We start from the raw sequence: 72,089 nt of genomic DNA, 5'->3' as shown, positions 1-72,089 counted from the left end.
ATCTTCCAACCGATTTCGTTCATGCTTTTATTCCGGTTTCATAATGCTTCTTCTATCTTCTACCATAGGGTGCTGGTTCAATAATTCTTTGACCCGCCTCATGTTTAAAGTGCTCATGAATGCCTTGAAAAGCATTGCGTTAAGCTCAACCTCACGTGGAGTGAGGATTCGCAAGGGAACGTGAGAGCAGTGTAACGAAAGGCACCGAACACAAAATGTACCTGCTGCAGAAGATCAAGGGGTTAATGCGTTTGACTACTGAAGCTTAGGGACATCTGAACTGCGTTGTTTCCGAGCAGAATGTTTTATAAAATGGCATGGTATTGGACGTCAGCCACAGCCAGGCTTGTAGTCTGTCACCTTTTCTGGCCTGCACTTTTACAGATGGGAAATGTTGAATTCTCAGAGTCGTTGCTGCCTAGCATTCTCGAGATGCCTTCTTTTGAATCTCTAGCTGTGCAATGATGTCAAGCCAACCCCCACCTGCTCTTGCGTTCGGAAGGAAAGATGGGCCTTGTCAGCAACGTTCCACTGGTGAAGTCGGTAGGCATCGGATTCGGACACAAGGCAGTACCTCATGCCCTCCTGTACCGCCTGAGTATGACGCAGTTCTACCAGACCTTCAGCAAGGGAAGCAATGCCAGCCTTCCCGGCCACAAGCATCCAGGACTGCAGGAGGCCAAAACTGTGCTCAGCCTGCTGGCCAAAAGTAAGGGCTCTCCTTAATATTCAATAAAAATGAGTCCCTCAAATAGAAAGTCATATTTGAGCTAGCAGAGAGATTATGGGTACGTGTCTTCATGGATTCCTCTTTCTTCTTTCTTTTTCTTTGTTGTGTCTTTTTTTCTTTCTTTTTTTCTTTCTTTCTTTCTTTCTTTCTTTCTTTCTTTCTTTCTTTCTTTCTTTCTTTCTTTCTTTCTTTCTTTCTTTCTTTCTTTCTCCCCTTAACTGTCAATCCAAAATGTGTTTTTTTAAAAAAGTTTGTGCCACTGTGCTGTCACAATATTCTCTTGTTGTCTATTTTGACTGGTGTGGCTTATTCATGTAGCTTGCAGCCAGGGGTTTACATTTAGAATGTCTTTGATTTTGCAAAGACATGTGATTTGAGTTCAACAGGGCCATGCTTTGATGCAATTTGCTTTACAAAGTGGTAGCAAGGTGTATGGGTGTGGTGCAAAGAAGGAGAGCGCTTTTTGGTCTCTGTTTTGACAGTCCCCTTTTCCAGTCGCTCTAAAACTTTGATTTGCTATTTTGCCCTCCCTCATTTAGTTGCACTCGGTAAAATAAACAGATTTGGGCCTGTGGGTTGTTTGTGTGCAGGTCGCCTATTCATCGCTTTCACTAAGTCACACTTCAAAAGACACCAGTCCCGTCTGTATCTTAAAGGTATGGTCCGCAGTGTGTGCACCCTGTGTCTTAATGTGGACGCATGAATAAAGGGTATATGCCCCTTCTTCTCAATGTCATGTCTGGATGCATGCCCATTCCTTTCACTGTCCCTTCTGCCTCCTCTATGAGCTCACATCAATTATCAATCATTCTGCTCCCAGTCACACTGCCTTCCTGCGGCTTCTGTGTTCATTGCTCAATCACCCTCAGAACTGACCTGCTGTCAGGACCAATCGCATCATTTTCCTATCTCCCGGAGAATACCTGCCCCTTTATCTTCTTGGTCCTGTACCCCTGTGTTTACCCTTTTCGTCTCCTAGGTGTCCTCTGTGGATGCATGCCTCTATTTCAAGTTATCTCCCTGTGGGTACATGGCACTTCCTCAGCCTGTCACCCCGTCATGCTGTTACTGTCCCACTCTCTCCCATCACAGCAGGGGTGGACAGGCCTTCCACTAGGCCTCTGCACCATGGGCCTCTTTTGTGTGGTATCCCAAGTTTGTCATAGGAGAAGGGTTTGCGCTTGGTGAAAATGTGAAAATGGGATCACTGTGAAAATGATTTCCAGGGCCTCTTTTGTTTCCCAGTCCACTCCTGTCCAGACCACAATTGTTTCTCCCACAAGGCACTATCATAATTCTATGGTGAGGTTATAGCTATCATGGGGAGGGTACTACAGCAGTTCATGTCCGAACAAATATACCTCACCACGGACATGCATACCAGCGATCTGAGCATTTTCTACATAGCCATAACAGCTCACAGTATGACATTTCCTTCTTCTATCAGCAAGGAAAGATCCCAGACTAATGCAAGTGGCACTAGGTTTATTCAGTTCTGAACCAGTCATCTTTGTGTTTGCAATAATTCCCCAGCAGATGCAGCAGCGGAGTTGACTTCCCGAAAAAAGTGGAGGAGGAGAATGTTTGTGGCTAACGCCCCATAATTTGCAGTCAGGCTTTTTGTAGTCAACAATGGGTTATATGTCCTTGCTGCCTTATAAATTGACAAAACAATGCACATCCACTGATTTGCGTCAGTAAGTTACTTCATGGTTGCATGCTTTATCATCAAATACCAGCCTTTGAAAGAATGTGTGGCTGTTTACCAGATAATCAGCTTATACTTCAGCTTTGGTTACCATGCCAACCTGTTGGAAGTCTACTATGCACGTGTTAGACAACCTATGTTCTTAGTGCAAAGTTATAACAGATTACTGCAACATTCACAGCAACATTTTAAAGTATGATCTTTCTAGGAGGCCACCAAGTTTGCGAGCTATCAGAATGTGCCCTTCCTTAAGGGTCTGCTTCTGGTCCTACATCAAATAGATTTGGTTGAACATGGCAAGGGACAATGTCTTGCACCACACTTGGCAAGAGATCTGCATTGAAATATTCGTGTAGCTCTATGGGTAGTATTATTTAAATAATACATTGAGAACCTGCTGGGTCATTTGCACATGTGCGAAGATGCTTTGCAGCAGCACCTGAAACATCATGTGACAAAATAACATAAGCAGCAGAAGAACATTAACACGTTCACACCTTGCCAACTTCTCTGGGAATGTCAAGCTCAACCAGGGCTCAAGCCGAGGGTACACGCTGGGGGGCGGAGTCCAGCCACTTTATTCAGAGGGTCCTTGCTAAAAGAGAAACATTGGATGTCATCGTTGAATTTATGAATTAAAGCCGCCCTCAGGGATTAAACTGCAGTCGGCAGATTTGTAGGCCGGACCCTTCACGGCTGCACTATATAACCTGATGAAAAATAACAAACTTCTAAAGGTGAAATATATCATTCCGGTACTGCAAGTCCCAGGGAAAACATTTGTATTGGTTCTTGGAGTTTAAAACATGCACACCTTTTAACGTTTTCAAAAACTCTATTAGACGAAAATATCCTGTCTTGGTTTTGTGTTTGTGTTGATTTTATGGAAAGCAAACACTATTCGTCCTGTTTTATTTGGGTGGTCATGCAAAGCCAATTTAATGAAATGTGCATATTTCGCCTTGATATGCAAATATCTGATGACGTCACATCCTATTGCATTTGTTGATGAGTCCCCACACTATACTTTTTAGGACTTGACCCCTGCAACATTGATGACATCAACAGACAGTGCATCACTGTCACTTTTTGAAGATACAGCCTTAATGGTGGGAGAAGATGCTGTGGGACACCCCACTCAGTGATGTAGGATTCTTACATATAAAGGGGTCTTCAACAGGAGCAAACCGCGAAACATAAGCTGCACAGTCTGTTGATGCCTATCTACTGGACATCTTCCAAATGCCAATGGATTATAATCCATTATGGTATTGGTACAAGTGGGCCATATGGCCAGCTGCGCGTATGCCAGTTCCTATAGATTTGCTAATCTGAACCCCCATGCCCTGTATATGCATTTGGAGAGAGATGTTAGTGATGATGAGGCTACTGTCTCTTACTGCAAGATGAGCCAATCAGTTTCACTTTTTGAACAATTGACACTCATAAAAATGAATAGTCACTTCATTGCAGAAGACTATAGAGGAACATCTACACGCAGCAAATGCACCAGCTACTATACATTTCAGACACCAAGTCAAGTTGGGTTTTCCCGTGCTGCATGAGGTTGGGAAAAAGATAGCTATCATAATGGCTGAAAAGATCTGACGAGTTGCTTACTTGCTGAAAACAAGTTACTGGCTTGCTGATGCCAGCATGGCAATGCCTTTTGTGTCAGAACTGCTCTTGTCTCTTACGGGGAGCAAGGGCGTGGGAAGTCTGTCACCCTCCCTGCTGGTGCTGGATTCAGGCCCTGCACCCCCACAAACAAAACGCTCCAGGCTTCACCCGCAAGGTTGTAAGTCTGCGGGGAGCAAGGGCGCATGTGTTTGCTCCTGCCTGTGGAGCATTACAGGAAAAGGAAAACGCTGCAGTCCTCAGAATACCCACAGAGCACCCATTGGACCTGGATTCTGTAAGCTGAGAAAAGCTGCTGCTCTCCCTCACATCAGAGACTTGAGTTACCCGCATTGTTGAAGGAATGGCTGGTACTGCAAAAGTGGAGGATCTCTACCCCTTTCCACCTCTTCCTTTCAAGATCGGGCAATGTGTCCAACCTGCTACCCCCCGTACCTAAAGTGGACCATAAGATCAAAGTGGGCCGAAGAATAGGGGGGGTCAAATTAGTAAATCAACAGGGGAGGGTCAGGGAAGCGGAGCCTACCCTATGGGCGCCAGTGCAGGTAGGGCATTTGTCTCTGCGATTACTGACTACATACAAGCTATGGGGGCCAGGTTCTGAACATTCAAGCAACCTTAGCCAAAGCTTCAATGGGGAGACTCTCCCACGACACAGGCCCACTCAAGACCATGCTCTGAATCACTTGTTTGCCCATACTACAATTGAACATGTGTCCAATGTTAACCTGTTAAGCCCCGGAGGAGGTTTCAACTGTATTGCCACTTCCGTTCTCCTCAACACTCTGGGCAATGGATGCGAGAGGATAGCCAAGCTCATTGGGGTCTGTGAACCATCGGCTCCACCGTTGGTACTGGCCGTGCCCATAACATCTCCTGTGCTGTCCCTAAGGCCCGGCTTTGATACCACTTGCTTAGCCCCCAACCAATGGACGGCCCTGCCTGCTGAAGCTGCTTCCCCCCGTCATTCCCTACCCACCCGGCAGTGGACCCAATGGACCTGGGCTATGAAGGACCCTGTGAGGGAAAGCGTTCTTTGAGCCCCCCCGCAGCACTTGACGCAAGTTCACATCAGCTGCATCTTCTGGGGCTAGCCCCTTCCTAAGCTTAACTCCACTGAGGGCCCCTAAGCCACCTATTCAAGGGAATCAGTCCCCGCCAGCCTCATCACACAAAGAACCAACTATTGACCTTGACGGCAGCTTTGACTGCATTCTCTCTGAATTGACTGTCATTAAAATACTACTAGTGGCTCTGCTTAGGGGCATGACAGAGGCCGGGGGGGAAGGAGGGGTGTGCAGGGCTGGAGACGGTTTACTAGCCTGTCAAGTGGCACAGCGAGTAGACCGCTCGCTTTGACACCCGTGCAGAGCCTGCTCACGCAGGCGCGAATCCCAGCAGGGTCAAACTCAGCCTTTCATCCTTCCGAGGTCGATAAATGAGCACCACACACTGTGGGTAATAATAAGCAGCGCTCAGATACCTGAGGGTTCGTAGCGCTATATAAATGCCAAATTATTATTATTATTATGTGCATGGGGCCTTGGGCCCAAATGATGGTGTAGGATCATTTCCCCAGGTCCCCCCATCTCCCCTTTTCTGTTGGTGCCCTGAACACTCACAGTTTGTAGAGACAACCAGAGGCTGTTCAACCTCCAACCCCAAATGTATTGAGAGAGTCTCCAAAGGCCCACACCCCAGCGCCTGAGTCTTCACTTAAGGAGACCCATGCCCCAAAGATCCTGGGCAATAAACATTTTGTGGGGAGGGCAAACAATGTACATAACCCCGGCTCTGGGAGACCTTTACCCAGACATAATGTCCATTAAGGACCTATAAGAACCATTGTGTTTCTTCATGGGCTACCAAAACTACCCGCCAATAGAAGAGAACCAAATGATGCATTCAGAAAAATTGCCTCCATTGGTTACACCATGTAGGGGATTGTGCTTTTGTGACTAAGGATGCCATGGTGGAGTGTACCAGACTGCCCAATGACATGTCTCTAGACTCTGTCAAATTGTTTTTTGGGGATGTTTTTATGGCAAGCAATGTCTTGATCATGGGTGGTCACGAAGAAGCAGAATTTCAGTGAGAACCTTCAATAACACCTTCAACACTTCTGGTCCTGCCGTCCTCTTTGGCGACTCTAGTAGCAAGGGTCCTCTCTCTGGGGCAAATTGTTCTGTTCTCGGGCCGTATGGTTATGGGAGCACAATTATGGGGTTGGGACTGGGAGCACTGAATCGCAGCTAGAGATTTGCCTTGTAGTATTCAAGGAGGATGATGCTTTTCCTTTTGTTGTTTTTTCTCTTTATAAATATGTTCTGGATTTTTTTTAGAAATGTATTGATAGGATGTACTCTGATCATCTTTGGCCGAATAAAGTTATTGATGATGATGACTCTTACTATTGTCAATATATAATTATTTGCCTCGAAAACATGTGTGTTTAGATGCATTACAAATAACCAATAAATAAATATAACAAACACCAAGTGTTAACATTTTCCACGCTCTTACACAGCAAACCCCTAACGTTTACAGGCTCTCCTAGAGACTACTATCATCCTGAAATGTTCACAGGCTCTCTCACAAAGCACATGCACCACATCATTTTCATAGGCTCTGCCACTGCCAAGACTAGAGAGTTTACCTGAGAGGATAGTTTATATTCCATGACGTACTTATTCCTTCCCCCACATAGCTAACTACAGGCAAGAAGTATGGTGCTGGAGCAAATCCCTCTCCCTAGCAGCCTCAGCTGCTATGGAGTTCAGTACATCCATCTAAGAAGCACCGGGTAATGGAAGCTATAGATGTCTGCATACGTCTTCACTTGTTGGGTATTTTCATCGGACTGCTGCCTCCAACAGCTTGCTAGAGTGGCAAAAGCACTAGGGTCTTACTGCTGCCCAGAGTCACTGTTGCCTCTGTTTGGGCAGGCCTAGTAGATGCAAGAGTGGCTTGCTGCTTCTCACAGCATGTCTAACAATTGTATACAATACCATAGCAGTCGGAAGTAGTAGCACCTCCATCTTAACCACCACTGAAGGGGGTTATGCTGGTAGCTGGGTGGGATGGGAATAATGTGTATTCATACCAATTGCAAATCTGATTGCATATGACATTATGCTCATCATGCTCACCATTCCCCCGGCTCTCTGCCCTGCCACTCTTTCCTGCCACAATCCTCCACATTACATAATAATTTACACTTATCACAGTGATGGTCTTCCCCTATGGCAGGTCGAAATATTGCCAGATCCAAGTTATTGAGGGCTGTGTGAAGGGAGGGCCATGCCTTTGCTCGTTGTTTTTTTTTTTAAAAAAACACATTTTTTTTATTTTATTTTTTTTGTTTTTTTGTTTTTTTTTACATTTTTATTTTCAAAAATGTAAACAATAACAAGATACCCCTCTTTAACCCCCACGGATTCACAACATATCCAAAAGATCCAGTTCAGTACAATAAAAGAAATTTACTCCAAATAGCGCTGTATAAAACACTTTTCTTCCCCCTATGATACAACACTCTCTCTATTTCTGCCAGATCATGCATTTCGGCCACCCACATCTCAATTGTAACAGGAGCAGATGTTTTCCAGTTTCTCAAAATCAGTTTTTTCCCCACCAACACTCCCCAGAAAACCCATTTTCTCTGGGAAGTACTCATCACTACCCAGCACAACAGTCTTAAAATCCAAATGTATCCTCATATCAAGAACTTTCTCACAAATCCGGTCAAATTCAAACCACATACCCCTCACCTTTGAACATTCCCACAACATATGTTCCATGGTCCCAATTTCATGTACACATGCCCAGCATTCAGTGTTGTCACTCATCCCCCTCTTCATCATTTGATCGTTGTGACTCCTGGGCCTGCCTTTCTCCTTATTCCAGTGAAAGATACGTCTTCCCTCCTCTAACTTGTTTGTAAAATAGACATGTAGGACTTATGAAACAAACAGCTGTAGAAAAACTGTTAACTGAATTGTTCTTAGATGACAGTCATTCACAAGAACCATTTAACAAACATGGTCCACTTCTAGATGGGATTTTAAACAGACAAGTCTTCAACATTAAAGCTGATGGAATGGCCATAGCTATATGTTGTTCCATGTGTGCAGCTCACCATATGGAGTATGTACTGAACAAGTACTGTATTTTTTTTCATTTTTCATTTATAACATACTTAATACCAGAGAGTTATTTCTAAGCGCGGTATCAGGATTCAAACTTGTGTTGCGCTGTGTTGTGTTGCTTCCAAGACAGGCGCGTTGCCCCTGAGCTATCCTTCATCCCCTGTAGTGGATCTTCATTGCTGCTGGTGCGAGAAATGCAGAATAGATAAATATTCACTTTACAAACTGTGAAATGTCCTCTCTTTTTTTCCTGTAGAGCATTCCACTATGAGGATTGATAAGTGTGATGGATCTTTTTCTGCTAGGGGAAATTTTTCTGATTTGTTTCTCATTTTAAGAGCTCTAGTAAATACATTCTGCAATGAAAGTCTTAAATGCTCAACAGCCTTACTTTCAGACAGCACTCAGTAATTTTAAAGTCAATATTAGTGGATTTGTACCCAGACGGCACTGCTGGCTTTTGTATGTTTACTACAAGTTACGCTGCACATCAGTGATTGTCATGCCAACACTATTTTAATAGCAATGTGGTTACACGCTTAGAAAGTGCTCCAGTGGATTTTTACACTAGTCAGTGTAATCACATTTTAGGTTGGCAATTGACACACGTAAACTAGCTGTCTACTATTTAGAAGGTGCATTCCTAACTATATCAGGATAGTGGCCTAAAAGATTTTCTAGAAGCAAAGATATTATCATTTTTGCTTTGTTCTTTTTTTTGGAAAGATTATGGGAAACCCTTTTAAGTTAAACAAAGATATTTCAATTTATAACTTGACATCTACAAGGTATGGTGGTTTGGGTAAATATAAAAAATAAAGCTATATCTGGTTTGAAATAGTGGCCTATAGTCATATTCCCTTATAAATGCCCAATGCCCGTTTGTTTTGTTTTCATTCAACTTGCAGAGCTTTTAGAGCTTTGTGCATCAATGTCTGGGGTTCATCAAAAAAAAAATATATAAAGGACCAGCCCTAGAGTCTGCTTTTGTTCTCTTCAAATACATATGTGAAGTGTCCTGCAGTTGAAAAAGACTACCCCTGTTGTTTGGAAACTAGTAACCAGGACTCTCCTAGCTGAAGTTACAAACCCTACACGCGTCCATGGAAATATTCCTGGCTGGGAAGGGGAGCAGAATGACTCACCTTTTCTCAAAGGCCCTGGACAGGGCCTCACCATCCACCAAACACCTGCTTCTGGAAAAGTCCTGCCTGCTGCTTTAAGACTAGACCCCAGTACTCTGCCTCCTAAAGTAGCAAACCCTCTGAATGTCCCTCACAACTTTCCTGACTGGAGAGGGCAGAAGAAGGACTCCCCTTTCATCAGAGACCATGGGCAAAGCCACTTTGTACCCCAGGAATAATGAAAGCTGCCTGTGGCTCTCTATGCAATTTCAAACAGTTTCAAACACTTGAAAGCTACAACAACGCAAAATCATCTGCCTGTCACAAACTTCATCGAGCCAAGTGCTTTTGCCACTTGGTAAATTGCATTAAATATCACTTAATCACATCACACCAGCTTGACCACCTTGAATCCAATTCAATGTAACCAAAAGTGACCAGAATCTGAGCTTTACACTGTCAAGCCACAGAAAGAACATGTTAGGGTGTCTACAGTGGTCTGTCACTCAAGCCTTGTTCTATGGGCCCTCGTGACAATTAGAACCCTGCTCCATATCTTTTTAAAATATACATACTTAAAAGTTGAACATTTCTGCAAAGACCTGTACACCCCTGTTCTTCAAACCCAGTGTGCCCCTTTGATCCAAAAGTCTGCCAATTCAGTATGCATTTTTTTATTTAAAACTAAACTGTGTTTAGAGAGAAAATAAGAATAACACTAAAATCGAATTAACATCTCAGCATATATACAGTAAATAACAAACAAATCAAAAACATACAACATGCTGTCTCGTTACATATTCATTCAGATTCCCTACACAAACTCTAGCTTTGCTTTGCCATGAGGAATTACGTCATATTCCAGCCTGTTACCGTGTCCTTAGTCAGAATGTATGAGACAACAGTCAGTTCATGGAGAGCAACGTAGGAGGGTGATTATTCTCCCCATTTCTCTCTCCAATAAGCTTCCCCCTGCATCATTTTCTAATTCAATTCCTCAAATATTTGTTCGAGGAATGATGGAAAGGCTAAAATGAGACCCTCATTTGTGGTCACCATAATCCTTGCCCACAGATTTTCTGACAAAACCCAGGAGATAGAATGGATGAGCTTTCCTAGTAAGGAAATTATCTGGTCCCTAAAGACAGGACATTTAAAGACTAGACGAGACAGAGTTTCCCATTGCTTTATTTCGTTTGGTATTGTGAAGGCATTGTCTGCACTACGCACTTGAATCAATTTCGAATAGGTCTTACAATTATTGTGAAATTCTTTGGGGAAAAATGTAGACTTTAGAACAGTGCACATACGTTCTTGTACAGATGAGCTCAGGGAGAGTTTTTCACCTTCTCCTATTTGGGACAATAGAGATAGGGATCTTTATATGTATTGGGCCTACCATGAGATCAGGCCCATTCCAATCTAATTGCACTGATCGGGGTGCATTTTGGCAGGCTCAACACAGTTTTCAGAATTAGCTTTCTAACCAATCAAGGAAAGCTCTGTTTCCAAACAGTACTAGCTCACATCTGTGTAATATTGTTGCTGTTATTTTTAATTTATATAATTCAATTAGGGGGAGTTGGCAGTATGTGTGGAGCTTGTTTCTCAGGACCTTCATTAGAGTAATAGATAACCTAATGTTTGCTTCCATTCTCCCCTTTTGTATGGTCAGGTGTTGCTTTGTGGTAATCGGGAAGTCGAGATAAATTGTGCTATCTACTTGTTTAATCATGATACTTTCCACAAGTACCTACGACCTATGTGTTTTGTTGTAAAGGTTGTTGCGTAGGATTTAAGGGTATTGATTTTCAAATGATTGCTTGTCAGGAAGGTTTGGATCCCATCGAGAAACCTCTGAAGGCCAGTAGGGATTTAGTCCAATAATATCAGATCATCAGCATAGGAAATGATGTTCACACGTAAGTCTTGGTATTTGTGCCCATAGCATCCCCATCCCAAACTTTCTTTCAATAAATCGGCTAGATATAGATTAGATTAAAGATTAAAGATTGTAGGTGCCACTACACATCCTTGTCTCACCCCTTTGGTGATTGGAATAGACTTTGTCAGTGCCCCCTGACTTTTCAACCATATCTTTACTGAATTATCCCTATATAATCGTTAGATCATTCTTAGCAGGCACTCTGCAATGCTCCATCATCTGAGTTTTTCCCAAAGAATGTGTGTGCTAACGTTATCAAAAGCAAAGCTCAAATCTGCCACATATACTGATTTCCCAGAACTGCCACTTATGTCTGCGGTGCAGCCCAAGAAAGCTACGGCACTCCTCAGGGTGCTGACGCCCTTCCTAAACCCGGTCTGAAGTGGGCTAAATATCCTCTCCTTCTCTGCCCAATTAGTTAGGTATTTCAACACCAATATGGCAAAGATCTTATCTGCAGACTCGATCAATGCAATTGGCTTGTAGTTTGCCAGATTTGATCTCTCGCCACATTTGTAAATCGGGATGACTGTAGCTGATCGCCACAAGCCAGGGCAGTCTGTGCCTTTGGCAATCTGTTGGAATAGATGGAATAGGATGTCAGACCAAAGCTTAGGATTTCCCTTATAGAATTGATTTGACACCCCATCCGTACCACTTTCTCTAGAAGTATATTTCTTTACAGGTATGGGTTGTGAGTGGGTTTATTAGTTTGTTATTTGATTCAAATCTTGTATTTTTATTGATTGATTGAACAGTGCTTTTCTTTTTGTACCACAATGCTATTGTTGTTTTGAATGCTTACTTGATGGCTCAGACCCTTCTTGAAAAATATATTCTACCCTCTGCCCGTTCTACTTCAATGAGGCAAATGAGGTGTACCAGGCTTGTAGTGTCTTTTTAAATGTATGAATTCAATCATTGCTGGTTTTCTAGCAGTGAGGGGATGTGTATGTGTTAATAAACCACTTCTGATCCCCGAACTCATGAAGATGAGTAGTCAGTTTGTCAAAACAATTGATTGAGGAGTGCAAACCGCAGGCTGTGATTCCAGACCCTCTTTAATAGAAGTGTTCCCAGAAGATAGGTCTGGTTGTGAAGGTGACAAGAGGAATGCATTCCTTGATGATGAAGAAGGCAATGTTCGTGAGATCGCTGGTAGTGTACTGAGTCCAAGGATTGTTACATTTTATTCCTGGCTCTATCGCGTAACTCCTTTTTTTCCCACCCACTGCAGAAGAGAATCAGTCCACATCATAACTGTTCTCATGCAACCAAAAGTCAGCCATTCTAATATTGAAATATGGGTTGAAGAATTAAACTAAGAGTTAATCAGTGTTCTCATTCATTAAGGTAATGTGTGGTCTCTCACAAAAGGATGGAACATTGCTCGTTAGCAGTGCTGTATACACCACCCCACCAAAATCATGGAACAATGTCAAGTTGAACAGGTTTAGCTCTAGATGATACACCAATGGCAATGACTGACTAAGAGATGCACATTTCTGGCTAGCTTTATTGGAGGCTTCCTTAAAAGTAGGCATACACAATGCTACATCTAATGCTTCAATATGAGTGTTTCAATAATCTGTGATGGCATTGTATTTGTCACATAGTCAAAGTCGAAAACAAGTGGATAGCGATTGCAGTCTTCAGGATCTGTGGTGGCAAAATGTGTAACACCTTTAATTTGTATCTTGCTGTCAAGTTCTGGATGTAGTGTGATGTTATCTCCTTGCCTTCAACAGTAATTTTATGTATAGCCTGCCAATTTCCAAAGAAAAATATCACCAAAAGGTGAAAGGAATTTGGAAAGCAAGAAACATGAACAATCATGCTAATTCACAGGCAGCTAGGATATGAGACCTTTGCCATTGGAACAAATCCTGCTATAGATGTTGAGGGTTTAGACATGAGCTGTTTGCACCTTTTAATTTTCTCTTGCATTTCAACCACCCTGTAGCCTCTTCCTTTCAATCCTTCCAGTGGCCTTGTATACAACATAATGCGCCTGCCAACCCCATTGGTTATTTCAAGATCAAGACCACTCAACTGCCAAGGTAAGGAAGATGGGGTAGATCACAAAAAGTGTGGTAAAAGCAATGTAGTGAACTCTCTGTCCACTATGCCACCTGTTCATGCGGAATTGAAACAAGTATAGTGCATGCACCTGTGTGGAGAAAAATGTCATTAGGCAATTCTGTTACAGCTTTATAGGAGAATTTCTGTGGTTTTCGGTTTTACTTGTAACCATAATATGGATTGGTTGTAATTAGTGCAAAGTAACTATAACGCCCCTTTAACAAAGTTTTTGTAGTGAATTTGATAGGTTTTTATTACCGCAACTTAACCATGACGTCCCTTTAACAAAGTCCTTCCACTGATTTTCTTAGTTTTTTACCAGGATGCCCTTAATTTGTATAGATGTACCATACAACACACTGAACCCCCAGGCCCCATGCTGATAACTTCAGGGTCCACGACTGTTTGCGGATATCGGGCAGCATCAACACTGCCCAATAGAATGGGGGTTGTTTCCGATTATGGTAGCATGCAGCAAAGAAACTGAACATCTTTGAAGACGAACACATATGTGAATTGTAAGAAAAAATTAAATCGGTCTACAAACTCTGTACTTTTAAAAGCAGCAATGCAATTGCATAGAGTGTGCAACATAGTGGAATATAACAAGCAGGAAAATAACCTCTGCTTCCAACAGTATTACCTCATCGCTGCCTTACATACAAACTGAGAAGCAACTGTCAGCATGACATGTACAAAGTAGTGACATCAGAACCGTACTACAAAGTGGGAAGTACACTACATATTTTTTTTGTCTATAACTGTGCAGTTTGTTCTGTGTACAATACTAGTAAAAATGATTTCTCTTTTTTTTATACAGAAATAGCAAGCACCCTGGAGTGGCTTGAGGGGAATTTCCCTTGTGATGAAATGAGTGAAGACAGTAACTCCAATGGAACACAGTGCAGTTTGAAAAGTAAGAGAATTAATACACATTGCTTTCCATGTACCTGAGTATGTTTTTTTGTCCGCGGAGCGAACTGGGAAATGGGTCCGCAGAGCGGAGCAAGAAAACACAATTATTTTTACCTACATTTTGCCTGTTATAAAAAAAAAAACTACTGGATGGATTTCCACCAAATGTACAAATGCATGCTTTCGGGACCAAGCCGCCAATCCTGGAAAAGCCACCATTCTATGGAAAAAATAAACATTTTGGGACCCCCCTAAAACTTTTCCCTCCTTGACAAAACCTCACCAAACTTACCAAAAGAATTCAGAGTGGGCCATATACTATTTTTACAAAGTTTGGTGAGGATTCATCCAGGGGGAGTGAAATTATAAGCCACCCAAAAGGTGGTATTCCTATTGGTTTAGCAACTTAACCATAACTACAAATCCTCTACCGCAGGCTGTGTTTATATATATATATATATATATATATATATATATATATATATAAAGGAAAAACAGAGGAAAAATTAACCTCACTCTCCGCGGCGGATTAGAAGGCCATAGTCATGAAAAAGAAAACACAGCTCACAACAAAGAAAGGTCCAAAAAGGATTTAATATGTCATACAAAATGCAGAGACATAATTAAAAAATACGGCTGGAAGGCAGTAGAAGAAAAACAGAGGCAGGACTCCCGTAAGCGCGACCCACACACAACGGGTTTCACACTCGACTGAGTGCTTGATCACGTGATGAAACAACAGACCTGAGGACATTAGTAGTTGGATAGAGGCAGTCCTTTTACAGTTTCAAACAAGCCAAATGGGTGCTTGGAAAAGTGGAAAGGGTGGCGGCCATGATGAGAAAGGCTAGAATGCCCAGCAATGTGAAAAATAAAACACAAAGGTAGAAAAGGAAAAAAAAAGGGGGGACCAGTAAGGACAAAGTGTCCAAACCATATTGACCTGAGCACCCATTCCATAGCACCAAGACCCAAGGCTTCATAATGCCACCAATGTTATATCTATACACAGTTTAATGAATGTTATTAATCCCCACAACAGACAAAATCCATCTATGACGATTGACCAGATCATAGCATAACCCCATATTCCAGGGATTCCATATTGAAATCTGAAAGCCATGGCTAGACATGGTGAAGATAGTCTAATACGAACAGGACATAGTAAAGTGCAAGTGCAAGCGAATGTAAAGGCAAAGTAATGTGCAAAAATGCATGAACAAATTGACAATGTCGATATATGCAAAAATTGCAAAGATACAACATTCTGATAAATGCAGAAATGCAAAAATACGACATTCTGATAGATTAAATAAAGTGCAAATGCAAGTAATAATAGCAGCAACATAGTGGAGCACAATGGAGCACGATGTGCAAAGGGAAGGTTGCAATATATACATATAAAAGATAACAAATAACATGATACAACATTCTGGCCGCATTAAAAAATGGAATAAAGTGCAAGTGCATAGCAGTATAATAATGTGCAAATGTACCAGGCCGGAACGTTAAAAGTATTAGGAGCAAAATTGCAAAGTATCATCGTTATAAAAACAATATATAGCAACCTCAGAATGTGCATATATATATATATATATATATTACAAAAACGAGGAAAGGGGCGCACTCCAGTTCCTTGCACAACCTTCCAAGCCACTGGTGTTCTCCTCCGACCGGTTTCTGTGCCAATACGCGTCATCAGGGAGGCTGTTTAACTTGCAGCTCACCGCAGGTGCAGGTGATGATAATTAGCTGCAAGGGCTTCTGGTATATGTAGTCATCTGGTTAGCAGGGAAAAAGCTCCCGCCCAATCTCACAATGGAGAAAGGGGGGGGGTGTAGCTTCCAGTGAGGCACTCCAAAGCCGGGCATATATCGCCCTGGTGCAGCACCCTGTCAGGATTTGAAGCTTCCACCCTTCAAAGTCCAGAAAAAATGACAAAAACGAGGAAAGGGGCGCACTCCAGTTCCCTGCACAACCTTCCAAGCCACTGGTGTTCTCCTCCGACCGGTTTCTGTGCCAATACACATCATCAGGGAGGCTGTGTTAACTTGCAGTTCACCGCAGGTGAAGGTGATGATAATTAGCTGCAAGGGCTTCTGGTAGATGTAGTCATCTGGTTAGCAAGGAAAAAGGCTCCCGCCCATTCTCACAATGGAGAAAGGGGGGGGGGGTAGCTTCCAGTGAGGCACTCCAAAGCCGGGCATATATCGCCCTGGTGCAGCACCCTTTCAGGATTTGAAGCTTCCACCCTTCAAAGTCCAGAAAAAATGACAAAAACGAGGAAAGGGGCGCACTCCAGTTCCCTGCACAAACTTCCAAGCCACTGGTGTTCTCCTCGACCGGTTTCTGTGCCAATACACGTCATCAGGGAGGCTGTGTTAACTTGCAGCTCACCGCAGGTGCAGGTGTTGATAATTAGCTGCAAGGGCTTCTGGTAGATGTAGTCGTCTGGTTAGCAGGGAAAAAGCTCCCGCCCAATCTCACAATGGAGAAAGGGGGGGGGGAGTAGCTTCCAGTGAGGCACTCCAAAGCCGGGCATATATCGCCCTGGTGCAGCACCCTGTCAGGATTTGAAGCTTCCACCCTTCAAAGTCCAGAAAAAATGACAAAAACGAGGAAAGGGGCGCACTCCAGTTCCCTGCACAACCTTCCAATGCACTGGTGTTCTCCTCGACCGGTTTCTGTGCCAATACACGTCATCAGGGAGGCTGTGTTAACTTGCAGCTCACCGCAGGTGCAGGTGTTGATAATTAGCTGCAAGGGCTTCTGGTAGATGTAGTCATCTGGTTAGCAGGGAAAAAGCTCCCGCCCAATCTCATAATGGAGAAAGGGGGGGGGAGTAGCTTCCAGTGAGGCACTCCAAAGCTGGGCATATATCGCCCTGGTGCAGCACCCTGTCAGGATTTGAAGCTTCCACCCTTCAAAGTCCAGAAAAAATGACAAAAATGAGGAAAGGGGCGCACTCCAGTTCCCTGCACAACCTTCCAAGCCACTGGTGTTCTCCGACCGGTTTCTGTGACAATACACGTCATCAGGGAGGCTGTGTTAACTTGCAGCTCACCGCAGGTGCAGGTGTTAATAATTAGCTGCAAGGGCTTCTGGTAGATGTAGTCATCTGGTTAGCAGGGGAAAAAGCTCCCGGCCAATCTCACAATGGAGAAAGGGGGGGGTGTAGCTTCCAGTGAGGCACTCCAAAGCCGGGCATATATCGGCCTGGTGCAGCACCCTGTCAGGATTTGAAGCTTCCACCCTTCAAAGTCCAGAAAAAATGACAAAAACGAGGAAAGGGGCGCACTCCAGTTCCCTGCACAACCTTCCAAGCCACTGGTGTTCTCCTCCGACCGGTTTCTGTGCCAATACACGTCATCAGGGAGGCTGTGTTAACTTGCAGCTCACAGCAGGTGCAGGTGATGATAATTAGCTGCAAGGGCTTCTGGTAGATGTAGTCATCTGGTTAGCAGGGAAAAAGCTCCCGCCCAATCTCACAATGGAGAAAGGGGGGGGGGGGTAGCTTCCAGTGAGGCACTCCAAAGCCGGGCATATATCGCCCTGGTGCAGCACCCTGTCAGGATTTGAAGCTTCCACCCTTCAAAGTCCAGAAAAAATGACAAAAACGAGGAAAGGGGCGCACTCCAGTTCCCTGCACAACCTTCCAAGCCACTGGTGTTCTCCGACCGGTTTCTGTGACAATACACATCATCAGGGAGGCTGTATTAACTTGCAGCTCACCGAAGGTGCAGGTGATGATAATTAGCTGCAAGGGCTTCTGGTAGATGTAGTCATCTGGTTAGCAGGGAAAAAGCTCCCGCCCAATCTCACAATGGAGAAAGGGGGGGGAGTAGCTTCCAGTGAGGCACTCCAAAGCCGGGCATATATCGCCCTGGTGCAGCACCCTGTCAGGATTTGAAGCTTCCACTCTTGAAAGTCCAGAAAAAATGACAAAAACGAGGATAGGGGCGCACTCCAGTTCCCTGCACAACCTTCCAAGCCACTGGTGTTCTCCTCGACCGGTTTCTGTGCCAATACACGTCATCAGGGAGGCTGTGTTAACTTGCAGCTCACCGCAGGTGCAGGTGTTAATAATCAGCTGCAAGGGCTTCTGGTAGATGTAGTCATCTGGTTAGCAGGGAAAAAGCTCCCGCCCAATCTCACAATGGAGAAAGGGGGGGGGAGTAGCTTCCAGTGAGGCACTCCAAAGCCGGGCATATATCGCCCTGGTGCAGCACCCTGTCTGGATTTGAAGCTTCCACCCTTCAAAGTCCAGAAAAAATTACAAAAACGAGGAAAGGGGCGCACTCCAGTTCCCTGCACAACCTTCCAAGCCACTGGTGTTCTCCGACCGGTTTCTGTGACAATACACATCATCAGGGAGGCTGTATTAACTTGCTGCTCACCGAAGGTGCAGGTGATGATAATTAGCTGCAAGGGCTTCTGGTAGATGTAGTCATCTGGTTAGCAGGGAAAAAGCTCCCGCCCAATCTCACAATGGAGAAAGGGGGGGGTAGTAGCTTCCAGTGAGGCACTCCAAAGCCGGGCATATATCGCCCTGGTGCAGCACCCTGTCAGGATTTGAAGCTTCCAACCTTGAAAGTCCAGAAAAAATGACAAAAACGAGGAAAGGGGCGCACTCCAGTTCCCTGCACAACCTTCCAAGCCACCGGTGTTCTCCTCGACCGGTTTCTGTGCCAATACACGTCATCAGGGAGGCTGTGTTAACTTGCAGCTCACCGCAGGTGCAGGTGTTGATAATTAGCTGCAAGGGCTTCTGGTAGATGTAGTCATCTGGTTAGCAGGGGAAAAAGCTCCCGGCCAATCTCACAATGGAGAAAGGGGGGGGTGTAGCTTCCAGTGAGGCACTCCAAAGCCGGGCATATATCGGCCTGGTGCAGCACCCTGTCAGGATTTGAAGCTTCCACCCTTCAAAGTCCAGAAAAAATGACAAAAACGAGGAAAGGGGCGCACTCCAGTTCCCTGCACAACCTTCCAAGCCACTGGTGTTCTCCTCCGACCGGTTTCTGTGCCAATACACGTCATCAGGGAGGCTGTGTTAACTTGCAGCTCACAGCAGGTGCAGGTGATGATAATTAGCTGCAAGGGCTTCTGGTAGATGTAGTCATCTGGTTAGCAGGGAAAAAGCTCCCGCCCAATCTCACAATGGAGAAAGGGGGGGGGAGTAGCTTCCAGTGAGGCACTCCAAAGCCGGGCATATATCGCCCTGGTGCAGCACCCTGTCAGGATTTGAAGCTTCCACCCTTCAAAGTCCAGAAAAAATGACAAAAACGAGGAAAGGGGCGCACTCCAGTTCCCTGCACAACCTTCCAAGCCACTGGTGTTCTCCGACCGGTTTCTGTGACAATACACATCATCAGGGAGGCTGTATTAACTTGCAGCTCACCGAAGGTGCAGGTGATGATAATTAGCTGCAAGGGCTTCTGGTAGATGTAGTCATCTGGTTAGCAGGGAAAAAGCTCCCGCCCAATCTCACAATGGAGAAAGGGGGGGGAGTAGCTTCCAGTGAGGCACTCCAAAGCCGGGCATATATCGCCCTGGTGCAGCACCCTGTCAGGATTTGAAGCTTCCACTCTTGAAAGTCCAGAAAAAATGACAAAAACGAGGATAGGGGCGCACTCCAGTTCCCTGCACAACCTTCCAAGCCACTGGTGTTCTCCTCGACCGGTTTCTGTGCCAATACACGTCATCAGGGAGGCTGTGTTAACTTGCAGCTCACCGCAGGTGCAGGTGTTAATAATCAGCTGCAAGGGCTTCTGGTAGATGTAGTCATCTGGTTAGCAGGGAAAAAGCTCCCGCCCAATCTCACAATGGAGAAAGGGGGGGGGAGTAGCTTCCAGTGAGGCACTCCAAAGCCGGGCATATATCGCCCTGGTGCAGCACCCTGTCTGGATTTGAAGCTTCCACCCTTCAAAGTCCAGAAAAAATTACAAAAACGAGGAAAGGGGCGCACTCCAGTTCCCTGCACAACCTTCCAAGCCACTGGTGTTCTCCGACCGGTTTCTGTGACAATACACATCATCAGGGAGGCTGTATTAACTTGCTGTTCACCGAAGGTGCAGGTGATGATAATTAGCTGCAAGGGCTTCTGGTAGATGTAGTCATCTGGTTAGCAGGGAAAAAGCTCCCGCCCAATCTCACAATGGAGAAAGGGGGGGGTAGTAGCTTCCAGTGAGGCACTCCAAAGCCGGGCATATATCGCCCTGGTGCAGCACCCTGTCAGGATTTGAAGCTTCCAACCTTGAAAGTCCAGAAAAAATGACAAAAACGAGGAAAGGGGCGCACTCCAGTTCCCTGCACAACCTTCCAAGCCACCGGTGTTCTCCTCGACCGGTTTCTGTGCCAATACACGTCATCAGGGAGGCTGTGTTAACTTGCAGCTCACCGCAGGTGCAGGTGTTGATAATCAGCTGCAAGGGCTTCTGGTAGATGTAGTCATCTGGTTAGCAGGGAAAAAGCTCCCGCCCAATCTCACAATGGAGAAAGGGGGGGGGAGTAGCTTCCAGTGAGGCACTCCAAAGCCGGGCATATATCGCCCTGGTGCAGCACCCTGTCTGGATTTGAAGCTTCCACCCTTCAAAGTCCAGAAAAAATGAAAAAAACGAGGAAAGGGGCGCACTCCAGTTCCCTGCACAACCTTCCAAGCCACTGGTGTTCTCCTCGGACCGGTTTCTGTGCCAATACACGTCATCAGGGAGGCTGTGTTAACTTGCAGCTCACCGCAGGTGCAGGTGATGATAATTAGCTGCAAGGGCTTCTGGTAGATGTAGTCATCTGGTTGGCAGGGAAAAAGCTCCCGCCCATTCTCACAATGGAGAAAGGGGGGGGGGAGTAGCTTCCAGTGAGGCACTCCAAAGCCGGGCATATATCGCCCTGGTGCAGCACCCTGTCAGGATTTGAAGCTTCCACCCTTCAAAGTCCAGAAAAAATGACGAAAATGAGGAAAGGGGCGCACTCCAGTTCCCTGTACAACCTTCCAAGCCACTGGTGTTCTCCTCCGACCGGTTTCTGTGCCAATACACGTCATCAGGGAGGCTGTGTTAACTTGCAGCTCACCGCAGGTGCAGGTGATGATAATTAGCTGCAAGGGCTTCTGGTAAATGTATTCATCTGGTTAGCAGGGAAAAAGCTCCCGCCCAATCACGCAATGGAGAAAGGGGGCGGGGAGTAGCTTCCAGTGAGGCTCTCCAAAGCCGGGCATATATCGCCCTGGTGCAGCACCCTGTCAGGATTTGAAGCTTCCACCCTTCAAAGTCCAGACAAAATGACAAAAACGAGGAAAGGGGCGCACTCCAGTTCCCTGCACAACCTTCCAAGCCACTGGAGTTCTCCGACCGATTTCTGTGCCAATACACGTCATCAGGGAGGCTGTGTTAACTTGCAGCTCACCACAGGTGCAGGTGATGATAATTAGCTGCAAGGGCTTCTGGTAGATGTAGTCATCTGGTTAGCAGGGAAAAAGCTCCCGCCCAATCTCACAATGGAGAAGGGGGGGGGGGAGTAGCTTCCAGTGAGGCACTCCAAAGCCGGGCATATATCGCCCTTGTGCAGCACCCTGTCAGGATTTGAAGCTTCCACCCTTCAAAGTCCAGAAAAAATGAAAAAAAACGAGGAAAGGGGCGGACTCCAGTTCCCTGCACAACCTTCCAAGCCACTGGTGTTCTCCTCCGACCAGTTTCTGTGCCAATACACGTCATCAGGGAGGCTGTGTTAACTTGCAGCTCACCGCAGGTGCAGGTGATGATAATTAGCTGCAAAGGCTTCTGGTAGATGTAGTCATCTGGTTAGCAGGGAAAAAGCTCCCGCCCAATATCACAATGGAAAAAGGGGGGGGGGGAGTAGCTTCCAGTGAGGCACTCCAAAGCCGGGCATATATCGCCCTGGTGCAGCACCCTGTCAGGATTTGAAGCTTCCACCCTTCAAAGTCCAGAAAAAATGACAAAAACGAGATAAAGGGGCGCACTCCAGTTCCCTGCACAACCTTCCAAGCCACTGGTGTTCTCCGACCAGTTTCTGTGCAATACACGTCATCAGGGAGGCTGTGTTAACTTGCAGCTCAACGCAGGTGCAGGTGATGATAATTAGCTGCAAGGGCTTCTGGTAGATGTAGTCATCTGGTTAGCAGGGAAAAAGCTCCCGCCCAATCTCACAATAGAGAAAGGGGGGGGTAGCTTCCAGTGAGGCACTCCAAAGCCGGGCATATATCGCCCTTGTGCAGCACTCTGTCAGGATTTGAAGCTTCCACCCTTCAAAGTCCAGAAAAAATGACAGAAACGAGGAAAGGGGCACACTCCAGTTCCCTGCACAACCTTCCAAGCCACTGGTGTTCTCCTCCGACCGGTTTCTGTGCCAATACGCGTCATCAGAGAGGCTGTGTTAACTTGCAGCTCACCGCAGGTGCAGGTGATGATAATTAGCTACAAGGGCTTCTGGTAGATGTAGTCATCTGGTTAGCAGGGAAAAAGCTCCCGCCCAATCTCACAATGGAGAAAGGGGGGGGAGTAGCTTCCAGTGAGGCACTCCAAAGCCGGGTATATATCGCCCTGGTGCAGCACCCTGTCAGGATTTGAAGCTTCCACCCTTCAAAGTCCAGAAAAAATGACAAACATGAGGAAAGGGGCGCACTCCAGTTCCCTGCACAACCTTCCAAGCCACTGGTGTTCTCCTCCGACCGGTTTCTGTGCCAATACACGTCATCAGGGAGGCTGTGTCAACTTGCAGCTCACCGCAGGTGCAGGTGATGATAATTAGCTGCAAGGGCTTCTGGTAAATGTATTCATCTGGTTAGCAGGGAAAAAGCTCCCGCCCAATCACGCAATGGAGAAAGGGGGCGGGGAGTAGCTTCCAGTGAGGCACTCCAAAGCCGGGCATATATCGCCCTGGTGCAGCACCCTGTCAGGATTTCAAGCTTCCACCCTTCAAAGTCCAGAAAAAATGACAAAAATGAGGAAAGGGGCGCACTCCAGTTCCCTGCACAACCTTCCAAGCCACTGGTGTTCTCCTCCGACCGGTTTCTCTGCCAATACACGTCATCAGGGAGGCTGTGTTAACTTGCAGCTCACCGCAGGTGCAGGTGATGATAATTAGCTGCAAGGGCTTCTGGTAGATGTAGTCATCTGGTTAGCAGGGAAAAAGCTCCCGCCCAATCTCACAATGGAGAAAGGGGGGGGGAGTAGCTTCCAGTGAGGCACTCCAAAGCCGGGCATATATCGCCCTGGTGCAGCACCCTGTCAGGATTTGAAGCTTCCACCCTTCAAAGTCCAGAAAAAATGACAAAAACAAGGAAAGGGGCGCACTCCAGTTCCCTGCACAACCTTCCAAGCCACTGGAGTTCTCCGACCGATTTCTGTGCCAATACACGTCATCAGGGAGGCTGTGTTAACTTGCAGCTCACCGCAGGTGCAGGTGATGATAATTAGCTGCAAGGGCTTCTGGTAGATGTAGTCATCTGGTTAGCAGGGAAAAAGCTCCCGCCCAATCTCACAATGGAGAAAGGGGGGGGGAGTAGCTTCCAGTGAGGCACTCCAAAGCCGGGCATATATCGCCCTGGTGCATCACCCTGTCCGGATTTGAAGCTTCCACCCTTCAAAGTCCAGAAAAAATGAAAAAAAACGAGGAAAGGGGCGGACTCCAGTTCCCTGCACAACCTTCCAAGCCACTGGTGTTCTCCTCCGACCAGTTTCTGTGCCAATACACGTCATCAGGGAGGCTGTGTTAACTTGCAGCTCACCGCAGGTGATGATAATTAGCTGCAAAGGCTTCTGGTAGATGTAGTCATCTGGTTAGCAGGGAAAAAGCTCCCGCCCAATATCACAATGGAAAAAGGGGGGGGGGGGTAGCTTCCAGTGAGGCACTCCAAAGCCGGGCATATATCGCCCTTGTGCAGCACCCTGTCAGGATTTGAAGCTTCCACCCTTCAAAGTCCAGAAAAAATGACAAAAACGAGGAAAGGGGCACACTCCAGTTCCCTGCACAACCTTCCAAGCCACTGGTGTTCTCCTCCGACCGGTTTCTGTGCCAATACGCGTCATCAGAGAGGCTGTGTTAACTTGCAGCTCACCGCAGGTGCAGGTGATGATAATTAGCTACAAGGGCTTCTGGTAGATGTAGTCATCTGGTTAGCAGGGAAAAAGCTCCCGCCCAATCTCACAATGGAGAAAGGGGGGGAGTAGCTTCCAGTGAGGCACTCCAAAGCCGGGTATATATCGCCCTGGTGCAGCACCCTGTCAGGATTTGAAGCTTCCACCCTTCAAAGTCCAGAAAAAATGACAAAAACGAGGAAAGGGGTGCACTCCAGTTCCCTGTACAACCTTCCAAGCCACTGGTGTTCTCCTCGACCGGTTTCTGTGCCAATACACGTCATCAGGGAGGCTGTGTTAACTTGCAGCTCACCGCAGGTGCAGGTGTTGATAATTAGCTGCAAAGGCTTCTGGTAGATGTAGTCATCTGGTTAGCAGGGAAAAAGCTCCCGCCCAATCTCACAATGGAGAAAGGGGGGGGGAGTAGCTTCCAGTGAGGCACTCCAAAGCCGGGCATATATCGCCCTGGTGCAGCACCCTGTCAGGATTTGAAGCTTCCACCCTTCAAAGTCCAGAAAAAATGAAAAAAAACGAGGAAAGGGGCGCACTCCAGTTCCCTGCACAACCTTCCAAGCCACTGGTCTTCTCCTCCGACCAGTTTCTGTGCCAATACACGTCATCAGGGAGGCTGTGTTAACTTGCAGCTCACCGCAGGTGCAGGTGATGATAATTAGCTGCAAAGGCTTCTGGTAGATGTAGTCATCTGGTTAGCAGGGAAAAAGCTCCCGCCCAATATCACAATGGAAAAAGAGGGGGGGGTAGCTTCCAGTGAGGCACTCCAAAGCCGGGCATATATCGCCCTGGTGCAGCACCCTGTCAGGATTTGAAGCTTCCACCCTTCAAAGTCCAGAAAAAATGACAAAAACGAGATAAAGGGGCGCACTCCAGTTCCCTGCACAACCTTCCAAGCCACTGGTGTTCTCCTCCGACCAGTTTCTGTGCAATACACGTCATCAGGGAGGCTGTGTTAACTTGCAGCTCACCGCAGGTGCAGGTGATGATAATTAGCTGCAAGGGCTTCTGGTAGATGTAGTCATCTGGTTAGCAGGGAAAAAGCTCCCGCCCAATCTCACAATGGAGAAAGGGGGGGTAGCTTCCAGTGAGGCACTCCAAAGCCTGGCATATATCGCCCTTGTGCAGCACCCTGTCAGGATTTGAAGCTTCCACCCTTCAAAGTCCAGAAAAAATGACAAAAACGAGGAAAGGGGCGCACTCCAGTTCCCTGCACAACCTTCCAAGCCACTGGTGTTCTCCTCCGACCGGTTTCTGTGCCAATACGCGTCATCAGAGAGGCTGTGTTAACTTGCAGCTCACCGCAGGTGCAGGTGATGATAATTAGCTACAAGGGCTTCTGGTAGATGTAGTCATCTGGTTAGCAGGGAAAAAGCTCCCGCCCAATCTCACAATGGAGAAAGGGGGGGGGAGTAGCTTCCAGTGAGGCACTCCAAAGCCGGGTATATATCGCCCTGGTGCAGCACCCTGTCAGGATTTGAAGCTTCCACCCTTCAAAGTCCAGAAAAAATGACAAAAACGAGGAAAGGGGTGCACTCCAGTTCCCTGTACAACCTTCCAAGCCACTGGTGTTCTCCTCCGACCGGTTTCTGTGCCAATACACGTCATCAGGGAGGCTGTGTTAACTTGCAGCTCACCGCAGGTGCATGTGATGATAATTAGCTGCAAGGGCTTCTGGTAGATGTAGTCATCTGGTTAGCAGGGAAGAAGCTCCCGCCCAATCTCACAATGGAGAAAAAGGTGGGGGGAGTAGCTTCCAGTGAGGCACTCCAAAGCCGGGCATATATCGCCCTGGTGCAGCACCCTGTCAGGATTTGAAGCTTCCACCCTTCAAAGTCCAGAAAAAATGACAAAAACGAGGAAAGGGGTGCACTCCAGTTCCCTGTACAACCTTCCAAGCCACTGGTGTTCTCCTCCGACCGGTTTCTGTGCCAATACACGTCATCAGGGAGGCTGTGTTAACTTGCAGCTCACCGCAGGTGCAGGTGATGATAATTAGCTGCAAGGGCTTCTGGTAGATGTAGTCATCTGGTTAGCAGGGAAGAAGCTCCCGCCCAATCTCACAATGGAGAAAAAGGTGGGGGGAGTAGCTTCCAGTGAGGCACTCCAAAGCCGGGCATATATCGCCCTGGTGCAGCACCCTGTCAGGATTTGAAGCTTCCACCCTTCAAAGTCCAGAAAAAATGACAAAAACGAGGAAAGGGGTACATTAGAAATTCTTGTGGATCTTCCTGTGAGTTTATAGTGAATTTCACCATTCCAGCACAGTAGTCCAATTGTTGTCTTATTCCATAAACACAATACATGTTGTCAGGATTGTTTGCTGCATTTCTGTGAAGTACTACAATTTGCATACACAATGGGTCTGTACTGTGTAAGTAAATGTTGTCCACAATTGGTGGTAATTGAAATAGAATATTCATTGCTACATTTGCGTAGCAACTTACACCAACTGTATTTGAGAGTTTAAATGGACCAGGTAGTTCTGTATCTGACTGCTTTTTTTGGAGTTTGTCTTCTTTCTTTGAAGAAGTAGCTGGTTTACTTTCCCTAATTGATTCATTTTTCTTGTGGTACTTGATGAAGTATTACTTTCTTTTACTCTCTTTGGAGGATTTGCAGTGACCTCCTGTTGCTTTTCTGTTTGATTTATTTTTCTTTTGTAACGTTTTACTTTTTATGGAACAGAATATGTGTTTAGATGGGGAGTGTATAGTGAGCGAAGTCTATTGTATTCTAAAATGCAAGGAATATCAGAGTTTATTTTACTTGCATCAAAGTTGATTAGAAATAGACCGCCAAGTGTACGTAAGCGTGATAGTGCTACATAGCTCATGCCTTCTTTAAAGACTGTGTTACCAATATCTATCATTGCTTTGTCTACAGTAAGACCTTGTGATTTATGAATCATGACTGCGTATGCAAGAGTTAGAGAAAATTGTTCTGTGCATTCATGCATGTCTTTGAAGAGAAGGAATAGATCTGTTGAGCGTCCTATCCTTTTAACTTCTGAAAGTTTGTCAAAGAGTATATTGACAAACTGAATTTTGTTGTCACGTGGGTATGTTTGAAAGCCAACAACTGTACCCAGTGCTCCATTTACTAGTCCTTGGTCCACGTCAAGGTTACGTTTAAGCATTACTCTGCAATTTAAGGATAATTTTAATATCTTTTCTAATCCTGCTGTGTTTGAGATTGATTTTTCTAAACTATTTAGTCTTGTGGCTTGGTCACACATAGGTAGTGTCATACCATATACATCTAGTTTGTGGCTCTAACTTCCATTATTGCATTTCTTTACTTAACATTATTTCATTGAATTTGAAACAGCTTGCAAGAGTTGGCATTAAGGCCATACAATTGACATTTGTGTGGGCTAATTGTTGTATAACATCTGTAGCACATGCATTATCACCGTAAAGTCCATTATTTGCCGGGTTTTCAAAATTGTTTCTGCTTCTTTAGAGAGTATACCAATTCTGATACTTTTTAAGATGTTGGCATAAGTGAGATCTGCAGATTGCTGCATGTTTTCTTTTAATTCTCTGTATTGGAAATGTTGCCAAAGGTTGACATTTCCAATGCTGCCAACAGTTTTATGGCAGAGTTTGTGTCCTAATGTTTTAGAAATTGGCTCACCTTTTGCTGGTGTTAATTGAAGAAGATCTCCGAAAACAATAATGTGTTTTCCTACAAAGAGCTCTTCATAGTTTGTTTTCATTACTTCTTGTAATCTGAGGTGAATCAAAGCCAACATTAGGTTGGAGACCATGCTCACTTCATCTATTAGTAGCATTTTCATTTGTTTCTGACAGTTTGTTGTTTGTCAATTGTTGAAAGAATTTACTGATGATTATGATTAGGAATGTAAAGCCAGAACCAGCTTCACCACTGACGTACAGTAGTATAGGTTTATAATTATGGCAGGAACATTCTTTATTTTCATGTTGTACACCATGTGCAATTTGTTTTGTTACTTCGTCTAAAATGCTACGTTGTTTGCTGTTTAGTTTTGATTGTAGTATAGTTAAGTCTTCTTTATCTTCATACTGACACATAGTGTTTTCTACTTGTATCATAGCTAATTCTGCCTCATTTATTGTTAGTGGTTCTCCAAGTGGTTCTTGGCTTGCTGTTACAGAAGGTTCACTACTGTCAGGAGAGTCTTTATCTAGTTGGGCCTGGAGTTCTTCTTCATGCTGCTGTTCATTGTGCAACATTGTTTTGTACTGTGTAAAGTTTACATCAGTTATAGTGCTTTCATTTGCTTTGAAAGCATCTTCATATGAGTCATAGTTTTCTAGTATTTCTTCTTCTTTTCTCCATGGTTTAAAGAGTTGTAGCAGGGACATGTAATATATTTCTTTATGTTGAGGAGTCTTCAATGACAATTTGATATGCCTAATTACATTTGGTTTAGTGAGTTTAACTAAGCTGCCTTCACAGTTTGTCACTCTGTATTCACCTTTTTTTTCATCAGGTTTTATATTATTTTTGTATGTGTAGTTTTGGGCTATGTGGTAAAGACACATGGTTTCCAAAGTATTACTTCTGTTTGGGTTGTATGTGTCCAATAAATTGTTTTTTAAAATGTCTTGGCTGTTGGGATCATGTTTGGCTATTGTTTCTATATCTTCGAATGATTTTAGAACTCTTTTTCTATATTTAGCTGGACCAAGACTTAGCCATACTATATTTTCAGATTTACCATACAATACAGTACCAGTTAAACAATCAGCTTCTTCATATGATCCACATTCTCTATGGGAGAGCATTTTTATGCCCACGCTGTATAATTTCTGAGACACTGTTTTATCTGACGACAGGTCATTCCAGAGGTCTTGGAGCTCTGTCTTTTCTGCTTTGGTTAAGTATGCTGTAACATATTGTGCAACTGCAGTGGAATTGTCTCCAATGTACTGCACATCTATGTTTGCATTCCATAAGTAGGCAATAATTGCATTGTAATCATTGATATATTTTTGTTCTTCTTTTCTTTTTATGTAATATGTATTTTTAGGTGACTTACCTTTAACACTATGGCCCTCATTACGAACCCGGCGGTAAGTAATGGACATTACCGGCATGGCGCAACTAACGTGTCCATGCTGGCCTGAAACCGTTAAAAGCGGTAAATTACGACCTCTCGGGCACGAGCATTGCGCCATGCCGGTAATGTAATCTGCGGCATGCCGTTAACGTCCCAAAAACGTCACCTACCGGCATCGTATGCCGTGCAAGCTACACCACCACCACCCTACCCCTCGATATTAGCGATCACTGCAAATAGCGGTGACTGCTATTAGCGGTGACCGTAAAGAAGCGGATCCGGAAGTTACGCCATCGCACCGGAACGGGAAAGAGCACGGCGGCCATCTTTAAAAACACAATCCATTGCAATCCTCCACAACCAGTGAACATCTGACCCCGAGACCCACCACAAACCTTCACCCACATCCACCCATCCTCATAATGCCGAAAGTAGTCAAAAGATCTTGCGATCGGCTGCGGCAGGAGCGCTTCAGTAGGGAAGAGCTCACCATGTTGGCGGAAACCCTACAGGAAAACGCGGACATCGTATTGTCCATTGAAATGACCAGACCGGCAATAGCATGGAAGAAGGCCATATGGGACCTAGTCGCACATCGGGTCAGTGCAGTAGGAACAACACCCTGCACCACAAAATAGTGCCGGAAAAGGTGGGACGACCTCCAGCTCCGTGTAAGGGAGAACAGAAACCTGGGCATAGCAGCTGGTGGAGGAGCAGACTCACCAATTAAAATGGAGCCGTGGGAGGAGATATGTGCCACAACCATTGGCATCGAGACCATCGAGGGGGTCGGTGAAATGGAGAGAGGAGCCCCGACATCAGGTAGGTGCCTCAAATTAAGCCATGCTAAACTTCCTGAAGTCCAGTTTCATGGGAAGCACAATGTTGCCTAATAGGGTTAACGCAACACATCAGCAGAAGACTGTCAACAGGCATCATTGACCTACACATGCAGTATGCACACTCTCACTGTAGGCACCCACATTCCTGCTTGCTTCTCCCACCCAAAAGGGAGACAACCTGTATGTCACTGCCTCCAAAGTGCACCATCTAGAAATCAAAATCATGGCAGACATCACAATCCCTGCTCAATGTCCGCAGACCCATCAATAACACTTTCCCTCCTTTGCTCCACCACAGGCTCCCATTCGGACCCAGGCGAGGACGAGACTGGCACCACACCTGCCAAGAAGGCCAGGCCCGAGGCAACACCACACCAACCCTCCACCTCTGCTGGACCAAAAAAAAACACAGCAGCCAAAGTTGACTGCCACAACACAGGTCAGGGCAATGATAAGCACCAAGGCAAGCAGCATGGTACCACCAGTAACAGACATTCAACAACTGGTGGCCACTGACGGGACTGTGTCTGCAGGAAGCAGTACAATTGGGGAGACTGCTGCCATTGCAGCTTGCTCTGATAGTGATGTGGGGAATGATGAGGATGTCATAGAATGTCCCCCCACTGCCCACCTTCATTCCCCCTACCTGTCCCCATGTAGCCTGCATGCTGATAACATACAGGGGCTATCCCCTGATAACTCATGGCCAGCCACTCCATGCCCAGTGGAAGGTGTGGAGGAGGGGAGTAGCCCAATGAATGCGCCAATGGCATCATCCAATGCCCAAAAATACCAACAGTCGCTGGACCAAATTTTAACAAGGCAACACCAACTGTCCTCACTCCTCACTCAGCATATAGCCGATTGTGGAGGTGCAAGTGCTGAAATGCAAAAATGTGCCGACACTGTGAAGGCAGCTATACAATCCTCCACCAAGGACATCTGTGCCGAACTTGCCGCGGTGCGGCACCTGCTCTCGGAGCTTGTACAGACAATGAGGGTCATGCGTCCTACTGAGCAGCCGAGTACCTCCTCTGCTGCCAGTTCTGCCCCAAGCAGCCCCATCCGCAGGTCAACCAGGAACCTGCGGAGTACAGGCCGGGGTGCCCCGGGGGCCGGCAGAGGGGGCTGCCAAATAGAGGCCACCCAGTGGATCAATTCCACATTAGGCCCTTCAACACAGGCATCCACGCACCCTTTGCGGGGAGTTGAGGGGGGAGGGGGGAGTGGGTTTGTTGGGGAGTTGAGGGGGAAGTGGGTGTGTTGGGGAGTTGAGGGGGGAGGGGGAAGTGGGTGTGTTAATTGAATTCACATTTACAATACAATTTTTGCTTGATCACAAATCACATGTGTGGACATTGCTCATTGCGCATGTGTGATTTATTGGTGAACAGTCCACAGTGTGCATATCTCAGACACACACAGTGCCCCCATTGCCATCTCCATGTGACACCCCCCATCCGTGTGTGCTAGAAACATTGGTTGATCAGAGTCCGACGCATGTCACACCCCTCCTGTGCATCGCTGCCTCCCTGAGGTGCTGCCCCATCCCCACCCTCCTCATCCTCATCGTCAGGTGGTTTCAGTTCAGTGTCAGGGGGCAGGGACACATTCCGTCTGATGCACATATTGTGTAGCATGACACATGCCATGACGATCTTTGCCACCTTCTCATGGCGGTACAGGAGTGCCCCACCAGATCTGCTGAGGCAGCGAAACCGTGCCTTCAATAGGCCAAATGCCTGCCCAATCACCACCCGGGTTCGTGTATGTGCATGATTGAAGTCATCCTCGTGCTGGTTCTGTGGGTTCCAGACTGGTGTAAGGAGCCACCTCTTCAGGGGATAGCCTGCATCACCTGTATGTGGGCAACAATGTATGTGTCAGTCATGACATCAAATCTCAAATAATAACGTGCCACCATGGCATGCATTCAACTGTTACTTTGTACCACTTTTACATGCACAAATGGATTCACACTATGTGACCGGTATTTGTGTATTTCTCTCATGGACTGTTTTGCATGCATCAGCCAATGTATGCAGGGGGGTCAAGTGCCTTGTGAGTGCCCATCCACTGTGTCCGTTCATGGCATTTGTTTTGGTGACCTGGCAGGTGTCCTGTGATATCAACGCTCTCATCATGGCAACATTACTGTCAGCCTCATGATGACCCCACTGAGCACTACTAATGTTGATAGGCACATTTTTGGCCTGTGTGCTTGAGGAGGGCATCGAGCACTTGGATCAGTGTACGTGAGAATAATGGTTGTGAAATGCCATGCAAGTGCCCCACTGTGTGCTGGTAGGTGCCTGTGGCCAGGAAGTGGAGCACGGACACTACCTTCAGTAGGGGGGGGTGGCGGTGGGTGTTTCTATCATGCAGACAATGTCGTTGTGTATCATGTCAACGATGGTGGTGATGAAGTCCCGGTCCAAACGGTACAAGGTATGGTTCTGCTCAGCGGTGAGGTTGAATGGACTGGCTCGAATGCATGGGATTGGGGGCTGCCTGCGTGGTGGCACTGGCTGTGGTGGTGGGGCTTGCTGGCCCTGCCTTGCCCTCCTTCTCCTCCTGCGTCTCCTCTGTGCTGCCTGTTGTTGTTGTTGTTGTAGTTGTAGTTGTAGTTGTAGCACTTGCATTGCAATCAGGTCCTCCAGCCCCAACATTGCTAGTCGTATTGGAATCATTGTGGAGTGTGACTGGGTGTGGGAAGGGGTGTGCTCTTTTTCTACTTGGTGAGTCTGTATTGCCTCCACCTGTGCTGATTCTGTGCACCTGTGGCAGCTGGGAACACTGCACATGGCCATTTATGGTTGGTTCGCGATGGCGGAATTAGCACCATGGCGGTAATGTACTTTACGGCCTTCGCAATGGCGTTAAGAGCATGTCTGCTTGGTTCGTGATTTGCCTACTTTTGCGCGATGCCGGTGCTTACGGCATGGAAGGTCACGTGTGCGCGAGCTTGGTGCTGTTAGCGGCACCGTTAACTACGATGCCGCTAATAGCACTTTCACGGGTCATGATCAGACCTATTGGTAAACGATGCCGGTAATCATTTACCGGCATCGTTTTTCACTTACCACCGGGGTCGTAATGAGGGCCTATGTCTAACTGAAGACATGAGGTTGTTCACTTGACCTGTATTTGTAACTGGTCTAGGGAAACCAAATCGGCATTTGGTGTTGTATTTCCCTTTGTTTTTGTATTTGTGATGACAATATTTGCCACATTTATGTCTTTGAAATTGTAAAATGTGTGCATGAAGATCAATATTTGTGGATTCTGATGGAATTTCACAAGTGACATATTTTTCAATAAACTGTAAAACAGTGGCATCACTGTCTTGACCACATTTAGGAGCATCTTTAATCCATAAAAGCATGTGGATATGTGGTGCTCCTCTGGCTTGGTATTCTTTTCTCGAAAAGAAGTGTTGCACTTCTCCAAGGGGAGGAACAATTTTATCACAAATAAAATGTAGCATAGCAATGAAGCGATGGTGAAAATATCTTGAAACATTAACAGGATCCAGAGAACAAAGTTCTCCAGGTGTTAGTATATCTATATTTGTTTTGTTTTTGTTTGCTATGCGTAGGATATCATGTAAATCTTCCCATGCATATTCTGCACAACTTAATGTAACAAACCAAGTGGGTGGGCCAAGGTTTCTGATCATTCAACGTACATCTCCATGACGTTGAAACAAGTACTCTTTAGTACCAGGCATATTTGCTAAAAGATTTGTAATATTTGATTGTAAAACCTCATCTTTTTTTGCACTTTTTGTAATAATTGTGTAGCTGTCATATTTTGAAAGTGCGATCCTGATTTTAATATGTGTGCAACTCCGTAACATAAAGTTGCTAGTTCACTTTGAAAGAGTAGGTGGAATATGTATTCCACATTTTGTCTAAATCTGGGATCTTCAGAATACATCCGTAATGAGCGGTATTCTGATGCTGATATTTGTGTAGGTCAATCATCATACCTTCCTCCTTTGCCAGTAGGAAAGAGTATAGGAAAAGCACGTGCTTCTATACTTTTTTCCCATATGCTGATTGGTCATCCTTTTTATTAGACGCATTTGGTATGTTTCCAGTGCATCTTCTATGGTGTCAATAGAGTGCAAAGGATGAATTGTATAATGGTCTAAAGTATTTGATATTGTAGCAGGATCTAGTAGCTCAAATTTACCAGCTTCTTGTGTTTCTTGAATTATTTCAGTTGTATCTTTCACGTTTTCTTCAATATTAATTTCTTTGTAATATTCATTATTCTCTTTAAGATATTGTAAGGCTTGTCTAACTTTATGTAAATCTACCAGCTGTTGCCATATTTGTTTGTCTTTTGTAGGTACTCCATTTACTTAGATCATAAAAGATTGCTGCATTGGACGTTGCACTCCTAGAGTATGCACATTTTATTTTAGATCTAATGGTAAATAAAATAACTTTTCCACGAATGCGTTTTACCAATTCAGAGGGAGGTAATTTTGCTTTTTTTGGTTGAAGGCATATTATTGCTTGAAATGGGTGCACTGTTTGAATTATGATGCTCTTATATAAATTAAGTTGTTCTAGGGGTATAATTCCAAATTATTTGTGATAGCACGTGAGGAGTTTGGTTGTTGTCAAGATTTGTAGTGCAGTAACTGCAAAGTATTAAGGGGTCACTTATTTTGTATTTGTTTTCTGCTACAAGGTAGAGACCTAATTCAAAGCATTTAGAATCTTCATTGTCTTCTATTTTATATGATAGGTCTACAGTTTTCGTGTTACTTTTATAAAAAGTTCTGCAGCAACATAAACATACATGGTTTGGTACTTCAGCTGATGTACTTTTAAATTTTAGTATTTCTTTTTTGTATGTGTTTAGCAAAAGGTTGACATGTGTAGAATTGTTGCTAATTTGGTTTAAAGCTATTTCATTCTGTAAATGGCTTTCACTTCCAAAATATTTTTTCTGGATATAGTCAATTTCTTGAAGTAGGTCTTTCCCTGTACCATGTAGAAGAATGTTATTTACATTTCCTAGTGCTAAAGCAGAACTTTTAGCATAGTACAGTTTATAGACTAGATTTCTTATAGTTGAATGATATTCTTTTGATATCATGGAAGTGGTTTTACAAGTAGGTCCTGTAATGCAGGCCAATGAATGTCCTTGTAGTTCTGTGTATTTGTGCACTGGACAGGTATCCATATTTTGCAGTAGTTTAATTTTGATTTTGTCTTTGCTTTTTACATATTGATTGAGGAATTGGCATAAAGACTTGAAAAATTGTTTGGGAATGTTACATATTGACGTGCATGGCCATTTGTATACTAGACGTTCTGATTCAGTTGAGTGGAGGGGTAATTCTAAGTTTTCAGGCCATTTCTTTGTAAGGAGTACTTCTTGTTCCATTATGGTATTATTAACTTTTTCATAACCTCGACCACTGCTATGTATGGCAATTGTAGTTGTTTGCTTTTGTTTGTATGCTTCTTCATTAAAGTATGGGTCTGTGCTTGTAGTGTGACTCCATTCACCTCCGCAGATACTTAAGAAGTTCTTTCTGTTGACATTTCGTTTATTGAGAAGTCTTTTTTGTAATTTAGTTATTAGCTTTGTTAGTGGTTTCATTTTGTTTAACACTAAAGAATTACACTATCTAGCAACGCTTCTGAAATTAATTTCCTACGATAGGTTTTAAGCATTGAACCTGATTTCTCTCCTGTTTTTATAAGATTTTGAAGGACTATGTGACGGAACATTTTGGCTAAAATACTTTTCTTGGTATACTTACTTTGCACTATATTAAAATTTAAAGAAGTAATGTTATCTGTAGTGATAGCTGATTTTCTGTTAATTGTTTTTTGGTTTGTTTTACATTTTGAGTTTTTGCACTTGAAACTTCTTGTGTTTCACTAAATTACTGTATTAGCTGTTTTGTTTCAACGTTTTTTACAAATTCTGCTAGAGATGGATGCTTATTTTGGACACTTTTATTTTCATTTGCTCTACTTCTGCGTTTCTTTCTACGGACTTGGCTTTTGGTAGGCATTCTTTAGGGTCTGTTGAAAAAAATAAAGAAGGTATTGGTTGGGGTGTTCTGCAATGTATGTGTGCTGTGTGCATGAGTGTTTGAGTAAGATGATGTATGTAATGGTGTCTGATTGTGCATTGGGAACTACAACTAGTAGGGATGTGTATTCTTCAATTAATATGTTACTAAACTCAGATTCAGATGACAGAAACAAATAAGCTAGTGGTGTGGAGAAGTACAAATAGTAAATCTGATGTATACAATAAAAAAACAGTTGTTTGTTCTATAATATGAAAATTCTAGCGGCTGAGTTGGGTAATTTGTGTGTCCAAAAGTAGGAATTTGTGCACCATTCTGGCTGTAAATCGTTTTTTAAGACATGGGGATTTTTGGACAGAATGGTGCACAATCTCTATTTGTCGGCACAGAAATAGCATGAATTAACTTTACAGTATGTTTGAGTAATAATACAAATATTATGGTGATATTCTACTTACTTTTTTTCTAAAATGAGAAGTTTAATTCTTTGTTCTTCTTTGTTCTTAAAATTCGGCTGCTTCTTTTCAGGAGAATGGTCTTCACTGCAATTGTAAAAGAAAGAAACTAGTCATTTTGTTTGTATATAGCATTGTTTTTAATTTAGATATTGATTGTTTTAATTGAAATCCTCAGCGCCTTCCTTAAAACCATTAAAACTATCTTATTCACATAAGATATGTCGCACCAGTTCAATACATATGATATGTTCTTAATGAACAAATTGCATTGCAATGAGTAACTGTAACAAACAAAATATCTTTAGTATGTCTTGTGAAATTCATAATGTACCACTGAATACCACCATTTCTGTAACTAAGCTGTTCTAGGTAATAGTGCCTTGATGTCATGCTTAAATTAAAGTAATCAAATAAATAAATAAATGTAATTGTATAAGTATTATTTTTTAAGATTTGAACATAGAGTGTGCATGCATGCAATTTCGTTTGAATATATGTAATCTATACATTTCATTTAAAAAAGTTAGTTTAACATGATTTGATAGTGTGTGTATGAAGAAAGTAAATAGTATAAAGGTTTATAAGTGATAGTTGATTTTAGGAAATTGGAAAAAAGACAGTAGATTGATTGTACAGATTACACAAGCTAAAAGTCAGTTTGAAAATGTGTTCATGTATTGTACAGAAAATATGCATACCTGTTTGGATATGCATGGAGCTGCAAGTAGAAATCTTGGAGACTTGTACAGTATTTTTGTAGATGTGCTTGCCAATGATATGACACTTGTACTCAGAGAGATTCACAGTACATTTGCAGTACTGATCTATGATGATGCAGTTAGATGTAGAGGTCTTGAATGTGATTGGTGCATGGTCCTGTGATTTCTTAGCTACATCCAATGAGGGAATGGCAGAGAGAGTGAAGTGGAAATGGTAGAAGGGCTGTTCATGTTACGATATGTCCGTGGACATGGCAGTATTTCGCGGACATCAGGAGTTACATCCGGGGATTTTTGGGTTCAGAAGTCATGCAAATGAGAATGAGCACTGAAAGGGATTGGTCAAGAAAGTTTAATGGGTGTGTTGTGCCAGGAGAGAGTTTCTCAGATACTCTTTTTGCTGGGAGAACAACAGATGGCTATGGCTGTGTGTTTCAGAAAACAGATTGTTTGGATTTTGGGAGATTCGTGGATACATTGGTTGAAGGTGCATGCAGAAAGCTGTGGAGTAGCTGTAGATCTTGGATTTCCACATGTGGAAGTACACTGGCATGGAGTACGTGGAATAAAGTGGTTGGACTTGCTACCTCTCTGTGCTACTTTGGAAACAAAGCAACATCCAGACATAATTGTAATTCATTGTGGAGGGAACAGTTTAGGACATGTGTCTGGAATTTCTTTGCAATTTGTTATGAAAGAAGGACTTGGGAAAGTCATGGACATGTTTCCTAATTCTCAAGTAATATTTTCACGGATTGCACACAGACAAATGTGGCTTCGTTCTTCTTCATTTGGTCCACAAATGGAAAAAGCAAGTCGCAATGTTAATAAGGCTGTTTGTGCATTTCTAAGAGATTTTGGCATGTCCTCTTTTCACAATGAAAATATTATGTTTCGTAGTACATACATTTATCGCATAGATGGAGTCCATCTTACTTATGCTGGCAATCAGATTTTTCTGAGAAATGTACAAAATGCATTGCAACCTTTTTTAGAAATACAGCATCAGAAGTAGATGTTAAGTATTTATAATTTTTGACATACAAACACCTCCCAAAGGCTCTTTTCAGAGACACCACTTCCTCCCAGAGAAAAATGCAATTTTTTTAATGTTCGCGAACTGTCCGTGGACTTTTAAGAAATACAAAGGGCCCTGCGCATCGTTCAATGCACTTATTAGGGTATATTTCTTGCAATGATTCTTGACACTTTTTTCGCAACATAATAAGAATCCCTTCTACACATATTTCATGAGAAGTACATACACATGTGATGTCATCAGTGATGTCATAAATGACATTTGTGATGTCATCTTTGATGTCCTGGGTGTTAGTCTTAGCAGTGCACGGTGGTGGCGCGAGTTATGGTTGCTTAGCTTACCATAACTGGCGGATTTCAAGGGTTTTTCGGTTTTACTTGGAACCATAACGTCCCTTTAACAAAGTTTTTTCACTGAATTTCATAGTTTTTTAGTAGTACAACTTAACAATAATGACTTTCACTTTATATACATGTGATATAGAACAGACTAGATCTCTTCTTATGAACTTGATGACGCGAACTTATTTAATGTTCGCGGACATGTTCGGAGAACGGTACCACTACCTAAAAACTGTGGGGGGGGGTGGTGGGGTATGTTTGATTGTTATATCATAATATAGGAACATTTAACAAATTCAAAAAGCAGCACACAAACACATTATATATAGTAATCCATAAGAAATGTAACCAATATATGTAACACAGTAACCATTCATTTAAATACAATATGTTCCGAAATGGAATATACCACAAGAAGATAAATTGGCTTCCAACATAATTACCTCACAGACACAACAGAACTGAGAACAAGACCAGACCCACTGAATACATAGGACTTATCTTACCAGAAATAGTAAGTGTACTTCATTTTACTCATATATTTATAAACTTACTATATTAGATTAAAAAATATATTATCTTTTTTTTTTTACTCACAGACATGTCTAGTACTCTGGAATGGTTAGAGGACAATTTCCCACATGAAGAAATGTCACAAGATAGTGAAACTAATGGTAAACACTTTATAATATAAACCATTTATTTATTATTTTTTGTATATACATTTAACATATATATTATTTTTTTGTACAGAGCATACCAGAATAGAAAAAACTTCAGAAAACCCTGTTATGGATAACAGTCTTCACAATATAGAAGAAAAAATGGATGTATTGTTGGCTAATTTTAATAATTTAAAAACTTTTGTAGAAAATCATTTCAAACCAAAAACCTCTTACCATTACCCCACATGTACTTATCCCTCCTCACCATATTCCAGTCAATTATCCCCAAACCTTCTCCATAATCCAAAACGTTTTGATGAGATTTCCATCCCTTCTTCACCTAATACCAATCATGTTGAAACCCCAAATTCTCCTGTTTTTGTTTCTGTTTCTGCCTCACCTTCTCTGTCATAAATTATTAATATATGTTAAATAAAGTTTAATTTTTATATTGTATTGTGAATAGTTTCCGTTTTTTTTAAAAAAACAATAAAAGTGTCCGCGGACAGTGCGAGTGTTCTGAAATGTTCGTACATAAACGAAAATGGAGGTGTCCTGAAGAACACCACACCTGTTCGTACTGTTCGCTAGCAAGTTGAAACTGTTCTAAGAACACACGTGGTGTCCTGAAATGTTCGTAAAGAAACAAAAATTAAAGTGTTCTAAAGAACACTATATCTGTCCGTAATGTTCTCTATCAACTTAAAACTGTCCTAAGAACACAATTGGTGTCCTGAAATGTTCGTAAATAAACGAAAATGATGTGTCCTGAACAACATTACAACTGTTCGTAGTGTTCGCTAGCAACATGAAACTGTACTAAGAACACACGCGGTGTCCTGAATTGTTCGTAAACAAACAAAAATTAAAGTGTCCTAAAGAACACTATACCTGTCCGGTACTGTTCGCTAGCAAGTTCAAACTGTTCTAAGAACGCCATTGGTGTCCTGAAATGTTCATACATAAACGAAAATGGAGGTGTCCTGAAGAACACTATACCTGTTTGTAGTGTTCGCTACCCAATTGAAACTGTTCTAAGAACACAATTGGTGTCCTGAAATGTTCGTACATAAACTAAATTACACGTGTCCTGAAGAACACTATATCTGTCCTTACTGTTCGCTACCAAGTTTAAACTGTTCTAAGATCACACGCGGTGTCCTGAAATGTTCGTTTCACGTGTGACGCACTTTTAATTACTTCAGAACCCGAACAGTGTCCGTAGGACATCAATGCGCATGCTCTAACCAATCTCCGTGCACTTGGTGTCCTGCAGACAGGCGCTTCTTTCGCGGACTAGTGTGCAAACGGATCATATGACCGCGCCCACGCTCATCGTGTGTCCTGAAATACGGACACTGTTCGTGTCCCCGAACAATTTAAAAGTACATTTTCAGTTAATCCATAATATTTTTCAATAAAATCCCACCATGGCACAAGTCCCAGATAGCAATCTTGAGTGTCTATATACCTTTTGAAACTTTCCGATCCTTTTTTTGTGTTCGACCTGTCGGCGGACAGTGCGCATGTCCGCGGACCCCGCACAAGCACCCCTATAAAAGACCGCACCCAAGAGCTTATTCCCATTGTGTTTCTGGCTATTCTTCAGAACACAGTGATTTTTGCTGCCACCTTCAGACTACACCATCATCGAGATGGCATCCTTGGCTGCTGAACTGCCACTTGGTGCTGCACCTGCTTCAGCACCACCCCCACCCCCTCCACCACCACCACCTCCCCAAGGGCCTGAACAGGGGAACAGGAGTGAGGATGCGGAGGAGGAAGAAGAGGATGATGAGAATGAGGTAGAGGAAATCCCTACTACCCACACTAGGTGTGAGTCTTGGGTGTGGCGGTTATTTACCATTCATGGGAATGGTCCTAAGGCTCGTGCGAACCGTGTTACCTGCAATGAGTGCAAAATGATACTCAGTCGCGGGAAGCACGGTAAGTACAGCTTTGGGACCACTACTATGAAGCGACACCTGAGGTCATTTCACTCTGGGGCTATTTGCAGGGTTGTACCTTGCGAAGAACGTAGCCGGTTGATTTCCTCTACTTGATCCTCTGTTTCTGATCCTGTCACCACAAGGACCACCTCTGTGGGACAGCGTCTTTCTCAAGCTGCCTCACAGGCCATACAGAATGCTGATGACCCTTACCTTTCGAGGGTCACAGTTGTATGTATGTACTGTGACACAGTACTCTGCAGGGGGGAGCGACTTTGGAGTGCTTTTGAGACTATCGTCTCAGAGCACGAGAAGACCTGCTCACTACCCAAATAAAACCCACTCTGCATCTTCCTCTCTCAGCTCGCCCTTTCTTATCCCTGTGGTTGGTGTCTCCCCCTTTACCCTCCTTTACCCTCCTCTCCTAGTGTGTCGTGTCTGAAAAACCAAAAAAAATACAAAATTACAAAAATAAAAAAAAAATAAGGCTCTTTTCAGAGCCGCCTTTCCCAGTTAAAAAATAGAAGTATAATGTAACGCTCACCTGATTCCCGTAGAGGCGCCGGTCTTGACTCGGCGTATACCGTATCTTCAAAGGTGATGTGTAACACACGGCTGGCTCTTTGGGCTGGACCTCTGTGCACTGTATGTCTGACTCGAAGGGTAAGATGTCTGCAGATAGAAAATATGGGATTAATGAACTGGGTTATTGAATGTCTCTCTCTTCTTCCCTTTCTCTTCTCCTGTAGAACCCCAAAGGTTAACGCTCTCACCTTAGGTAAGTGAACGCCGTGCTCTCCATCTGCCTCGAGGCAGGGTGCTGTAACCAGTTTCTTCACTGGATAAGGGGAGCAGGCCTCTTGACTTCAGAGGACTGCTGTCCGTCGTTTACTGCACGAACGGTAAGTTTCGAGTAATTCTAATGTCTTTAAAGTCTTTAGTAATGATGTCTCTTGTTTTGCAGGGTTCCGGCGATGGCGGATGACGGGCTGAAATGAGTTGAAGATGGAGCCCGTGTGATGAATAGAAGCGCCTGGAAGCACGTAAGTAAGCGCTTGTTGCCTGCTTCACGATGCGCTCTAACTGTCTTTTTATTTTGCAGGTACAAGTTCAGAGCGGCTGCAGGGTGCCGGAATACCCACTGGGTTAGATGTGGAAAGGAGTAATGGCACGTGAGTATTAAAGTTCCCCAATGTCTTTAAACGCACCTTGTTTTGTCTTTCAGATGCGGGATGCAGCGCCGAAGGCCTCCGGAGCGTGCGAAGAGTTGGTAAGCTTTTGTCTTTCAAATGCCGGAATGCAGTGTGAAGACCTCCGGAGCGCACGAAGAGTAGGTAAGCCTTTGTCTTTCAGATGCCGGAATGCAGCCCGAGGCGTTGGTGACAGCCGATGGACCAGGTAAGTGAAGAGCTGTCACTGAAGACCGTAATGCTAACCTGTTCTTTCTTGTCTTTATAGGTGTTGCTGAAGACTGGATTCAGGATGGTAAGCCTTTTTCCTTAGGCCCAGGATCAGATGCAGAAGACACGATGAGCGTTCTGCTGCTGAGGATGCAGAATAACGCAAAGCAAGATTCATCCATCGGGTGTGGTTTAACTAGCCTCCTGTAGTGCTTAGGTGTCTCCTTCCACAGCCACGCCTAGGTAAGAAAAGAGTTCCTGCTTTCCAGAAGAGTTCCAGTGTTCTGAATCTAGGGAGTGGCTCCTGCCCCACCCAACAGGAAAAGTAGTTCCAAACAGAAGAGGATCAGAGGCTCAACTGGCAGGCAAGTAAGCAGCATGGTCTGCTGCAGGTAAGTCCACCCAAGCATTATGAGCCCGGCGCTTCCAGCGCTGGGACTGGGCATATTTATGAGCCTGGTGCCACTGGCGCCAGGACTGGGTCCAAAAGGTCCCAATTGGGACTGGTTGGCACTCGGAACCTGGGTTATGGATCTGCTTCCAAGGGAGTTGGGAAAACCCTGACCTTTTGGAAGCAGAGATCATGACAGTACCCCCCCTCAAGGCCCCTCCCAAACCGGGCTTCTCCGGGGGTTTTGGCTTGTCAGGAAATGTTCGGTGTAATCTTTTGATTAGGCGAGGAGCGTGGACATATTCAGCAGGTTCCCAGGATCTCTCTTGGGGGCCGTAGCCTTTCCAGTCAATTAGGTAAAATAGTTTAGATTTGGAGATCTTGGAGTCCAGAATGCTTTTGACTTCAAACTCGAGTTCTCCATTAACTAGGATAGGTTTTGGAGATTTGGTTAGTCGGGTTTGAGGTTGCACGGGTTTTAATAGAGAGACGTGGAAGACCGGATGTATCTTCATGTGCGGGGGCAAGTCCAACTTGACCGCTACTGGGTTTACTATGGTAGTGATGGAATAGGGACCAAGGTATCTTGGGTTGAATGTGCGTGGCCCTTTTAGAGGTAGATATTTGGTGGATAACCAGACTTGATCCCTTACTTGATATTGAGGGGCTTCCTTCCGATGTTGATCTGCTCCTTTCTTGTATTGTTCTTTAGCCCTTTGAAGGTGAGAAACAGCTTCCTTAAAGGCTTGGGTGATTGTAGAATGCAGGTAGTCTACTGCTGGTGTTTCAAGATCTTGGAGGGGATCCAACTCCGAGGTTCGAGGGTGACTGCCGTACAAAAGAAAAAACGGGGTTTTCCCAGTTCCCGAATGGACAGAGTTATTGTAGGCATATTCGGCTATCCAAAGGATGTCTTTCAAAGTTTTTTCAGTTTGTTGCAGCATGCAGCATAATTACTGTTCCAGAGTTTGATTGGTCCTCTCGGTTTGTCCGTCGGTCTGAGGGTGGTGACTGGTCGATAGTCTCACATCAATTTGAGCCGACCGACAGCAACTTCGCCAAAAATGAGAAATAAATTGACTACCTCGATCCGAAATTAGAACCGAAGGAAAACCGTGCAGTCGGACAATGTTTTCGAGAAATTCTCGGGCCAGAGTTGCTGCTGTTGGCAAGCCTTTGAGCGGAATGAAATGCGCCATCTTGGAGAATAAGTCCACGATTACTAGAATCGTATTGTATCTGGAGCATGGAGGTAGATCGGTGATGAAGTCCATAGAAAGCGTATGCCAAGGGCGAGGTGGGATGTCAATAGGGCGTAAGAGGCCTGCTGGTCTTTCCTTTTGACTCTTGTTTTGGGCGCATACTCCACAGGACATTATAAAGTCTCTGATATCTTTTTTCCAAGACGGCCACCAGAAGTAGCGCTTGATCTTTTCTGAGGTCTTGGCCATACCGGGATGTCCTTCCATTAAAGAATCGTGATAACAAGAGATTACTTTTTTCTGTAAATCTGTGCTGGGTAGGTTTAATCGTTCTTGGAAATACAATAAGTTGTCCTTTACTGCAAAGTCCTTTCCCTGCAGATGCCAATTCTGTATGTATGCTGGAGTTACAAGTTACCTGGCTTTATCCTTAACTTCCTCTATGGATTCTGTGGTGATTACACCCAGAATTCTTTGTTCGGGAATGATTGCCCAGGTTTAGGGTTGATCAAGTGTTCTTCCACTCCCATCCGAGAAAGGGCATCAGCTTTACCGTTTTTTGTACCAAGTCGATAGGTAATTATGAAGTCAAACTCAGCAAAGAATAATGCCCAACGGAGTTGTCTAGAGGATTGGGCTTTTGCGGTTTTCAAATATTGCAGGTTTCGGTGATCCGTAATCACAGTAACGGTGTGTCGGGCCCCCAGCAGATAATGCCGCCAAGCCTTAAAGGCAGACTTGATAGCCAGAAGTTCCTTGTCAGTAATCGTGTAATTGATTTCAGGAGGCGAGAATTTGCGGGACCAAAATGCCACGGGATGCAACTGATTGGTTACCGGGTCCTTTTGTGATAGAACTGCCCCCATGGCAAGGCTTGAAGCATCAGTTTCCACGATGTAGGGGAGTTCAGGGCGAGGGTGTTTTAAGATTGGTGCAGCGATAAATTTAGTCTTCAAATCCTGGAAAGCTTGTTCCGCCTCGGTAGACCATTCAAAACATTTGTTTTTCTTTAACAAGGCAGTGATGGGCTGGACTATTTGAGAGAATTCGGGGATAAACCTCCGGTAAAAGTTAGCGAAGCCTAACATGCTTTGCACACCTTTTACGGAGGATGGTGATGGCCATTTGAGAACTGCATCGACCGTCTTTGAATCCATACGCACTCCGCCAGGTGATAATATGAATCCCAAGAATTCAACTTCAGTCACGTTGAAAACACATTTTTCCAACTTAGCGAAAAGTTTGTGTTGACGCAATCTTTCGAGGACCATTTTCACATGTTTCCGATGTTCAGATTCCGATGAAGAATAAACGAGGATGTCGTCAATGTAAACAACAACACACACATCTATGAGCTCTCTGAGGACATCGTTCATAAAATATTGAAAGGCGGCCGAGGCATTGCAAAGTCCGAAGGGCATGACCTGATATTCAAATAGCCCATACTTGGTGCGGAAGGCCGTCTTCCATTCATCGCCCTCTTTTACTCGTACCAAGTGGTAAGCTCCTCTAAGATCCAGCTTTGTATATATGCATGCTTTTCTGACTTGGTCCAGGAGTTCAGGGATCAAAGGTAACGGATATCTATTCTTAACGGTGATCTGGTTCAGGGAGCGATAATCTATGCAAGTTCTAAGGTCTCCTTCCTTTTTTGGAACGAAGAACAAAGCTGAAGAAGCAGGGGACTTGGAAGGACGAATAAACCCATTTGCCAGGTATTGATCCAGGTATTGTCAAAGGTGAAGGTTCTCAGGCTCGGTGAGGGCATAAATTCTACTACAAGGAGGAGTAGATCCAGGTATCAGGTCTATCTGGCAGTCATAAGACCTATGAGGAGGTAGAGAGTTAGCCTGATCCTTCCGGAAAACATCTTGGTATTCTAGGTATTCGGGAGGTAACTGGGGAGTCTCTGAAGAAATTGCTGCCAGTGCAACACCAGGTGGAGGGTGACAAGTAGAGACACATTCTGGAAACTGGACCGTTCTTGCTCGCCAATCGATCAGAGGATTGTGTTTCTCTAACCAAGGTATTCCTAGAATAATCTGAAACTGAGGGGCCTTGATCACATCGAACACGATCTTCTCATGGTGTCCATCTTGACTTACTAGCATCACTTCTTGAGTGGTATGCGTTACTGGCCCGGAGGCTATCTCCGTACCATCCACCGTAGTAATGACGTCCTTTACAGACTTGGGACAGAGAGTTAGATTCATCCTCAAAACCATTTCATGATCCACATAATTGCTGATGGCACCGCTGTCGACGTAAGCTTCAATTGCATGTAATCGATCCGGATTATCAGGGCTAATGAGGACCATAGGTATCACGAAATGCGAGGTCACGGAACTGGTTTTCACGCTCGGCAAGAGGACCTCTATTCTTGTCGGGCGAGGTCGTTTCCCTGCTCAGAGTTTGTAACTTTGGTAACTGCAGCTCCTACTGCCTTCTTGGCAGGTTTCACCGGACAGTCTCGAAGAAAGTGCCCTGAGTTTCCGCAATAGAGGCATAATTGCAACTGTTTTCTCCTTTCCCGCTCCTTTTGTGTTAGAGGACCTTTCAGACCCCCTATTTGCATGGGTTCCCCGGAGTCTACTCCTTTGGAAGGAGTTGGCGGTTTGGAAAATACTCGAGCATCAAACTTGGAACCATCGGCCTTCCTGTTCTGCAGTCTGTGATCTATTTGAACGACTAAGTCTATATAGTCCGAACAATCTTGTGGGGGATTCACTACTTGGGCTAACACATCATTGAGCTCTCCACGTAGACCTCTATAAAACAGCGTAATCCTTTTGTCCTCAGGCCATTGAGTTTCCACTATCAGTCTGTTGAAAGACGCAATATAAGCCAAAAGGTCTTGATTACCTTGTCGCAACGAAAGAAGCTCATTGTCCAAGGCCTGCCCCTGTGAATGTCTTGCGAACAGTTTTTCCATACTGAGCTGAAAAGCTTGAAAATCATGGAGGACCGGATCATCTTGATTTACTAGAGGGATCGACCAGTCTGCCGCATTGCCACTAAGGTACGAAAGCACAAAAGCTACTTTAGCTTGATCAGTTGGAAAGGCTGCTGGCCGGCATAAGAAATGCAACCGGCACTGATTGATAAATACTGCAAACCTCTTTGGGTCACCAGAAAATCGTTCGGGTGGAGCCAGAGGTACATTCCCAGGTAGGTTGATCTGCACTGGATTCATAGAGGATGTAGAAGGAAGATTTCCCCCAGATGCGGGTAACGGGGTCTGTCCGTCTTGTGACTGTAGCAATTGTCTAGCGAGATCATCTGTTCGCTCCTTGGAAATAATCAGTTCCCTTCTTAGAGCGTTCGTTTCCTGACGGGCTGCATGCACTTCTGCCCTTAGTTCCCCAATTAACTGGGCTAGCTGGACGGTATCCGAGGTTTCCATAGCGCCTGGACGGGAGTTTTGTGGTAGGCTTTGCGTTCTGTAACGCTCACCTGATTCCCGTAGAGGCGCCGGTCTTGAATGGGCGTATACCGTATCTTCAAAGGTGATGTGTAACACACGGCTGGCTCTTTGGGCTGGACCTCTGTGCACTGTATGTCTGACTCGAAGGGTAAGATGTCTGCAGATAGAAAATATGGGATTAATGAGCTGGGTTATTGAATGTCTCTCTCTTCTTCCCTTTCTCTTCTCCTGTAGAACCCCAAAGGTTAACGCTCTCACCTTAGGTAAGTGAACGCCGTGCTCTCCATCTGCCTCGAGGCAGGGTGCTGTAACCAGTTTCTTCACTGGATAAGGGGAGCAGGCCTCTTGACTTCAGAGGACTGCTGTCCGTCGTTTACTGCACGAACGGTAAGTTTCAGGTAATTCTAATGTCTTTAAAGTCTTTAGTAATGATGTCTCTTGTTTTGCAGGGTTCCGGCGATGGCGGATGACGGGCTGAAGTGAGTTGAAGATGGAGCCCGTGTGAATAATAGAAGCGCCTGGAAGCACGTAAGTAAGCGCTTGTTGCCTGCTTCACGATGCGCTCTAACTGTCTTTTTATTTTGCAGGTACAAGTTCGGAGCGGCTGCAGGGTGCCGGAATACCCACTGGGTTAGATGTGGAAAGGAGTAATGGCACGTGAGTATTAAAGTTCCCCAATGTCTTTAAACGCACCTTGTTTTGTCTTTCAGATGCGGGATGCAGCGCCGAAGGCCTCCGGAGCGTGCGAAGAGTTGGTAAGCTTTTGTCTTTCAGATGCCGGAATGCAGTGTGAAGACCTCCGGAGCGCACGAAGAGTAGGTAAGCCTTTGTCTTTCAGATGCCGGAATGCAGCACGAGGCGTTGGTGACAGCCGATGGACCAGGTAAGTGAAGAGCTGTCACTGAAGACCGTAATGCTAACCTGTTCTTTCTTGTCTTTATAGGTGTTGCTGAAGACTGGATTCAGGATGGTAAGCCTTTTTCCTTAGGCCCAGGATCAGATGCAGAAGACACAATGAGCGTTCTGCTGCTGAGGATGCAGAATAACGCAAAGCAAGATTCATCCATCGGGTGTGGTTTAAATAGCCTCCTGTAGTGCTTAGGTGTCTCCTTCCACGGCCACGCCTAGGTAAGAAAAGAGTTCCTGCTTTCCAGAAGAGTTCCAGTGTTCTGAATCTATGGAGTGGCTCCTGCCCCACCCAACAGGAAAAGTAGTTCCAAACAGAAGAGGATCAGAGGCTCAACTGGCAGTCAAGTAAGCAGCATGGTCTGCTGCAGGTAAGTCCACCCAAGCATTATGAGCCCGGCGCTTCCAGCGTTGGGACTGGGCATATTTATGAGCCTGGTGCCACTGGCGCCAGGACTGGGTCCAAAAGGTCCCAATTAGGACTGGTTGGCACTCGGAACCTAGGTTATGGATCTGCTTCCAAGGGAGTTGGGAAAACCCTGACCTTTTGGAATCAGAGATCATGACATGTAAATAAATGAAGCAGGGCTTTTTGTATTTTTTAGAAGTCCGCGGACAGTTCGCGAACATTAAAAAAATTGGGTTGCTACTCCATCACAAACATTGTAATTTTCTCTGGAAAGAAGTGGTGGCTCTGAAAATAGCCTTTGGGTGGTGTTTGTAAGTCAAAAATTGTAAATGCTTAACATCTACTTCAAAATCGTTGTTGTAATTCCAAAAAAGGTTGCAATGCATTTTGTACATTTCTCAGAAAAATCTGATTGCCAGCATAAGTAAGATGGACTCCATCTCTGCGAAAAATGTATGTACTACAAAACATAATATTTTCATTGTGAAAAGAAGACATGCCAAAATCTCTTAGAAAGCCACAAACAGCCTTATTAACATTGCGCCTTGCTTTTCCCATTTGTGGACCAAATGAAGAAGAACGAAGCCACATTTGTCTCTGCGCAATCCGTGAAAATATCACTTGAGAATTAGGAAACATGTCCATAACCTTCCTAAATCCTTCTTTCATAGCAAATTGCAAAAAAATTCCAGTCACATGTCCAACTGTTCCCTCCACAATGAATTACAATTATGTCTGGATGTTGCTCTGTCTCCAAAGTAGCACAGAGAGGTAGCAAGTCCAACCACTTCATTCCACATACTCCATGCCAGTGTACTTCCACATGTGGGAATCCAAGATCTACAGCTACTCCACAGCTTTCTGCATGCACCTTCAACCAATGTATTCACGAATCTCCTAAAATCCAAACAATCTGTTTTCTGAAACACACAGCCATAGCTATCTTTTGTTCTCTCAGCAAAAAGAGTATCTGAGAAAATCTCTCCTGGCACAACACACCCACCAAACTTTCTTGACCAATCCCTTTCAGTGCTTATTCTCATTTGCATGACTTCTGAACCCAAAAATCCCCTGATGTAACTCCCGATGTCCGCGGACATATTGTAACATGGACAGCCCTTCTACCATTTCGACTACACTCTCTCTGCCATTCCCTCATTGGATGTACCTCAAAAATCACATGACCATGCACCAATCACATTCAAGACCTCTACATCTAACTGCATCATCATAGATCAGCACTGCAAATGTACTCTGAATCTCTCTGAGTACAAATGTCATATCATTGGCAAGCAGCATCTACCAGAAATACTGTACAAGTCTTCAAGATTTCTACTTGCAGCTCCATGCATATCCATATGCATGAACACAAACTTCAGGTATGCATATTTTCTGTATAGTAGATGAACACATTTTCAAACAGACTTTTACCTTGTAAAATCTGTAAAATGAATTTACTGTACTTTTTTCAATTTCCTAAAATCAACTATCACTTATAAACCTTTATACTTTTTACTTTCTTTATACACACACACTCAAATCATGTTAAACTAACATTTTTTAAATGAAATATATAGACTACATATATTCAAACAAAATTGCATGCAAACACAATCTATGTTTAAACCTTTATAAAAATACTTATACAATTTTATATTTTTTGTTTTTATTTATTTATTTACTTAATTACTTTAAATTAGACATGACATTGAGGTGCTATTACCTAGAACAGTTTACTTACAGAAATAGTGGTATTCACTAATATATTATAAATTTCACAAGACATAGTAAAGATATTTTTTTTTTGCTACAGTTAGTCATTCAATACAATTTGTTCATTAAGAACATATCATATGTACTGAACTGATGCAATGTATCTTATGTAAATAAATTAATTTAATGGTTTTACAGAAGGCACTAAGGATTTCAATTAAAAAAATCAATATCTAAATTAAAAACAGTGCTACATACAAACAAAGTTACTAATTTGAAGCTTTTACAATTGCAGTGAAGACCAGTTTCCTGAAAAGAAGCAGCCGAATTCGAAGAAGAAAGAAAAACTAAGAAGTTACCTGTTAATTTAAAAAAAAGTAAGTAAAATATCACCATAATATTTGTATTATTAATCAAATATACTATAACATTGATACGAGCTATTTGGTTTCTAAAAATAGAGATTTTGACCATTTTGTCCAAAAATGTCCATGTCTTAAACAGCGATTTACAGCCAGAATGGCCCACAAATTTCTATTTTTGAACACACAAATTACCCAACTGAACCACTACAATTTTCATATTATAGAACAAACAACTGTTTTAATTGTATACATTAGATTTACTATTTGTACTTTTCCACACCACTAGCTTACTTTTTTTTGTCATCTGAACCCCAGTTTAGTAACACATAAATTCAAGAATACCTATCCCTACTAGCTTTAGTTCCCAATGCACAATCACACACCAATACATACATCTTTCTCATGTTACTCAAACACTCATGCACACAGCACACATACATTCCAGAACACCCCAACCTATATCTTCTTTATTTTTTTCAACATACCCTAAAGAATACCTACCAAAAGTCAAGTCCGTAGAAAGCAACGCAAAAGTAGAGCAAATGAAAATAAAGGTGTCCAACGTAAGCATCCATCTCTAGCAGAATTTGTAAAAAAAGTTGAAACAAAACAGCTAATACAATCATTTAGTGAAACACAAGAAGTTTCAAGTACAACAACTTCGCTTCCTCTATCAAAATGTAAAACAAACCAAAAAAACAATTAACAGAAAATCAGCTATCAGTACAGATAAAACTACTTCTTCAAATTTTAATATAGTGCAAAGTAAGCATACCAAGAAAAGTATTTTAGCCAAAATATACCGTCACAAAGTCCTTCAAAATCTTATAAAAACAGGAGAGAAATCAGGTTCAAAGCTTAAAACCTATCGTAGGAAATTAATCTTAGAAGCATTGATGGGCAGTGCAATTCTTCTCAAAAGAAATTTATTTATTTTACTGTTAAACAAAATGAAACCACCAACAAAACTAATAACTAAATTACAAAAAAGACTTCTCAATAAGCGAAATATCAACAGAAAGAACTTCTTAAGTATCAGCGGAGGTGAATGGAATCACACTACAAGCACAGAACCATATTTTAATGAAGAAGCGTACAAACAAAAGCAAACTAATACAATTGCCATACAAAAATATGCCCTGAAAACTTAGAATTACCCCTCCATTCAACTGAATCAGAACGTCTAGTGTACACATGGCCATGCACGTCAATGTGTAATATTCCCAAACAATGTTTCAAATCTTTACGCCAATTCCTCAATAAATATGTAAAAAGCAAAGACAAAATCAAAATTAAATTACTGCAAAATATAGATACCTGTCCAGTGCACAAGTACACAGGACTACAAGGACATTCAATATCCTGCATTACAGGACCTACTTGTAAAACCACTTTCCATGATATCAAAAGGATATCAACACATCATTCAACTATAAGAAATCTAGTCTATAAACTGTACTATGCTAAAAGTCCTGCTTTACCACTAGCAAAGTTAAATAACATCCTTCTACATCGTACAGCAAAAGACCTACTTGAAGAAATTCACTATATCCAGAAAAAATATTTTGGAAGTGAAAGCCATTTACAGAATGAAATAGCTTTAAACCAATTAAGCAACACTTCTACACATGGCAACCTTTTGCTAAACACATACAAAAAAGAAATACTAAAATTTAAAAGTACATAGCTGAAGTACCAAACCAGGTATGTGTATGTTGCCGTAGAATTTTTTATAAAAGTAACACAAAAACTGTGGACCTATCATACAAAATAGAAGACAATGAAGATTCTAAATGGTTTGAATTAGCTCTCTACCTTGTAGCAGAAAACAAATATGAAATAACTGAGCCCTTAATACTTTGCAGTTATTGCACTACAAAACTTGACAACAACCAAACTCCTTCACGTTCTTTCACAAATAATTTGGAATTATACCCAGTACCAAAACCTCTACAACAACTTAATTTATATGAGAGCATCATAATTCAAACAGTACACCCATTTCAAGCAATAATACGCCTTCAACCAAAAACAGCAAAATTACCTCCCTCTGAATTGGTAAAAGGCATTCGTGGAAAAGTAGTTTATTTACCATTAAGGGGGTAATTCATAGAATTCAGCGCACAAGTGGCGCACGCGGCTGGCGCACAGTGTGCGCGTGCGAATCCCTGCGCCAGCCGCGTGCGCGGAAATCCATTTCCGCGCACAGCGTATTCATGGATTCCAGCCACCAAAACCAGCCGTGGTGCACAGTGGCGCAGCGACCCTGCAGGAGCGCCAGTTACGCCCCCAAGAACGCCTCCCGCGCAGGGAAAAGCCATCAACATACCCAATCCAGCGCAAAGGGCTGCGCTAACCCTGTACCAGCACAGCAAGCTGGCTACGTGTATCACTGGGGTGCGCGGGAAGTACCTCACGCGATTGGCCCCGTGCGAGCAGGGTACGCGTATTTCAGGGGTGCGCGGGAAGTTCCACACGCGATATCAGCAGGGTACGTGTATTTCAGGGTGCAGGGGAAGTTTTAGACGCGATTCCAGCACGGTACGTGTATTTCAGGGGTGCGCGGGAAGTTCCACACGCGAATAGCCTGGGCGCGTGTATTTCAGGGGTGCGCGGGAAGTTCCACACGCGAATAGCCTGGGCGCGTGTATTTCAGGGGTGTGCGGGTGTTCCCACACGCGATAGGCCTGTGTACGTGTATTACAGGGGTGCGCGAGAAATTCTACACGCGATTGGCCTGGGTACGTGGATTTCAGGGGTGCGCGAGAAATTCTACACGCGATTGGCCTGGGTACGTGTATTACAGGGGTGCGCGAGAAAATCTACATGCGATTGGGCTGGGTACGTGGATTTCAGGGGTGTGCGAGAAATTCTACACGCGATTGGCCTGGGTACGTGGATTTCAGGGGTGCGCGAGAAAATCTACACGCGATTGGCCTGGGTACGTGTATTACAGGAGTGCGCGAGAAAATCTACACGCGATTGGCCTGGGTACGTGTATTCCGGGGGTGCGCGAGAAATTCTACACGCGATTGGGCCTGTGCGAGTGGGGCAGTGTATTACGTGGCTGTGCGGGAAGTTGAAGAGGTGAATAGCCAGTGTGGGTCCTCCCAGGTCTCCCCTCTACCCCCTCCACGACCTCTGCAGGCAGCCCACACCACAGGGGAATACCCTGCACCCCTGGTCATGTCCCGCAGGCAGCCCATCCACCATGGGCATCCCCCCCAGCCAAGCCACATGTCCCCTTGCACCCCCACTGCCCAGCACCGTGGGGCACCTGCCAGCAGGCCCCCAACCATGTCCCACTCATGTCCCCTTGCACCCCCACCCCCCAGCACTGTGGGGCACCTGCACGCAGGCCCCCAACCATGTCCCCTTGCACCCCCACCCCCCAGCAGGCCCCCACTCATGTCCCCCTGCACCCCCACCCCCCAGCACTGTGGGGCACCTGCCAGCAGGCCCCCAACCATGTCCCACTGATGTCCCCTTGCACCCCCACCCCCCAGCAGGCCCCCACTCATGTCCCCCTGCACCCCCACCCCCCAGCACTGTGGGGCACCTGCCAGCAGGCCCCCAACCATGTCCCCTTGCACCCCCACCCCCCAGCAGGCCCCCACTCATGTCCCCCTGCACCCCCACCCCCCAGCACTGTGGGGCACCTGCCAGCAGGCCCCCAACCATGTCCCACTCATGTCCCCTTGCACCCCCACCCCCCAGCAGGCCCCCACTCATGTCCCCTTGCACCCCCACCCCCCAGCACTGTGGGGCACCTGCCAGCAGGCCCCAACCATGTCCCCTTGCACCCCCACCCCCCAGCAGGCCCCCACTCATGTCCCCTTGCACCCCCACCCCCCAGCACTGTGGGGCACCTGCCAGCAGGCCCCCAACCATGTCCCACTCATGTCCCCTTGCACCCCCACCCCTCCAGTCACCAGGGGCAGCCTCCACCAGGCCCCCACTCATGTCCCCTTGCACCCCCACCCCCCAGCACTGTGGGGCACCTGCCAGCAGGCCCCCAACCATGTCCCCTTGCACCCCCACCCCCAGCAGGCCCCCACTCATGTCCCCTTGCACCCCCACCCCCCAGCACTGTGGGGCACCTGCCAGCAGGCCCCCAACCATGTCCCACTCATGTCCCCTTGCACCCCCACCCCTCCAGTCACCAGGGGCAGCCTCCACCAGGCCCCCACTCATGTCTCCCACCACCCCCACCCCCCAGCACTGTGGGGCACCTGCCAGCAGGCCCCCACTCATGTCCCACTCATGTCCCCTTGCACCCCCCCTCAGCAGGCCCCCACTCATGTCCCCTTGCACCCCCACCCCCCTGCAGGCCCCCACTCATGTCCCCCTGCCCCCAGGTCCTGACGAAACGCAATCATGGCAGTAATGGGCAGCATACCCAGCACAAACACCCAGCCAAGGATTGCATCCACCCACATAGTAGATGCAATTACATGATACAACCCCAATGGCAAGTATGTAAATGAACACATGTCTGTCACAATGGGTGCAAGTGAATGTCAAAACCCATATCATGACATGCATGAAACCAATGAGAAAATACCACAAATGTAAGTAATAAATATATGTATTAAAGATGAAAATGAAGTAAAGAAATAAAACACACAACAATGGGGATGACAAAACAAATGGTCCATGTCCGAGAACTAATAGAAAAAATCAAAAAACAAAGGAATTCAAAAACTAATGTAGTCCAAAGCAAAATAATGGGGGGAAAAAATAAGGAAAAACCATTGCCTCATGGTGAACACAAATATAAATCCAACAAATGTTTTCCAAACATCAAACTATGTACAAGAATATCCCAAGGTCCATGAGCCCAACACCATAAATGAAACCTACTACTACTAACTAATAAAAAAAGTAATATACAGAAAAGTGGCCATTGTCCGAGCGGTCCAAAAAAAACTTAAAAAATAAAGGAAACCTAACACTAACTAACTAAAGAACTATATACAATGGCAGCGGGCAAGTCCTGCGGCTCACTCTGTGATGTTGCCGGCCAGGGCATCATCGAACTCCATGTCGATGTCCTGGAGGCGGGACTCTGTCCTGGCCCCGAGGTCTCGCAGGGATAACCCCATGTCCAGCTCAAACTCCCTGCGAGCTTCCTCGAGGCACTCATCCCGCCTCAACGCCCGACGCATGGAGAACTCCGCCCTGACCATGGTGAGCCGCTCCTCTTCCGCCCGCTGCCGCTCCGCACCTATCCGCTGGACCAACTGCTCCCACACGGAAGACACTACCATCCCAGGGTTCTCCTCCCCTCCGGCCGATGCCTGCCCCTCTGATCTTGATGGCCCCGAGCCATGATGCCTCCCACGTCGAGCCTGCTGCTGCCTCCGACGCCACTGCCTCTGCCAGCACGACGGCATCCAGGATGATGGAAACCACCGACGCCGTCGTGCACGTGCCCTGCCCGATGATGCCGTCACATCCTCCATCTGCTGGGGTCCAGTTGCTGTGTTGTCCACCCCTGCTGGACCTCTGACTCCGGACTGTGGCAGGGATGGGATCCCCACCGAGCTGGCTGCATTGGTCAGGGCAGGTCGACAGGGGGCCCTGGTGGCATCTGGGCCGGAAGACGGCAAGGAGAACGACTGGCGTATAGTCTCCACAGAGGAGGAGAGGGCCGCCAGATTGGCCGACACATGCAGGAAACCCCCGAACAGGGCCGATCCCAATTGGGCCACGTCGGCACGGTGCTCTTCGTGATGACGTGCGTGCTCCTCCTGGAAAGCACGCACGGCATCACGAATCACAGCCGTGCGCATCGCGACCCCAATCAGGACCTTCTCCACACGGCCAGGGGTCCCCTCGTCCGCAGGTGGAGGGGAGTCAGATGACATGGACATCCCCTCTACCTGCGGACGGGCCTGGGACGGGGCATCCCTGCTGGTGCAAGGTGGTGCACCCACAGGTTCAGGGACAGCGACATGCACAGGCCCCTCCACGGAGACCTGTGCTGTCTCCTGTCCCTGCCCCTGGACTGCACCACTTGCACCAGCAGGGATGCCCCCACCAGGCCACATGTGCGCCTCAGTGGCGGCCTCCTCCTCCTCTGTGGAAACCACCAACCTGGATGGCTCCTCGCCGTCTACCGCCGTAGCAGGCCCCTGTGGGGGCTCACCCACCCCTTCCGCTGCAGCCGTGGGGGCATCCCCGCCGCCTTGCTCCACAGCGCCGTCTCCGCTCTCTCCTTCACTAGCCGCTGCGTAGAGGGAGACATAGAACACAAGCATCAGGGTACTGTACAATGGTCCCCTAGACAGGAAGCAATAGCAGATGAGTGCCACTGTCAAAGTACACTTCCATCATGTCACACCACAACACATGTGTCAGTCCAGGCAAAACACACACAGTGACAGTCATGGTGCGTGCCATGGACATTTCAATGCATGTCCAATGGACTCTCGAATCATACAATGTAATGGGACTCACATGCATCATGGGTCATGCCTATCACATGCACACACTTCACCTCAGTCACATCCATCTGGCCCCGTACACCCCAATCACAGTGCATACAAGGATGACTAGGCTGCATCAGTGAATCTGTACATTGTCACAGACATGTGTCATGCATCCATGGCACTCACAAGTCACAGACACGCAGGTCAGGCACACAGACATGGATACCACATATGTATCTGGCATCAGCACCCATCCCTCGCCGCCACCCATGTCCAGGAACAGAGACTGCCATGCTCTCATGTGTGCAATCTGCACAGGGCTCCCCATGTCGCATTCAAACACATGCAACAACCGTGCGGTTCACACATTACAGGTCGCACATGCATTCCCATGATGTCCCTGCACACATACATGCGTACATGGCCTATGTCACACATGCAGGCAAGTATCAGACAACCAGCACACTGCAACATGCCCTGTCTCACACAGCAATGCTTGGCCACTTACCGCTCAACTCCAGACGGGTCTCCCTCTCAAGGACCTGGGCGTGGAGCGCTGGGTGTGCGCGTTCCAGGACCCTCAACTGGATGGAACTCATGCGGCCCCGGCCCCCCTCCACGAGGCGCCGGGCCTTCATGAGGGTCCTGGACCTCAAGTCCTCCCAGCGCTTCTTGACCTTCAGGATGGTGCGGGTTGCCACCCCCTCCGCGTTGATGGCAACCACACAGTCGGCCCAGATCCTATCCCGTCCTTCCCTGTTGGCGCGGGACGATCCGAAGAGGGCATCATACTGCCCCAGGACTTGCTCCACCAGGACACCAACTTCGGTGGCAGTGAAGCTGGTGCCCCTCTGCCCCTCTGGCCGGGGGTTGCCACTGGGGTCAGATGTGGATGTGCCCGACAAGGCAACCCCAGGGGCAGGAGTGGGTGGGCAACTGGGTCCTGGGGCTGGGCTGTGGAGCGATGTTATTCGAGTCGGGAGTCTTCTGTACCAGCAGGGGTGGACACAGCAACTGGAACCCTGCAGATGGCTGATGTGCAGGCACCAAATGGCAGGGCACGGTGGCAGCAGGCAGGCAGGCAGGCAGGCAGCAGCAGATGGCACGTGGGAGGCTGCTCGGGGCACTGGGGGGCAGTGATTCGGCCTTCTGGGCAGGAGCGTGGTCTTTCGTGTGTTTTCGCGTGGCCAGCTTGATACGGAGTGATTTGGCACATGAAAAATCTGCACGTCAGCGTGTAATTCGAGAAAAGGCCCTTAGCGCGTAAGCGCGTCAGCACGCGTACGCGATTTCATTGGACCAAAGGCCCTTACAGCGTAAGCGCGTCTGTGACGTTTTGCGCACGGGCGTTGCCCTGGCAGGGCTTGGAGAACCCGCGTGCCTTTATGTTCTGTATGTGCTTTTCGTGCGGTGCGTGTGTTTTCCATCCGTTGGGGTTCACACGCTATTACTTCACAGCGGGTGTTGGCTACGCGTTCTACTACACGCAAGGCAGACGGTGAGTGGTACCCCGCTCCCCCAGGCTATTCGCGTGTAAAACTTCCGGCGCATCACTGAAATACACGTGCCCAGCCTATTCGCGTGGAAAACTTCACGCGAACCCCTGAAATACACGCGCCCAGGCTATTCGCGTGTAAAACTTCCCGCGCACCCCTGAAATACACGCGCCCAGGCTATTCGCGTGTAAAACTTCCCCCGCACCCCTGAAATACACGCGCCCAGGCTATTCGCGTGGAAAACTTCACGCGAACCCCTGAAATACACATAGCCCGCTCCCCCAGGCCCGATCGCGTGAGAAACTTCCCGCGAACCCCTGAAATACACGCGCCCAGGCTATTCACGTGTAAAACTTCCCGCGCACCCCTGAAATACACGCGCCCAGGCTATTCGCGTGTAAAACTTCACGCGTACCCCTGAAATACACGCGCCCAGGCTATTCGCGTGTAAAACTTCCCGCGCACCCCTGAAATACACGCGCCCAGGCTATTCGTGTGGAAAACTTCACGCGCACCCCTGAAATACACGCGCCCAGGCTATTCGCGTGTAAAACTTCACGCGTACCCCTGAAATACACACGCCCAGGCTATTCGCATGTAAAACTTCCCGCGCACCCCTGAAATACACGCTCCCCCAGGCCCGATCGCGTGAGAAACTTCACGCGAACCCCTGAAATACACGTAGCCCGCTCCCCCAGGCCCGATCGCGTGGAAAACTTCACGCGAACCCCTGAAATACACGTAGCCCGCTCCCCCAGGCCCGATCACGTGAGAACGCAAACCCCTGAAATACACGTACCCCGCTCAATCGCGTGTGTAACTTCCCGCGCAACCCCGAAATACACGTGCCCCGCTCGCACAGGCACTATTGCTGTATGTTGCCACTTTTGTAATGCGCAGGGACACTACCGCCTGCCTTTGTGTGGCGGACGTGTATCGGCTTGTGCGTGTCTTTCGCTGTGCGTGGCTTTGCCCTATTCGGTGCTTGTGGGCGTTCCCTCTGATTCCCTGCAGTACATCCCCAGTTACGCCCTTGTTTTCGCAAGTTGTTCACCATTCCGCGCGTTACGCCCCGTGTTCCGCCCACTTTCTAGTGTATGCGCAGAGGTTGTGCGCTTTCACTGTGCGCGTCGCGCACGTCTTTCGGGATGTTGCAGTGACGTGTGCGCCATGCACGGGTTTGGCGCACATCCCGAGGAAGACACACGCAGGGACCTCCATGAATCGCACGCGTGCGCCTCTTTTTTTCCGCTTGCGCCTGCTTGCGCCTGCTTGCGCGTAGATTTTCGGCGCACGTTTGTTCCATGAATCGGCCCCTTTATCTAAAAGAAAATGTGCATACTCTAGGAGAGCAACGTCCAATGCAGCAATATTTAATTATATTAGTAAATGGAGTACCTACAAAAGACAAAAAAATATGGCAACAGCTGGTAGATTTATATAAAGTTAGACAAGCCTCCCAATATCTTAAAGAGAATAATGAATATTACAAAGACATTAATATTGAGGAAAACTTGAAAGATACAACTGAAATAATTCAAGAAACACAAGAAGCTGGTCAATTTGAGCTACTAGATCCTGCTACAATATCAAATACTTTAGACCATTATACAATTGATCCTTTGCACTGTAATGACACCGTACAAGATGTACTGGAAACTTACCAAATGCGTCAAACAAAAGGATCGCCAATCAGTATATGGGAAAAAAGTATAGAAGCATGTGTTTTTCCTCTACTCTTTCCTACTGGCAAAGGAGGAAGGTATGATGATAGACTTATTCAAATATCAGCTTCAGAATACCGCTCATTACGGATGTATTCTGAAGATCCCAGATTTAGACAAAATGTGTAATGCATATTCCACCTACTCTTTGAAAGTGAACTAGCAACTTTATGTTACGGAGTTGCACACATATTAAAATCAGGATCACACTTTCAAAATATGACAGGTACACAATTATTAGAAAAAGTGCAACAAAAGGATGAGGTTTTACAATCAAATATTACAAATCTATTAGCAAATATGCGTGGTACTAAAGAGTACTGGTTTTGACGTCATGGAGATGTACGTTGTATGATCAGAAACCTTGGCCCACCCACTTGGTTTGTTACATTAAGGTGTGCAGAATATGCATGTGAAGATTTACATGATTTCCTACGCATATCAAATAAAAACAAAACAAACATAGATATTCTAACACCTGGAGAACTTTGTTCTTTGGATCCTGTTAATGTTTCAAGATATTTTCACCATCGCTTCATTGCTATGCTACATTTTATTTGTAATAAAACTGTTCCTCCCCTTGGAGAAGTGCAACACTTCTTTTGGAGAAAAGAATACCAAGCCAGAGGAGCACCACATATCCACATGCTTTTATGGATTAAAGATGCTCCTCAATTTGGTCAAGACAGTGATGCCACTGTTTTACAGTTTATTGAAAAATATGTCACTTGTGAAATTCCATCAGAAGCCACAAATAGTGATCTTTGTGCACAAATTTTACATTTTCAAAGACACAAATGTGGAAAATATTGTCGTCGCAAATACAAAAACAAAGGCAAATACTACACCAAATGCCGATTTGGTTTCCCTAGACCAGTTACAAATACAGGTCAAGTAAACAACCTCATGTCTTCAGTTAGACATAGTGTTAAAGGCAAGTCACCTAAAAATACATATTACATAAAAAGAAAAGAAGAAAAAAAATATATCAATGATTATAATGCAATCATTGCCCACTTATGGAATACAAACATAGATGTGCAGTACATTGCAGACAATTCTACTGCAGTTGCACGATATGTCACAGCATACTTAACTAAAGCAGAAAAGACAGAGCTCCAAGACCTCTGGAATGACCTGTCATCAGATAAAACAGTATCTCAGAAATTATACAGCTTGGGCATAAAAATACTCACCCATAGAGAATGTGGATCTTATGAAGCAGCTGATCGTTTAACTGGTACTTCATTGTATGGTAAATCAGAAAATATAGTATGGCTAAGTCTTGGTCCAGCTAAATCTAGAAAAAGAGTTCTAAAATCATATGAAGATATAGAAACAATATCCAAACATGATCCCAACAGCCAAGACATTTTAAAAAACAATTTATTGGGCACATACTACCCAAACAGAAGTAATACTTTGGAAAACATGTGTCTATACCAAAAAGCCCAAAACTACACATACAAAAATAATATGAAACCTGATGAAAAAAAAGGTAAATATAGAGTGACAGACTGTGAAGGCAGCTTAGTTAAACTCACTAGACCAAATTTAATTAATCATATCAAATTGTCATTGAAGACTCCTCAACATAAAGAAGTATATTACATGCCCCTGCTACAACTCTTCAAACCATGGAGAAAAGAAGAACAATTACTAGATAACTATGACTCATATGAGGATGCTTTCAAAGCAAATGAAAGCACTATAACTGATGTAAACTTTACACAGTACAAAACAATGTTGCACAATGAACAGCAACATGAAGAAGAACTCCAAGCCCAAATAGATAAGGATACTCCTGACAGTAGTCAACCTCCTGTAACAGGAAGCCAAGAACCACTGGGAGAACCACTAATAACAAATGAGGCAGAATTAGCTATGATAGAAGTAGAAAACACCATGTGTCAGTATGAAGATAAGGAAGACTTAACTATACTACAATCAAAACTAAACAATGAGCAAAGTAGCATTTTTCAAGAAGTAACAAAACAAATTGCACATGGTGTAAAACATGAAAATAAAGAATGTTCCTGCCATAATTATAAACCTATACTACTGTACGTCAGTGGTGAAGCTGGTTCTGGCAAAACATTCCTAATCAAAATCATTAGTAAGTTCCTTCAACAATTGACAAACAACAAACTGTCAGCTGTTGTCACTGCCCCCACAGGTTTAGCTGCCTACAACATAGGTGGTGTTACATTACACCGATTACTACTATTACCAGTAGAACACCAGAACAAATTAGACTATTACAAACTTTCTGCAGAAGCTGCAATGGAATTACGCAGAGTATTGAAACAAATGAAAATACTACTAATAGATGAAGTGAGCATGGTCTCCAACCTGATGTTAGCTTTGATTCACCTCAGATTATAAGAAGTACTCAAAACAGACTATGAAGAGCTCTTTGCAGGAAAGGACATTATTGTTTTTGGAGATCTGCTTCAATTAACACCAGTAAAAGGTGAACCTATTTTTAAAACATTAGGGCACAAACTCTGCCGTAAAACTGTTAGCAGCATTGGAAATGTCAACCTTTGGCAACATTTCCAATACAGAGAATTAACAGAAAACATGCGCCAATCTGCAGATCTAACTTATGCCAACATTTTAAAAAGTTTGAGAGTTGGTATACTTTCTAAAGAAGCAGAAGCAACATTGAAAACCCGGCACATTAATGCACTTCAAGGGGATAATGCATGTGCTACAGATATTATGGAACAATTAGCCCACAAAAATGTCAATTGTATGGCCTTAATGCCAACTCTTGCAAGCTGTCTCAAATTCAATGAAATAATGTTAAGTAAAGAAATGCAACCAATAATTGAAATTAGCGCCACAGACAAATTAGATGTACATGGTATGACACTACCCATGTGTGACCAAGCCACAACAAGACTAAATAATTTAGAAAAATCAATCTCAAACACAGCAGGCTTAGAAAAGATGTTAAAATTATCCTTAAATTGCAGAGTAATGCTTAAACGTAACCTTGACGTGGACCAAGGACTAGTTAATGGAGCACTGGGTACAGTTGTTGGCTTTCAAACATACCCACGTGACAAGAAAATTCAGTTTGTCAATATACTCTTTGACAAACTTTCAGAAGTAAAACGGATAGGACGCTGAACAGCTAGATTCCTTCTCTTCAAAGATATGTATGTATGCAGAGAACAATTTTCTCTAACTCTTGCATACGCAGTCACGATTCATAAATCACAAGGTCTTACCCTAGACAAAGCAATGATAGATATTGGTAACACAGTCGTTCAAGAAGGCATGAGCTACGTAGCACTATCACGCTTACGTACACTTGACGGTCTATTTCTAATCAACTTTGATGCAAGTAAAGTAAACGCTGATATTCCTTGCATTTTAGAATATAATAGACTTCGCTCACTATACACTCCCCATCTAAACACATATTCTGTTCCACAAAAACTAAAACGTTGTAAAAGAAAACTAAATCAAACAGAAATGCAACAGGACGTCACTGCAAATCCTCCAAAGACAGTAAATGAAACTAATACTTCATCAAGTACCACAAACAAAAAGAATCAATTAGAGAAAGTAAACCAGGTACTTCTTTAAAGAAAGAAGACAAACTCCAAAAAAAGCAGTTAGATACAGAACTACCTGGACCATTTAAATTCTCAAATATAGTTGGTGTAAGTTGCTATGCAAATGTAGCAATGAATATTCTATTTCAATTAGTACCAATTGTTGACAACATTTACTTACACAGTACAGACCCATTGTGTTTGCAAATGTTAGTACTTCACAGAAATGCAGCAAACAATCCTGACAACACATATAGTGTTTTTGGAATAAGACGACAATTGGACTACTGTGTTGGAATGGTGAAATTCACTATAAACTCACAGGAAGATCCACAAGAATTTCTAATGTACTTACTACAAGTACTGGAAAACAAAAACATACCTATAAATGAAATCTTTCAGATTTCATACATGTGGAAACATACATGCACTCTCTGCAACAATGTGACACAAGAAGACATCCCCAATGAACGCTTCATAAATATATCAATACCAAATTGTAAATCCATTCCATTTCAGCAACTTGTACAAAATGCAAACCATGGTAGATTATGCTCTACCTGCAATTCAGATAATCGCTCCACGTAAGTAATACAAACACATAGTAAATACGTAATACTAATGCTTCTACGTTACAATGCAGATGGTACCAAAAACAACTGCAAGCTGAATGGATTCACACATGGTCAAATATCACTTGGTAAGAAAACCTTCACAACAATAGGTATAATCTACCACGCAGGAGCCACAACCAATTCAGGGCACTACACTGCATATATAAAAAAGAAATGAATGTGGATGATTTGAATGTAATGATAGTACCATTACTCTAAAGCAGAGATTACCAGCAAATCTTACAAACGCTTATTTGATGTTCTTAAAACCAAAATTTGATAAATAAACTGTATTTAAACCTTTAAGTAAATTTGTGTTAAAAAAATATAAACTGTTGGAATACTCCAAAAGCTATCTAATTGCTCAAAGATTCTACAACAACTAATCAGATAAATGAATACCACTAAATTAGACCAAAAAATACACAGTTAGAATACGCCAATTGGTATCTCACTGTCCCAAAATTATAAATTTGTGTTAAAATAATATAAACTGTAAGAATACTCCAAAAGCTATCTAACAGCTCAAAGATTCTACAACAACTAATCAGATAAATGAATACCACTAAATTAGGCCAAAAAATACACAGTTAGACTACGCCAATTGGTATTTAACTGTCCCAAAATTTAACAATATCCAAATAGATAAATCAAAACCACTAAAATATATTAAAAAAATAGACAGTTAGAATACACCAATTGGTATCTAACTGCTCCAAAATTTTATAATATCAAAACAAATGGAGAATCTGTTACTGCTGCAAAAAAAATACAACAAAGCAAAGTCTAAGGCATTAGCCAGAAACAACAAGTGAACACTGAAAACAAACAAACAAATAAACTGTAGCATAACAGAAAAAGGTTTTTTTTTTAATCCAACATGGATTTTTTTTTCTCCCACAGACCCAATGATTTTAGCAACAAATACAGAAACTGAGCAAATTGCACAGTACTCTGATTTGTACTCTACTAAATATGAGGGTCGAAAAAAAATAAAAGTATATTGCTTATACAATGTAATAAGTCATTACAAAATACTAATACTAACATGCTATTTTCTTTTATCACAGAAATGAAGAAGAAAACATGGACTCCCATTACTAGACCAAACAGTAAGTATACAATAATAAGGACAACCATAGCAGCATATCAAATCCATAGTATCTAATACCTTTGTTCCTTATACATTTGTTTTTGACCCAAAGTTATAAGCAAATATGAATGTGATATGCTGCGGTGGTTGTTGCCACGGCCATGGCCAGGCACCCAAGACTCTATGCCCTGGCAACAACCACCGCAGCATATCACATCCATAGAGTCAAACATTTCAACTATGATCTTTGGGAAACTTTTAATGTCCGCAAACAATGTGAGTGTTCTTAGAACACTTTGAACTTGCCAGCGAACAATCCGGACACTGTTTTAAGGACACCCCGTACGAACATTTCAGAACAGCGCAATAGTTCTTAGAGCACTTTCAACTTAACAACGAACAATACGGACAGCGTCCTAAGGACACCCCCTACGAACATTCCAGGACACCGGGAGTGTTATCAAAAACGTCTTCAGAACACCCCCATTTTGTTTATTTGCGAACATTTCAGGACACCGCGGGTGTTCTTAGAACACATTCAACTTGACAGAGAACAATACGGACAGCGTCCTCAGGACACCCCCTATGAACATTCCCCGGACACCGCGAGTGTTCTTAGAAGCGTCTTCAGAACACCACCATCTTGTTTATTTGCGAACATTTCAGGACACCGCGAGTGTGCTTAGGACACATTCAACTTGACAGAGAACAATACGGACAGCGTCCTCAGGACACCCCCTACGAACATTCCAGGACACCGGGAGTGTTCTTAGAAGCTTCTTCAGAACCCCCCCTATTTTGTTTATTTGCGAACATTTCAGGACACCGCGAGTGTTCTTAGGACACATTCAACTTGACAGAGAACAATACGGACAGCGTCCTCAGGACACCCCCTACGAACACTCCCCGGACACCGCAAGTGTTCTTAGAAGCGTTTTCAGAACACCCCCATTTTGTTTATTTGCAAACATTTCAGGACACCACGGGTGTTCTTAGAACACATTCAACTTGACAGAGAACAATACGGACAGCGTCCTCAGGACACCCCCTACGAACATTCCAGGACACCGGGAGTGTTCTTAGAAGCATCTTCAGAACACCACCATCTTGTTTATTTGCGAACATTTCAGGACACCGCGAGTGTTCTTAGGACACATTCAACTTTACAGAGAACAATACGGACAGCGTCCTCAGGACACCCCCTACGAACACTCCCCGGACACCGTGAGTGTTCTTAGAAGCGTCTTCAGAACACCCCCATTTTGTTTATTTGTGAAAATTTCAGGACACCGCGAGTGTTCTTAAGACACATTCAACTTGACAGAGAACAATACGGACAGCGTCCTCAGGACACCCCCTAGGAACACTCCCCGGACACCGCGAGTGTTCTTAGAAGTGTCTTCAGAACACCCCCATTTTGTTTATTTGCGAACATTTCAGGACACCGCGGGTGTTCTTAGAACACATTCAACTTGACAGAGAACAATACGGACAGCATCCTCAGGACCCCCCCTACAAACATTTCAGGACACTGGGAGTGTTCTCAAAAACGTCTTCAGAATACCCCTATTTTGTTTATTTGTGAACATTTCAGGACACCGCGGGTGTTCTTAGAACACATTCAACTTGACAGAGAACAATACAGACAGCGTCCTCAGGACACCCCCTACGAACACTCCCCGGACACCGCAACTGTTCTTAGAACAGTTTCACTTTGCTTGCGAACAAAACGGACACATATTGAGTCCTTAGAAAACCCCCTAGTCAGTTTATTTAGAACATTTTAGAACACCCGTGATGTCCGCAAACAAATCGAACACAAAAAGAACGTCTAACACATAAAAAACACAACTTTCATCCTATCTCATACACTCCCACCCTCCCCAAACACTCCTACACACCAACACACTCTACAAAATACACATTTTGAACAAAGTTTCACCGCGCTGTCCGCGGACGTCCACGAATCCAAGATGGAGGGCGCTACCGAAAAATCTGACGCGCTTCACACTCCACGCCGTCCAATCAGCAAACACGTTGCATGTCCGCGAACATCACGCAAGACGATTGGCCAATCAGGACACTGTCCGCGGAGCGAACAGGGAAGTGTGTCCGCGAACCGAACACAGATATCACTAATTTTTTTTTACCTACTTTTTGGTCATTTTAAAAAAAAACTACTGGATGGATTTTCACCAAATTTGCAAAAGCACGCTTTTGGGACCAAGCCGCTGCTCCTGGTCCACATTTGGTGGAAATCCGTCCAGCGGTTTGGGCTGTAGGCGCGAGCAAATTTTTTTTCCCATTCAGTCTATGGGAAAAAAAAAAGTTTTGAGACCCCCCTATAACTTTGCCCCCCCTGGACAGATCCTCACCAAACTTTGCAAACAAATTCAGAGTGACCCGAATACTTTTTTTTGCAAAGTTTGGTGAGGATCCGTCCAGGGAGAGCGAAGTTATAAGCCACCCAAAAAGTGCTCTTCCTATGGAAACAGCAACTTAACCATAACTACATGGCCACTGTTGTGGCCATGTAATATATATATATATATAAAAACTTGTTTTTTTCCCATTCAGCGGTTTGGGCTGTAGGCGCGAGCAAAATTTTTTTCCCATTCAGTCTATGGGGAAAAAAAACGTTCATTCAAACCATCCACATTTCTTTTTTATATATGCAGTGTAGTGCCCTGAATTGGTTGTGGCTCCTGCGTGGTAGATTATACCTATTGTTGTGAAGGTTTTCTTACCAAGTGATATTTGACCATGTGTGAATCCAGTCAGCTTGCAGTTGTTTTTGGTACCATTTGCATTGTAACGTAGAAGAATTAGTATTATGTATTTACTATGTGTTTGTATTACTAACGTGGAGCGATTATCTGGATTGCAGGTAGAGCATAATCTACCATGGTTTGCATTTTGTACAAGTCGCTGAAATTGAATGGATTCACAATATGGTATTGATATATATATGAAGCGATCATTGGGGATTTCTTCTTGTGTCACATTGTTGCAGAGAGTGCATGTATGTTTCCACATGTATGAAATCTAAAAGATTTCATTTATAGGTATGTTTTTGTTTTCCAGTACTTGTAGTAAGTACGTTAGAAATTCTTGTGGATCTTCCTGTGAATTTATAGTGAATTTCACCATTCCAGCACAGTAGTCCAATTGTTGTCTTATTCCAAAAACACTATACGTGTTGTCAGGATTGTTTGCTGCATTTCTGTGAAGTACTAACATTTGCAAACACAATGGGTATGTACTGTGTAAGTAAATGTTGTCAACAATTGGTGGTAATTGAAATAGAATATTCATTGCTACATTTGTGTAGCAATTTACACCAACTATATTTGAGAATTTAAATGGTCCAGGTAGTTCTGTATCTAACTGCTATTTTTGGAGTGTGTCTTCCTTCTTTAAAGAAGTACTTGTTTTCTTTCCCTAATTGATTCTTTTTTGCTTGTGGTACTTGATGAAGTATTAGTTTCTTTTACTCTCTTTGGAGGATTTGCAGTGACATCCTGTTGCATTTCTGTTTGATTTATTTTTCTTTTATAACGTTTTACTTTTTGTGGAACAGAATATGTGTTTAGGTGGGGGGTGTATAGTGAGCGAAGTCTATTGTATTCTAAAATGCAAGGAATATCAGCGTTTATTTTACTTGCATCAAAGTTGATTAGAAATAGACTGTCAAGTGTACTTAAGCATGATAGTGCTACATAGCTCATGCCTTCTTTAAAGACTGTGTTACCAATATCTATCATTGCTTTGTCTAGGGTAACACCTTGTGATTTATGAATCGTGACTGTGTATGCACGAGTTAGAGAAAATTGTTCTCTGCATACATACATATCTTTGAAGAGAAGGAATCTAGCTGTTTAGCGTCCTATCCTTTTTACTTCTGAAAGTTTGTCAAAGAGTATAGTAACAAACTGAATTTTGTTGTCGCGTGGGTATGTTTGAAAGCCAACAACTGTACCCAGCGCTCCATTATCTAGTCCTTGGTCCAGGTCAAGGTTACGTTTAAGCATTACTCTGCAATTTAAGGATACTTTTAATATCTTTTCTAAGCCTGCTGTGTTTGAGATTGATTTTTCTAAACTATTTAGTCTTGTTGTGGCTTGGTCACACATGGGCAGTGTCATACCATGTACATCTAGTTTGTCTGTGGCGCTAATTTCCATGATTGGTTGCATTTCTTTACTTAGCATGATTTCATTGAATTTGAAACAGCTTGCAAGAGTTGGCATTAGGGCCATACAATTGACATTTGTGTGGGCTAATTGTTCCATAACATCTGTAGCACATGCATTATCACCATAAAGTGCATTAATGTGCCGGGTTTTCAATATTGCTTCTGCTTCTTTAGAAAGTATACCAACTCTGATACTTTTTAAAATGTTGGCATAAGTGAGATCTGCAGATTGCCACATGTTTTCTGTTAATTCTCTGTATTGGAAATGTTGCCAAAGGTTGACATTTCCAATGCTGCCAACAGTTTTTTACGGCAGAGTTTGTGTCCTAATGTTTTAAAATTAGGCTCAACTTTTACTGGTGTTAATTGAACAGATCTCCAAAAACAATAATGTGTTTTCCTGCAAAGAGCTCTTCATAGTCTGTTTTGAGTACTTCTTGTAATCTGAGGTGAATCAAAGCTAACATCAGGTTGGAGACCATGCTCACTTCATCTATTAGTAGCATTTTCATTTGTTTCAATACTCTGCGTAATTCCATTGCAGCTTCTGCAGAAAGTTTGTAATTGTCTAATTTATTCTGGTGTTCTACTGGTAATAGTAGTAATCAGTGTAATGTAACACCACCTATGTTGTAGGCAGCTAAACCTGTGGGGGCAGTGACAACAGCTGACAGTTTGTTGTTTGTCAATTGTTGAAGGAACTTACTAATGATTTTGATTAGGAATGTTTTGCCAGAACCAGCTTCACCACTGATGTGCAGTGGTATAGGTTTATAATTATGGCAGGAACATTCTTTATTTTCATGTTTTACACCATGTGCAATTTGTTTTGTTACTTCTTGAAAAATGCTACTTTGCTCATTGTTTAGTTTTGATTGTAGTATAGTTAAGTCTTCGTTATCTTCATACTGACACATGGTGTTTTCTACTTCTATCATAGCCAATTCTGCCTCATTTATTATTAGTGGTTCTCCCAGTGGTTCTTGGCTTCCTGTTACAGAAGGTTGACTACTGTCAGGAGTGTCCTTATCTAGTTGGGCTTGGAGTTCTTCTTCGTGTTGCTGTTCATTGTGCAACATATTTTTGTACTGTGTAAAGTTTACATCAGTTATAGTGCTTTCATTTGCTTTGAAAGCATCCTCATATGAGTCATAGTTATCTAGTAATTGTTCTTTTCTCCATTGTTTGAAGAGTTGTAGCAGGGACATGTAATATACTTCTTAATGTTGAGGAGTCTTTAATGACAATTTGATATGATTAATTAAATTTGGTTTAGTGAGTGTAACTAAGCTGCCTTCACAGTTTGTCACTCTATATTTACCTTTTTTTTCATCAGGTTTCATATTATTTTTTGTATGTGTAGTTTTGGGCTATTTGGTATAGACACATGTTTTCCAAAGTATTACTTCTGTTTGGGTATTATTATGTGTCCAATAAATTGTTTTTTAAAATGTATTGGCTGTTGGGATCATGTTTGGCTATTGTTTCTATATCTTCATATGATTTTAGAACTCTTTTTCTAGATTTAGCTGGACCAAGACTTAGTCATACTATATTTTCACATTTACCATACAATGCAGTACCAGTTAAACGATCAGCTGCTTCATATGATCCAAATTCTCTATGGGTGA

This window comes from Ambystoma mexicanum, chromosome 7q (assembly GCF_040938575.1).
Source record: "Ambystoma mexicanum isolate Mex_15411 chromosome 7q, UKY_AmexF1_1, whole genome shotgun sequence".
Classification (NCBI taxonomy): domain Eukaryota; kingdom Metazoa; phylum Chordata; class Amphibia; order Caudata; family Ambystomatidae; genus Ambystoma; species Ambystoma mexicanum.
Note: the sequence above shows the minus strand (reverse complement) of the source record.